General features: G+C 36.4%; 4 protein-coding genes across 4 annotated transcripts; all 4 read left to right on the forward strand.

The window, feature by feature from the left end:
• The first annotated feature begins 3817 nt into the window (after positions 1-3817).
• On the forward strand, positions 3818-4756 carry LOC112585453 (olfactory receptor 10X1-like). The gene has a single exon (XM_025287350.3). The coding sequence runs from the start codon at positions 3827-3829 to the stop codon at positions 4754-4756; it is 930 nt and encodes a 309-aa protein (XP_025143135.3). The 5' UTR covers positions 3818-3826.
• A 5136-nt stretch (positions 4757-9892) lies between these two features.
• On the forward strand, positions 9893-10831 carry LOC102390774 (olfactory receptor 10X1-like). The gene has a single exon (XM_044945466.2). It carries the CDS (start codon positions 9902-9904, stop codon positions 10829-10831), a length of 930 nt encoding a protein of 309 aa, XP_044801401.2. The 5' UTR covers positions 9893-9901.
• A 43466-nt stretch (positions 10832-54297) lies between these two features.
• On the forward strand, positions 54298-55257 carry LOC102391100 (olfactory receptor 10X1-like). The gene has a single exon (XM_006060353.4). The coding sequence runs from the start codon at positions 54325-54327 to the stop codon at positions 55255-55257; it is 933 nt and encodes a 310-aa protein (XP_006060415.4). The 5' UTR covers positions 54298-54324.
• A 7727-nt stretch (positions 55258-62984) lies between these two features.
• On the forward strand, positions 62985-63956 carry LOC102391442 (olfactory receptor 10X1). The gene has a single exon (XM_006060354.4). The coding sequence runs from the start codon at positions 62985-62987 to the stop codon at positions 63954-63956; it is 972 nt and encodes a 323-aa protein (XP_006060416.4).
• The last annotated feature ends 8133 nt before the right edge of the window (positions 63957-72089 follow it).

Genomic DNA, 72089 nt, shown 5'->3' on the forward strand with positions numbered 1-72089 from the left:
AATTCTGATTTAAGTACATTAATTTTGTATTCAGTGGACTTTCTAAAGGTGATAGGCCAGGATACAATTTTTCAGATAGCTCTATGGAACTTCCCAAAAGGTAAGGAAGAATCCAGGATATATAAGAGTTTTTTGTTTTTTTTTTTTTTTTTGCTATGATGTAGTTGAATATAAAACATGTAGTTGAATATAAAAATATTAAAAAATTACTGCAAATCACAAAAATACAAGACATCTAAAATCAATTATTTTAGTGTCTTTTTATCTATGGGAAGAACCAGCATCCTGCCTTTCACTATTTTGCATTCCCCTTAGGGTACAGTTCAGTGGCTAATGAAGGAATGAAGCTTGAAGGTATGATGGCTAGCAACATTCCTTCTTTATCAGAAAGGCAGACAATATTCTTTGTTTACTGAAATCGCAGGCAATAGTTTTTGTCCACAGAGGAAGGAGTTGATGAATAGAGGGAAGGAACCTTTTATGGAGAGTGGAAAAGTGAATGGAATGAGTACTAGAGATGCAGCTGACTTCCCTCTCTGAAAAAACTAATGAAGTAGTGGGAAGCCTTGGTTATGGGTAGAATATGAACTCTGAACATTTTAAATCCCCAGAGATTCCCAGAAGAGTTTTACTAGTCACATGTTACACAAAGTCCTGCAAATAATAAGAGCAAATTAAAAAGTTGAGTGAGAAAGTTCTTTTCCTCCTTCTGATGAAAGAAGAAAGAAATCCCTGAGAGTCTCTTAAGCAGAACCTAACAAACCTCTAGAGCTCAGGAACCTCCAGCCCTGGCAATTATCAAGTAATATCTCTAAATTGTTAAAGTAAAGGCTCTAAGCCACTACAATTTAGTAAGTGTTGGGAACTGATCATTGCAAATGTGGCCTAACCTCACATGTCATGTCAAAAACTCTGGAGCCATAGAAAACTGATGTACCCAAAGTCAGGACCACTTTTATCACTTCCCAGGTGGGGAAACTCAGAAGATGCAAGGGCTTTCCCAAGGTCACTTAACTAACAGTGACAAAGTTAAGAGTCCCGAGGCTTTGACCAGTCATTTGCATACTAAATTGATCTTTGCCTCTTTTGAGTGAAGAACAAAGCATACTTCTGACAACGTGAAGACGTTCTTGAAGAATATCACTACAATACTGACTTGGCATTGGAGCCATTGTAAAATACACAAGGTGGGAAATTACTCCAGATGGTCTGACTCTCTTTTCTTGATGACTAATCGTCACTACCATTTTCCTCAAATTACCATTTCTCTTTGACTTTGAAAAGGATATGTATTTCTTTTGTCAGTGTGGCTCTATATGGCAAACTAAATTTGAGACAGGTTGATTTAGCAATAACTTCACAGAGAACTGAGAATTGGATGGGATATGGTAATATCCCGCATTCACACATAGACACACACGTTCAGAATATGCCAAAAGTAGAAGGAGATTGACATTCATATTTTACTCCTGATGGTTAGCTAAGTAGATATTTACTACACAATTGGGTAAAACCTAGATAAGAAAGGACCTGGCCTGGAATTTGTATCAATTGTTCTTTGTATTTTCAAAATGCTTCTGAACTTTAAACTTTGAAAACAACCTTTCTGGGCTGTCTTGGAGGGAATATGGCCTATTGTATGAAATCACACTGTTTTGCAGGTAGTATGACAGAAAAACTTTTGGGCTTTGCACCAAGGAGATCACCTACTAAAACAACTTCTTATTTTGCTAGTATGCTTTTTCCCGTTGGGGAACTTAGTGAATCTTTTAATTCCACAATCCATATAATCGCCTTTCTTATAGAGTTATTGTGAAGAGTCATGTGAATTTAGAACCTTAGTGTGTAAATAGCTCTTTTAGTGGAAAGAATTTTTCATGATATGTTAGGAATCATCAGAAAGACCAAGTATTTTCTAACTGGGGGAGATTTTGTTCTTAAACAGCTAGAATCCTTCAGAAAGATGCTAATAGAGAGAAATGAAACAATGATCTGCAAGTGTGGAATTGGATTGGAAGGACACTCACATGGAGTTTGGGTACTGAAGAGGGTTACTTAAAGGTCTCATGAACAAACCGAAGGGACATTTAGACACTGTCCCTCATAATAAGTTCTTAGGCAAGAAGACAGAAAAATAGTCTACCTTTTTGGAGATAATCGCTCACAGATAAAGTGTAGATACAGTGAGAGAGAGAAACAAGAAAGATAAAGGGTTCATAGACAAGATTAGGTCAGGGGACTCATGTGTGACTATGAAAGAATGAAGATCTTGTCAGGTCCACGAGAACAAAAGCATCCAAGGGATCTTTAAGGTAGAGTCCATATATTGTGAACTATTTATGAAAACATTTGTAATTTAGGCCATTTTCCTACTGCCTCTTCTGACTCTCAGTGACCAAAAAGATTCCATCCTGAAAATGCTTAATCTTTGCCTGAACCAAATCTAAGGAACAATGGAAAGTCTCCATCTCTGCCGAAGATACAGTGCTGAATAACAAAGTAAAACATTGTTTTGAGATTCAACACTTTTAAAATAACCTGCTCATTGAAGATTTATTGGAAATCAACATCTTCTTAAAATGCTCCATATATATTATCACTCTGAGAACTACAGACTTATGTGACTCGTAGTCTTTCTTCAAGGTGAAAGCATTGATAAATGAAAATCCTATCCTGCTAAGGTTAAAACAGCTTGATTCTGGTTACAGTTGTGACACTTCATAGATACGGTAATCTTATTTTTAAAGTAGGTATTTTTAAAAAAATAATTTTTAAATTATAAAATTTAAATTTATAAATGTAAATGTTAATTTTAAAAATAATTACAGCTGCCCTACACATTGTATATTTCTCCTAGGCACGTCACCTATACAGTTTGAAAGGTAAACTGAATCAATATGCAAACAAATTTGGCAAAATACAGGCTCCATAAATGAGTTATTAAATATGTTAGCATGTGGTTAAGAAAAAACATAGTTCAAGGTCATATAAACATAAGGGATTATTCAACTATAAGGAGAAACATGGAATTTTAAAGAGGATGAGATTAAATCTGACATAGAATTATCAGGAAATATACAGAATCACCAGAATTTTTCTTTGTTGCTTATGCTGAGCTTTACATTGACGAAATGAAGAAAATGTCTCTTGCCACTTGAACTATAGTTGCATAAAATGTCTGCTTAGTAACATCATCCACAAACTATTTAAGCCAAATTTATCCTAAGTGTCCTTTAGAGGAGAGGAAAGGGAGCTTGCTATTTCTTTTCCTTTAGTATTTTAGGACCTAACTGTCTTCTTCAAGAAGAGGTAATGACTTTGATCTTCTGTTGTAACTGTAAGCCATTGTTCGAATACAGTCCCCAAATTCCAAACAACTATCAAACTTCACTTATTAGCTGCTTACAGACAATATTATAAGTAGAAGTTGCCAAGTCAGATCCTGATTCTGTCCATTAACTACTTGATAATTTTTTCATGGCTTAGAATCAGATCCAAATGTAACTCACCTTATGCACATGAATTTCCTTCATCTGGACAGCAATTAGAGTATTTTTTGTTCTTTTTTTACTATCAACCATTAAACTCCTTTAAAAAATAGGGCAGAAAAAGTCATAATAAGTAATTAATCATGGTGGCTTAATAAAGAAGAAACACATGAAGGGACAATTAGGAAAAGTATTGCCTACATACACATCTTGTTTTGCCAAATAAAATAAACAATCAATTGGTAACTGCAAATTTGATGGTCTGTTTTATTCACACCAAAACTGCAGAGAATAATGGAAAATTGAATTTTTTGTTTCCTTGGATTTCAGAACTTCACATGATGAAGATCAACCAGACAGTCCTGAAAGAGTTCATCCTTGTTGGCTTTTCTGTTTACCCACATGCACAGACATTCCTCTTTGTGGTTTTCTTCTGCCTCTACCTTCCCACCCTCACAGGTAATCTGGCCATCATGGGTCTAACTTGGGTGGACAGACGTCTCCACACACCCATGTACCTCTTCCTTAGTGCACTCTCTTTCTCTGAGACCTGCTACACTCTGACCATTATCCCCAAGATGCTGGCAGATCTTCTGGCCAAGGACAGAAGCATTTCATCCATAGGTTGTGGCTTGCAAATGTGTTTCTTCTTGGGACTTGGTGGCACTAATTGTGCCATTCTTACTTGGATGGGATATGATCGCTTCTTGGCCATCTGCAACCCTCTCAGATATCCTGTGCTTATGACCAACATGGTGTGTGGAAAGCTTGTGGCCTCTGCTTGGATTGCGGGCTTCTTTGTCTCTGTGATAGAGACTGCATTGATATTCAGGGGCCCTTTCTGCAACCCCAACCTTGTCAAACACTTCTTTTGTCATATGAGGGCAGTTGTGAGGCTGTCCTGTCTAGACAGTGACCTCACAGAATTCACTGTAACAGTGATGTCAGTGTCAGGTTTGATGGGCACCTTTCTCATCATCATCCTCACTTATGTGTTCATTCTTTCCACTGTCCTCAAAATCCCTTCGGCTGAGGGCAAGCGGAAGGCCTTTTCTACCTGTGCCTCCCACCTCACAGTGGTCATCATCCACTTTGGTTTTGCATCTATTGTGTATCTGAAGCCAGAAGCATCAGGGGGAGATGACACAGTGATCGCAGTTCCCTACACTGTCGTCACCCCTTTCCTCAGCCCTCTCATTTTCAGCCTCAGGAATAAGGACATGAAGAATGCTTTCAGAAAGATACTTGGAAAGAAATTTCTTGAATAATCTTGTACTATCACTGCATAACTGAGTGTTCACAGATGTCAGGAAGCATCTACCCTGAAATATCTCGAGAAGCCTTTTCCCAGAAGTTGACATACGGGGATCAAGTGTCTGAGACTTGGACCTGATCCCTGACAGGCATTTAGTTAGGATGTTAAGGAAGTTTTCCAACTACTTCCAGTATTTTTCTCTGTGTATTCTATGCGACTGCCAATCATCCACTAGATGTTTTTCATACCTTTGATGAAGTAAGAAAAGCAAGATGGAAGAAGAAGCAACAACACCTATGACTACTATACTAAAAGATGATTTTAAATTCCTAAAGATGTAAATGTTCAAAAAAATTTCTAGGTAATGTTATGAGGGACTATGTGGTGCTGGTGATGGTAGATAATTATTTCCTATAAGAGATACACTATAGAAATCACAGTCAAGTGTTTTTCAATATGTTTCTAGATATAGATAAATAGATAGGTTAGACATATAATTAAGACTCATGCCATACTATTTAAAAATTTTAATGCACTGTATTCAGTGGTGTCCTTCCAATGACTGCTAACTGCTAGCTTCTGATTATATGGGGTACTTTGAAATGCTGATTCAAATCAGTAAACAGGACGGTAGAGCCTACATGTTCTGTGACTGAGGGAATCCTTGGATGAGGACTGCAAATAGCCCCTTTTTCTTTAATATGAAAGCAATAAGAGCTAACGTTTAAATACAATTTTACAGTATTGAGTGCTTTAACAATAAAAGGTGTTGTGTAATAATTTTGGCAGACACATAGTGAGTAATGAAGGAAACATAGCATTGACTCTATATATTACCCTAAAAAATTAAGAAATAACTATAAAGGTTAAATATCACAAATAAGTAGCAACTAATCTTACTGATAATTCCAACATAAAACCTAGAGAATTTTCTGAATCTTTTTCTCAGTTCTGTTGACACTATGTCCTCTCATGAAGGACATAAATACTGTATTATGGGTTGGTATAGTCATTGGAAAAGTCTCTGATTCTGGGACGATTGGGGGCAGGAGGAGAAGGGGACGACAGAGGATGAGATGGCTGGATGCCACCACCGACTCGATGGACATGATTTTGAGCAAACTCCGGGAGTTGGTGATGGACAGGGAGGCCTTGTGTGCTGAAATTCATGGGGTTGCAAAGAGTTGGACTTGACTGAGCAACTGAACTGAACTGATGAACAGAAAACTAGCTACTATGGGCTCAGCAATGAAAGGCTTATCTTAAGGATGGCAGAACCAGTTCAACAGTTCTCAAGGGTTTGTATAACCTTGTGATGCTAAGTTACCATATCAACATTGCAAATTGTGGATTGCTTGTCACAAGACTGTTGTATGAGAGAAATAAATTCTGATTAAGTTTTTTAATTTTTTATTCAGTAGACTTTCTAAAGGTGATAGGCCAGGATACGATTTTTCAGATAGCTCTGTGGAACTTCCCAAAAGGTAAAGAAGAAGCCAGGATATGTAAAAGATTTTTTGCTATAGAAAGCATGTAGTTGAACATAAAAAAAATACTGTTAATCACAAATATACAGGACATCTAAAATCAATTATTTTAGTGTCTTTCTATCTATGGGAAGGACCAGCATCCTGTCTTTCACCATTTTGCATTTCCCTTAGGGTGCAGTTCAGTGGCTAATAGCTTGAATGTATGATGGCTAGCAACATTCCTTGTTTATCAGAAAAGCAGACAATATTCTTTGTTTACAGAAATGGAAGGTAATAGTTTTTGTCCACAGAGGAAGGGAGTTGATGAATAGAGGGAAGGAACCTTTTATGGAGAGTGGAAAAGTGAATGGAATGAGTACTAGGGATGCAGCTGACTTCCCTCTCTGATAAAACAAAACTAATGAAGTAGCGGGAAGCCTTGGTTATGGGTAGAATATGAACTCTGAACATTTTAAATCCCCAGAGATTCCCAGAAGAGTTTTACTAGTCACATGTTACACAAAGTCCTGTAACTAATAAGAACATATTAAAAAGTTGAGTGAGAAATTTCTTTTCCTCCTCCTGATGAAAGAAGAAAGAAATCCCTGAGAGTCTCTTAAGCAGAACCTAACAAATCTCTAGAGCTCAGGAACCTCCAGCTCTGGTAATATCTCTAAATTGTTAAAAGTAAAGGCTCTAAGCCACTACAATTTAGTAAGTGTTGGGAACTGATCATTGCAAATGTGGCCTAACCTCACATGTCATGTCAAAAACTCTGGAGCCATAGAAAACTGATGTACCCAAAGTCAGGACCACTTTTATCACTTCCCAGGTGGGGAAACTCAGAAGATGCAAGGGCTTTCCCAAGGTCACTTAACTAACAGTGACAAAGTTAAGAGTCCCGAGGCTTTGACCAGTCATTTGCATACTAAATTGATCTTTGCCTCTTTTGAGTGAAGAACAAAGCATACTTCTGACAACGTGAAGACGTTCTTGAAGAATATCACTACAATACTGACTTGGCATTGGAGCCATTGTAAAATACACAAGGTGGGAAATTACTCCAGATGGTCTGACTCTCTTTTCTTGATGACTAATCGTCACTACCATTTTCCTCAAATTACCATTTCTCTTTGACTTTGAAAAGGATATGTATTTCTTTTGTCAGTGTGGCTCTATATGGCAAACTAAATTTGAGACAGGTTGATTTAGCAATAACTTCACAGAGAACTGAGAATTGGATGGGATATGGTAATATCCCGCATTCACACATAGACACACACGTTCAGAATATGCCAAAAGTAGAAGGAGATTGACATTCATATTTTACTCCTGATGGTTAGCTAAGTAGATATTTACTACACAATTGGGTAAAACCTAGATAAGAAAGGACCTGGCCTGGAATTTGTATCAATTGTTCTTTGTATTTTCAAAATGCTTCTGAACTTTAAACTTTGAAAACAACCTTTCTGGGCTGTCTTGGAGGGAATATGGCCTATTGTATGAAATCACACTGTTTTGCAGGTAGTATGACAGAAAAACTTTTGGGCTTTGCACCAAGGAGATCACCTACTAAAACAACTTCTTATTTTGCTAGTATGCTTTTTCCCGTTGGGGAACTTAGTGAATCTTTTAATTCCACAATCCATATAATCGCCTTTCTTATAGAGTTATTGTGAAGAGTCATGTGAATTTAGAACCTTAGTGTGTAAATAGCTCTTTTAGTGGAAAGAATTTTTCATGATATGTTAGGAATCATCAGAAAGACCAAGTATTTTCTAACTGGGGGAGATTTTGTTCTTAAACAGCTAGAATCCTTCAGAAAGATGCTAATAGAGAGAAATGAAACAATGATCTGCAAGTGTGGAATTGGATTGGAAGGACACTCACATGGAGTTTGGGTACTGAAGAGGGTTACTTAAAGGTCTCATGAACAAACCGAAGGGACATTTAGACACTGTCCCTCATAATAAGTTCTTAGGCAAGAAGACAGAAAAATAGTCTACCTTTTTGGAGATAATCGCTCACAGATAAAGTGTAGATACAGTGAGAGAGAGAAACAAGAAAGATAAAGGGTTCATAGACAAGATTAGGTCAGGGGACTCATGTGTGACTATGAAAGAATGAAGATCTTGTCAGGTCCACGAGAACAAAAGCATCCAAGGGATCTTTAAGGTAGAGTCCATATATTGTGAACTATTTATGAAAACATTTGTAATTTAGGCCATTTTCCTACTGCCTCTTCTGACTCTCAGTGACCAAAAAGATTCCATCCTGAAAATGCTTAATCTTTGCCTGAACCAAATCTAAGGAACAATGGAAAGTCTCCATCTCTGCCGAAGATACAGTGCTGAATAACAAAGTAAAACATTGTTTTGAGATTCAACACTTTTAAAATAACCTGCTCATTGAAGATTTATTGGAAATCAACATCTTCTTAAAATGCTCCATATATATTATCACTCTGAGAACTACAGACTTATGTGACTCGTAGTCTTTCTTCAAGGTGAAAGCATTGATAAATGAAAATCCTATCCTGCTAAGGTTAAAACAGCTTGATTCTGGTTACAGTTGTGACACTTCATAGATACGGTAATCTTATTTTTAAAGTAGGTATTTTTAAAAAATAATTTTTAAATTATAAAATTTAAATTTATAAATTTAAAATGTAAATTTTTAAAATAATTACAGCTGCCCTACACATTGTATATTTCTCCTAGGCACGTCACCTATACAGTTTGAAAGGTAAACTGAATCAATATGCAAACAAATTTGGCAAAATACAGGCTCCATAAATGAGTTATTAAATATGTTAGCATGTGGTTAAGAAAAAACATAGTTCAAGGTCATATAAACATAAGGGATTATTCAACTATAAGGAGAAACATGGAATTTTAAAGAGGATGAGATTAAATCTGACATAGAATTATCAGGAAATATACAGAATCACCAGAATTTTTCTTTGTTGCTTATGCTGAGCTTTACATTGACGAAATGAAGAAAATGTCTCTTGCCACTTGAACTATAGTTGCATAAAATGTCTGCTTAGTAACATCATCCACAAACTATTTAAGCCAAATTTATCCTAAGTGTCCTTTAGAGGAGAGGAAAGGGAGCTTGCTATTTCTTTTCCTTTAGTATTTTAGGACCTAACTGTCTTCTTCAAGAAGAGGTAATGACTTTGATCTTCTGTTGTAACTGTAAGCCATTGTTCGAATACAGTCCCCAAATTCCAAACAACTATCAAACTTCACTTATTAGCTGCTTACAGACAATATTATAAGTAGAAGTTGCCAAGTCAGATCCTGATTCTGTCCATTAACTACTTGATAATTTTTTCATGGCTTAGAATCAGATCCAAATGTAACTCACCTTATGCACATGAATTTCCTTCATCTGGACAGCAATTAGAGTATTTTTTGTTCTTTTTTTACTATCAACCATTAAACTCCTTTAAAAAATAGGGCAGAAAAAGTCATAATAAGTAAATAGTCATGGTGGCTTAATAAAGAAGAAACACATGAAGGGACAATTAGGAAAAGTATTGCCTACATACACATCTTGTTTTGCCAAATAAAATAAACAATCAATTAGTAACTGCAAATTTGATGGTCTGTTTTATTCACACCAAAACTGCAGAGAATAATGGAAAATTGAATTTTTTGTTTCCTTGGATTTCAGAACTTCACATGATGAAGATCAACCAGACAGTCCTGAAAGAGTTCATCCTTGTTGGCTTTTCTGTTTACCCACATGCACAGACATTCCTCTTTGTGGTTTTCTTCTGCCTCTACCTTCCCACCCTCACAGGTAATCTGGCCATCATGGGTCTAACTTGGGTGGACAGACGTCTCCACACACCCATGTACCTCTTCCTTAGTGCACTCTCTTTCTCTGAGACCTGCTACACTCTGACCATTATCCCCAAGATGCTGGCAGATCTCCTGGCCAAGGACAGAAGCATTTCATCCATAGATTGTGGCTTGCAAATGTGTTTTTTCTTGGGACTTGGTGGCACTAATTGTATGATTCTTACTTGGATGGGATATGATCGCTTCTTGGCCATCTGCAACCCTCTCAGATACCCTTTGCTTATGACCAACATCATGTGTGGAAAGCTTGTGGCCTCTGCTTGGGTTGTTGGCTTCTTTATCTCTGTGATAGAGACTGCATTAATATTCAGGGGCCCTTTCTGCAACCCCAACCTTGTCAAACACTTCTTTTGTCATATGAGGGCAGTTGTGAGGCTGTCCTGTCTAGACAGTGACCTCACAGAATTCACTGTAACAGTGATGTCAGTGTCAGGTTTGATGGGCACCTTTCTCATCATCATCCTCACTTATGTGTTCATTCTTTCCACTGTCCTCAAAATCCCTTCGGCTGAGGGCAAGCGGAAGGCCTTTTCTACCTGTGCCTCCCACCTCACAGTGGTCATCATCCACTTTGGTTTTGCATCTATTGTGTATCTGAAGCCAGAAGCATCAGGGGGAGATGACACAGTGATCGCAGTTCCCTACACTGTCGTCACCCCTTTCCTCAGCCCTCTCATTTTCAGCCTCAGGAATAAGGACATGAAGAATGCTTTCAGAAAGATACTTGGAAAGAAATTTCTTGAATAATCTTGTACTATCACTGCATAACTGAGTGTTCACAGATGTCAGGAAGCATCTACCCTGAAATATCTCGAGAAGCCTTTTCCCAGAAGTTGACATACGGGGATCAAGTGTCTGAGACTTGGACCTGATCCCTGACAGGCATTTAGTTAGGATGTTAAGGAAGTTTTCCAACTACTTCCACTATTTATCTCTGCATATTCTATGCTACTGCCAATCGTCCACTAGATGTGTTTTGTGCCTTTGATGAAGTAAGAAAAGCAAGATGGAAGAAGAAGCAACAACACCTATGACTACTATACTAAAAGATGATTTTAAATTCCTAAAGATGTAAATGTTCAAAAAAATTTCTAGGTAATGTTGTGAGGGACTATGTGGTGCTGCTAAGGGGAGAGAATTATTTCCTATAAGAGATACACTATAGAAATCACAGTCAAGTGTTTTTCAATATGTTTCTAGATATAGATAAATAGATAGATTAGATATATAATTAAGACTCATGCCATACTATTTAAAAATTTTAATGCACTGTATTCAGTGGTGTCCTTCCAATGACTGCTAAATGCTAGCTTCTGATTAAATGGGGTATTTTGGAAAGCTGATTCAAATCAGTAAACAGGACGGTAGTGCCTACATGTTCTGTGACTGAGGGAATCCTGGATGAGGACTGCAAATAGCCCCCTTTTCTTTAATATGAAAGCAATAAGAGCTAACTTTAAATACAATTTTACAGTATTGAGTGCTTTAACAATAAAAGGTGTTTTGTAATAATTTTGGCAGACACATAGTGAGTAATGAAGGAAACATAGCATTGGCTCTATATATTACCCTAAAAAATTAAGAAATAACTATAAAGGTTAAATATCACAAATAAGTAGCAACTAATCTTACTGATAATTCCAACATAAAACCTAGAGACTTTTCTGAATCTTTTTCTCAGTTCTGTTGACACTATGTCCTCTCATGAAGGACATAAATACTGTATTATGGGTTGGTATACTCATTGGACTGCAGCAATGAAATTAAAAGGCACTTACTTCTTGGAAGGAAAGTTATGACCAACCTAGATAGCATACTCAAAAGCAGAGACATTACTTTGCCAGCAAAGGTCTGTCTAGTCAAGGCTATGGTTTTTCCAGTGGTCATGTATGGATGTGAGAGTTGGACTGTGAAGAAAGCTGAGCGCCAAAGAATTGATGCTTTTGAACTGTGGTGTTGGAGAAGAGTCTTGAGAGTCCCTTGGACTGCAAGGAGATCCAACCAGTCCATTCTGAAGGAGATCAGCCCTGGGATTTCTTTGGAAAGAATGATGTTAAAGCTGAAACTCCGATGCTTTGGCCACCTCATGCAAGGAGTTGACTCATTGGAAAAGACTGTGATGCTGGGAGGGATTGGGGGCAGGAGGAGAAGGGGACGACAGAGGATGAGATGGTTGGATGGCATCATGGACTTGATGGACGTGAGTTTGAGTGAACTCCGGGAGTTGGTGATGGATAGGGAGGCCTGGCGTGCTGCAATTCATGGGGTCGTAAAGAGTCAGACACGACTGAGTGAACTGAACTGAACTGAACTGATATATAAATAAAATGTATTAAAACTCTTCTGCTCATTTTCAAATCATGTTGCTTGCTTTTTTGATATTGAGTTGTATGGGCTGTTTACTTATTTGGATATTAACTCCTTATCATTCATGTTATTTGCAAATATTTTCTTCCATTCGGTAAGCCATTTTCTCCTTTTTTTAAATGATTTCCTTTGATATGCTTTTAAGTTTAATTAGTTCTCATTTGCTTATTTTAAGTTTTATCTTTTTTGCTTCAGGAGCCAAATCCCATCCCCTGCCCCCCACCCAAAAAAAAATAGATACAGTTTATGTCAAAGAGTGCTCTTTTTTTCTTCTTGCAGTTTTATGGCTTCTAGTTTTACATTTAGGTTCCTAATTCTTTTTGAGTTTATTTTTGTAGTAATTAGTATTAGTAATAGTGTTAGTAATGTCCTAATTTCATTCCTTTACATGTAGATATTCGGTTCTCCAAAGAGGAAAGGACACACAGTTAGTCCATAGGCAAATGAAAAGATGCTCTAGAATATCTCTAATCATCAGGGAAATATAAATCAAAACCATGCAGAGACATCACCACACACCTGCCAGAATGGCTATATTCAAAAAGAACACAAATAACAAATGTTGGCAAGGATATGGAGAAATGGGAATTCTTTTACACTGTTGTTGGGAATGTAAATTGGTGCAGGCAATGTGGAAAAGTGTATGGAAGTTTCTCAAAAAACTAAAAATAAAGCTGTCACATGGCCCAGTGATTCCACTTTTGAGTATACGTCTGAAAAAAAAAGACACACTAATTAAAAAGATACATGCACTCCAATGTTCACAGTCACATTATTTACAGTTGTCAAGATATGGAAGCAACTTATACATCCATCAACAGATGTTGGGATAAAGAGATATGTATAAATATACAACTGAGTACTACTAAGTCATAAAAAAGATTGAAATTTTGCCACTTGCAAAAGCATGGCTGGATTTACTGGGTGTTATGTACATTAATGGGTAGGCCTTTTCTACCTGTGCCTCCCACCTCACAGTGGTCATCATCCACTTTGGTTTTGCATCTATTGTGTATCTAAAGCCAGAAGCATCAGGGGGAGATGACACAGTGATCGCAGTTCCCTACACTGTCGTCACCCCTTTCCTCAGCCCTCTCATTTTCAGCCTCAGGAATAAGGACATGAAGAATGCTTTCAGAAAGGTACTTGGAAAGAAATTTCTTGAGTAATCTTGTATTATCGCTTCATAACTGAGTGTTCACAGATGTCAGTGAAGCATTTACCCTGAAATATTTGGAGAAGCTTTTTCACAGAGGTTGACATAGGGGGATTAAGTGTCTGAGACTTGGACCTGAGCCATGACAGGTATATACTTAGCATGTTAAGGGAAGTTTTCCAACTACTTCCACTATTTGTCTCCGTATATTCTATGCTACTGCCAAACATCCACTAGGTGTTTTGTACCTTTGATGAAGTGTGAAAAGCATGATGGAAGAAGAAACACCAAACCTATGACTACTATATCAAAGAAAGAAACAAAGTGAAGTCCGTCAGTCGTGTCCGACTCTTTGTGACCCATGGACTGTAGTCTACCAGGCTCCTTAGTCCATGGAATTTTCCCTGCAAGAGTACTGGAGTGGGTTGCCAATTTTCCTTCTCCAGGGGTTCTTCCAAACCCAGGGATCGAACCCGGGTCTCCTGAACTGCAGGCAGACGCTTTACCGTCTGAGCCACCAGGGAAGCCCAGGGAAGCCTTTCTTTACTATATTAAAGATGATTTTAAATTCCTAGTGATGTAAAGGTTGAAATTTTTTTCTAGGTTATATTGTGAGGGACTGTGTTGTGCTGCTAAGGGGAGATACTTATTTCTTGTAAGGTATACACTGTATAGAAATCATTGGCAGTCTAATATGTTTCAATATATTTCTAGATATAGATAAATAGATTGATATAGATAGATATATAGTTAAGTGTCATGCCACACTATTAAAAGTTTTTAATAATACTGTACATGATAGTGTCCTTCCAATGACTGCTAGATGCTAGCTTCTGATTTTATGGGATATTTTGGAACATTGATTCAAATAAGTAAACAGGACGGTAGTGTCTACTTGTTCTGTGGCTTAGGAAGGTTGGATGAGGACTGTAACTAACCCCCATTTTCTTTAATGTGAAAGCAATAAGAGCTAATGTTTAAATAAAATTTTATAGTATTGAGTGCTTTGACAACAAAAGCTGTTCTGTAATAATTTTGGCAGACATACAATGAGTAATGAAAGAAATACACCATTGGGTCTATACCATCTGAGCCACCAGGGAAGTCTCTATATATTCCCCTGCTGCTGCTGCTAAGTCTCTTCAGTCATGCGACCCCATAGACGGCAGCCCACCAGGTTCCCCTGTCCCTGGGATTCTCCAGGCAAGAACACTGAAGTGGGTTGCCATTTCCTTCTCCAATGCATGAAAGTGAAAGTGAAATCGCTCAGTTACGTCCGACTCTTCGGGACCCCATGAACTGCAGCCCACCAGTCTCCTCCGTCCATGGGATTTGCCAGGCGAGAGTACTGGAGTGGGGTGCCATCGCCTTCTCCAATATATTGCCCTAGACTCCCCTAAAGTAGTGTTAGTTGCTCAGGCATGTCCGACTCTTTGCAATCCCATGTACTGTGGCCCACCAGCCTCCTTATTCATGGGATTGTCCAGGCAAGAATACTGGAGTGGGTTGCCATTCCTTTCTCCAGAGGATCTTTCTGACCCGGGGATCAAACCTGGGTCTCCTGCAATGCAGGCAGATTCTTTACCACCTGAGCTACATGGAAGATCAATATTATCTTAAGAAAATAAGAAATTCTACAAAGTTTATGTATCACAGATAAGTAGCAACTAATCTTACTGAAAATTCCAGCATAAAACCTAGAGACTTTTCTGAATCTTTTTCTCAGTTCTGTTGCTACTATACCCTCTCAGGAAGGTTTATATAAATGGTATATTATGGGTTGGTATATATAAATAAAATGTAGTAAACATCTTCTGCTCATTTTTAAATCAGATTGTTTGCTTTCTTGATGTTGAGTTGTATGGGCTGTTTACTTATTTGGATATTAACTCCTTATCATTCTTAGCATTTGCAAATATTGTCTTCCATTCAGTAGGCTGTTTTCTCCTTTTTTCAATGATTTCCTTTGACATGCAAAGACTTTTAAGTTTAATTAGTTCTCATTTTCTTATTTTAAGTTTTATCTCTTTTGCTTCGGGAGACAAATCCAAAACAAAATATTGCTATGGTTTATGTCAAAGAGTGTTCTTTATTTTCTTCTTGGAGTTTTTTGGCTTCTAGTCTTACATTCTTCTAGTCTAACATTCAGGTCTTTAATCTTTTTTATTTTTGTATAAAAATTTAGGTCTTACTAGTATTCTATTTTCATTCTTTTACCTGTAAATAATCAGTTCCCCAAAGAGGACATGCAGATGGTCCACAGGCACATGATAAGATGCTCGGTATCCTTAATCATCAGGGAAATATAAATCAAAACCACAAAGAGACATCACCACACACCTGTTCAAATGGCTATCCTCAAAAAGAACAAAAATAACAAATGTTGGCAAGGATATGAACAAATGGGAACCCTTGTACACTGTTGATGGGGATGTAAATTAGTGCAGGCAGTGTGGAAAACAGTATGGAGATTTCTCAAAATTCATTTTGATATTTGGCAAAACTAATACAATTATGTAAAGTTTAAAAATAAAATTTAAAAAAAATGAAAAAAAAACAAATAAAATAAAATAAAATAAAGTTGTCACATGACCCAGCAATTCCACTCCTGGGTATAAAAAAAAAGAAACACTGACCTAAAAAGATACATGCACTCCAGCATTATTTACATTTGTCAAGATAGGGAAGCAACTGAAGTAGCCATCAACAAATGTAGGGATAAAGAAGATGTATATAAATATACAATGGAATACTACTCAGTCATAAAAAAAGAACAGAATTCTGCCATTTGCAAAATCATGGATGAACTTACAGGATGTTATGATTGCCAAGTAAAATAAGTTTGAGAAAGAGAAATACTGCCTTAATGTGTAATCTAATTAATAAAACACACTAATGAATATAATGAAAAAGAAATAAATCACAACTGTAGGAAACAAATTAGTGTTTACCAGTTGGGAGAAGAAGGGGAGTGGGGCAGTTTAACTCTAGGTAATTAAGACTTACAAACTATTATGCATAAAAAAAACAACAAGGAGTTTATATACAACATAGGGAATAGAGACAATATTTTATAATATCTATGAATAGAACATAATCTTTAAAAATTGTGAATCACTATATTGTACACCAACTTATATAATACTATACATAAGCCTTATTTCAATAAAGGAAAAAGCAAAAAATTGAGGATAGTAAATCTTGGCAAGTCTTCTTGGCTAATGGCTTTACATTGAAAAAAGAATTTAAACTATTTTATGTTTAGAGAAAATATATGTCATAAAATTGTATTGGTTAACAGTGCTTTTAAAAATGAAATATTATGTTCAATGTGTTTTGAGACAGAGTTCTCTCTTTTGATGACTACACTATTAATGCTTATTTCCCCTTTATGGTAAATATAGGCTAAATTAAATACAAAATTGGATTTACAGTTTCTAAAATATGATGTGGGATTTGAGACAATGCCATTATATTCTCAACTGTATTTTTATCTATGAGCTGGTATTTCTCATTTTAAAAGCTTGTAATGTAGGGACTTCCCTGGTGGCTCAGTGATTGAGTCTGCCTACCAGTGCAGGAGATACAGATTCCATCCCTGATCCAGGAGGATCCCACATGCCGCAGAGCATCTAAGCTCTTGCACCACAACTATTGAGTCTGTACTCTAGAGCCTGCACTGCAACTACAAGCCCACATGCTGTAACTACTGAAGCCTGCGAGCCCTAGAGCCTATACTCTGTGACAAGAGAAGCCACTTCAGTGAGAAGCCCGTGTACCACCACTAGAGAGTAGCCCCTGCTCACTGCAACCAGAGAAAAGCCCACACAGCAATCAAGACCCAGCAAATAAATAGATAAAATAAAACTTCAAAAGCTTATAATGTGGATTACAAAAAGAAAAACTTAAGCAAATAAAATAACTGAAACAGACAAATCCAAGCATATAGATACCTAAAACAGAGTAGTAGTTACCAGAGGAGAAGCAGTTGGGAAGGAAGGCAAAATGGGTGAAGAGGATCAGTTACATGGTGACAGATGGAAACTAAAATTTTGGTAGTTAGCACACTGTGCTATATACAAAATTAGACATATAATGTTATGCACATGAAATTATTATACATTATAAACCAAAGTTTCCTCATTATCTCATTAAAAAGTAAATTGAAAACATTCAAAATAAAAACTTGAAATAAGGTGATTATTAGTGTTAGATCATTTGCATTTGCTTTTTGTACAATTAAATGATGTTAAGCAGAAGATATTTACTCTGAAAATTTAGGTGTTTCTGCTAAGTGCTCAGGTTAATGGAATCCTGACAACCCATGCCACCCATCAACTAGCAAAGATGTTCATTTCTCTACACTACACACTTCCTTCTGTTTCTGATGAAAAAAATCTGTTGCTCTTCACATTGCTTTTCCCCTATAAATAAAATGTAATTTGTTTTTCCTCACTAATTTCAAGATTTTTCCTTTGTTTTTAGTCTTCAGAAGTTTTACTCTTTATATTTTGTGTGTATTTCTTTGGATTTTTCTGTTTGTTGTTCACTTAGCAAAGAGGGGAACTCTACCAGGCTTCAGGAATCCTGACTCATACTTATCTTTTCCTGACATCATCCCAGAGAAGACATAAGGACATCTTATCAAAAGGATGAAAGTTCAAGTGTCCCACTTGGTCTTTTTTGACAAGGGTGCAGGTGGTGTCGGAGAAGGCAATGGCAACCCACTCCAGTATTCTTGCCTGGAAAGTCCCATGGATGGAGGAGCCTGGTGGGCTGCAGTCCATGGGGTAGCGAAGAGTCAGACACAACTGAGCAACTTGCCTTTCACTTTTCACCTTCATACATTGGAGAAGGAAATGGCAGCCCACTCCAGTGTTCTTGCCTGGAGAATCCCAGGGACGGTGGAGCCTGGTGGACTGCCGTCTATGGGGTCGCACAGAGTCGGACACGACTGAAGCGACTTAGCAGCAGCAGCAGCAGTAGGTGGAGTCAGAGTATTTTCTGTGGTGTTTTGACTTACTGAAAAGTTTATTTTCTAAAAGTTTTCTTCATTTTTGATAGGCTGCCTGTTTCCTTGTGCTTTGAATAGAGAAAAGAGGGTTTTTGTTGATTTTTTTCTTTTTCTTTCTTTCTTTTTTTTTTTTTTTTGCGAGAGGATCTATGTTGATCCTAGACACCTCTTTGAAAAGTTTTGTGCATAATGCCCACTTTTTAGTCGTAATAAGTGGGAGGAAAGCGGGGAAGGTACTTTTAATTCATCTTCTGGCAGCATAGGTCCTATTTTTCTCAAATAAATTTTATAACAGAGAGTTTCCTAAACAGAATGAGTGAAATCTGTAATCTTCATATCTTTTCAAAGTCATGTAAATAGAGGGATAGATACATAGACAGCTGAAGCATGTTACAGGCTAATAGAATTTTAATTTAAAAAAATATGAACAAGGTGATTGAAATAAATACTATTTTTATTTTTTCTAAATTTCTTAATATGGAAAGTTAGTCAAAGGATTTATAAGCAATAAGTTCAGTTCAGTTCAGTTCAATTCAGTCGCACAGTCATTTCCGACTCTTTGTGACCCCATGAATCCCAGCAGGCCAGGTCTCCCTGTCCATCACCAACTCCCGGAATTTACTCAGACTCACGTTCATCAAGTTAGTGATGCCATCCAACCATCTCATCCTCTGTCGTCCCCTTCTCCTCCTGCCCCCAATCCCTGCCAGCATCACAGTCTTTTCCAATGAGTCAACACTTTGTATGAAGTGGCCAAAGTACTGGAGTTTCAGCTTTAGCATCATTCCTTCCAAAGAAATCCCAGGGCTGATCTCCTTCAGAATGGACTGGTTGGATCTCCTTGCAGTCCAAGGGACTCTCAAGAGTCTTTTCCAACACCACAGTTCAAAAGCATCAATTCTTCGGCGCCCAGCTTTCTTCACAGTCCAACTCTCACATCCATACATGACCACAGGAAAAACCATAGCCTTGACTAGATGGACCTTTGTTGGCAAACTAATGTCTCTGCTTTGCAATATGCTATCTAGGTTGGTCATGACTTTTCTTCCAAGGAGTAAGCATCTTTTAATTTCATGGCTGCAGTCACCATCTGCAGTGATTTTGGAGCCCTTCAAAAATAAAGTCTGACACTGTTTCCACTGTTTCCCTATCTATTTGCCATGAAGTGATGGGACTGGATGCCATGATCTTCATTTTCTGAATGTTAAGCTTTAAGCCAACTTTTTCACTCTCCACTTTCACTTTCACCAAGAGGCTTTTTAGTTCCTCTTCACTTTCTGCCTTAAGGGTGGTGTCATCTGCATATCTGAGGTTATTGATATTTCTCCTGGCAATCTTGATTCCAGCTTGTGCTTCTTCCAGCCCAGCGTTTCTCATGATGTACTCTGCATAGAAGTTAAATAAGCAGGGTGACAATATACAGCCTTGACATACTCCTTTTCCTATTTGGAACCAATCTGTTGTTCCATGTCCTGTTCTAACTGTTGCTTCCTGACCTGCATACAGGTTTCTCAAGAGGCAGGTCAGGTGTTCTGGTATTCCCATCTCTTTCAGAATTTTCTACAGTTTATCGTGATCCACACAGTCAAAGGCTTTGGCATAGTCAATAAAGCAGAAATAGATGTTTTTCTGGAACTCTCTTGCTTTTTTGATGATCCAGCGGATGTTGGCAATTTGATCTCTGGTTCCTCTGCCTTTTCTAAAACCAGCTTGGACATCTGGAAGTTCACGGTTCATGTACTGCTGAAGCCTGGCTTGGAGAATTTTGAGCATTACTTTACTAGTGTGTGAGATGAATGCAATTGTGCAGTAGTTTGAGCATTCTTTGGGATTGCCTTTCTTTGGGATTGGAATGAAAACTGACCTTTTCCAGGCCTGTGGCCACTGCTGAGTTTTCCAAATTTACTGGCATACTGAGTGAAGCTCTTTCACAGCATCATCTTTCAGGATTTGAAATAGCTCAACTGGAATGCCATCACCTCCACTAGCTTTGTTTGTAATGATGCTTTCTAAGGCCCACTTGACTTCACATTCCAAGATGTCTGGCTCTAGGTGAGTGATCATACCATCGTGATTATCTTGGTCTTGAAGATCTTTTTTGTACAGTTCTTCTGTGTATTCTTGCCACCTCTTTTTAATATCTTCTGCCTCTGTTAGGTCCATACCATTTCTATCCTTTATCGAGCCCATCTTTGCATGAAATGTTCTGTTGGTATCTCTAATTTTCTTGAAGAGATCTCTAGTCTTTACCATTCTGTTGTTTCCCTCTATTTCTTTGCGTTGATCACTGAGGAAGGCTTTCTTATCTCTTCTTGCTATTCTTTGGAACTCTGCATTCAGATGCTTATATCTATCCTTTTCTCCTTTGCTTTTCACTTCTCTTCTTTTCACCGCTATTTGTAAGGCCTCCCCAGACAGCCATTTTGCTTTTTTGCATTTGTTTTCCATGGGGATGGTCTTGATCCCTATCAGCTGTACAATGTCACGAATCTCAGTCCATAGTTCAGCAGGCACACTATGAGATCTAGTCCCTTAAATCTATTTCTCACTTCCATTGTATAATCATAAGGGATTTGATTTAGGTCATACTTGAATGGTCTAGTGGTTTTCCTTACTTTCTTCAATTTAAGCAATAAGTAACCAATTATAATTGACAATCATTTGATAATAACTGGAAAATTCTACTGTGATAAATTTTTCACAAACTGCAAAGTCGAAAGTTAATGATAGGCAAAGATTCTTTTTCTACATGTTCAGTAGATTTCACATCATTTCTTTTGAAAACAGTAGAAAAAGTAAATAATAAGATTGCTATACAATAAATTATTAAAAATAACTGTCAGTGAACGACCATTAGAAAGCTATAGAACAGAAGAAATTCTGAAAATTGATCAGCATTTATTTTTAAAAACTGGAATAAATGTAATCCTGATCAATGCTGTTTAGCAAAAAGAAATATTATTCATGGACATATTAGGTAAGATTTTTAAGCATCAGTTTTATCCAGTAATAATTTTATACCCAAATTTTAATTTTTACATTTAACCAAATTTTCTCTTTATAAAAAATATATTTAAAACACTTTTAAAATAAACCTATGAACATTTTTGCTGCACAGAAGTATGAAAAGATGATCATTAAAAACCTATAAGTATATATGCATATATCAGCAAAGTTCATAGAGAAAATAAAAGATATATTTTAACTGTAAGATGTAAGGTAACAAAATACTGTTGCATTTAAATTCAATTGAATATTTTTAAATGACTTGAGAAGTATATAAAAACATCAATATATGCAATGTAAAGAATATTTCACATGGAGAGATTATTTAAACCCCCTTACTAAGAATGAGAAACTCCCAGTATAAAGAATATTTCCAAAAGAGATCTTAAGTAATCTGAGACAGTGGGAAAAAGGAGTTGGTTTGGCATTTCTATAAGGACTAGGGAGTTAATACAGGGTGAGATTTTTCCATTGAGAAGCTTTCATGGTTGGAGCACTGGCCTTTTTTATCTGGTTACCCAGTTGTGTGGCAGAAGGAGAAGAGAAAGGGATGTAAAGGCTTATAAACTGTAGAAAAAAGAAAAATATGAAGTCAGATTCTTTGATGAATTCTGTCAATAGCACCCTGTCTTGATTAATGTAGCCATACAGTAGGTGTTAGTATTAGATAGAGTAATTGCTTTCATTTTATTCTTCTTTTTCAAGATTATTGTAGCTATTCAAGGGCTTGTGACTTTCCATATACAGTACAAAATAATCTTGTCTTTTTCTACAAAAAACAAGCACATGAAACCTTTCTGGGATTTTTAAAGGCATTGCATTTAATACAAAATGAAGTTCTGAATAAATTTTCATCCTCTTTTTCTAATTTCAACTTAGAATTTAGATTATTTGAGACTTTCCCTCTTCTCTAAAGTCCCTTTTAGAGCTGCTTAGCTGTACCCCAGAAGTTTAATGAGTTGTAATTTTACTTTCATTCAGCTATATACATTTTTACTTTGTTTGAGACCTCCTCTATGACCCATGGATTATTTAGAAATTGATTGTTTAATTTCCACTTGCTTATGTATTTTCCCGTTGTCTCTGCTATTGATTTCAAACTTGATTCCATCAGCTTGGAAAACCGTGAAAACCTTTGCACAACTTCCATCCTTTTAAAGTTCTTGAACTTTTTCTTGTGGTACAGGATACTGTTCATCTTGATGTGGATGGGTTATCCTCCAGGTGCTGCTAGCAATGCTATCGTAGGCAGTCAGACCTGGCTGTCATGCCCGAGGTGAGACTGGGTTTGAACCTCAGGTCTGCTGATTCTACAGCTGCAGGTAGATTTGGGTCCTCACTCAATGGCTCTGTGTTTCCCGATTAAGTTCCTGTTGATTTCCTATCTTTTTGTACAGAAACAAATGATTTTTAATTCTGTTTTTCCTTTACTTTTATTTCCTTTTTTTTTTCTTATTCTTAGGAACAACTTGGAGTGAAGTTTGCAGGACGTTCCACATCCCCATTCAGTATATGAGACATAAAATAAAGTATTTGGAACACACTGTGTAACATTCTGTGTAACATAATGTGTAACATTCTACAAGTCCTGAGATTCCTAAGCAATTCGTCTTATCCTTTTCACCTTTCACAGTCATGATTATGTGTTGAATTACTTCAAAGTTTTTTTTTTTTTTAATTTAGAGAGAAGAGCAGAGAGAATTGAATATGTAACTTTTTTTTTTTTTTGGTTTGGAAATTGCATAGGTTAAAATTTTTAAAAAGTTAGCAGACAGTTTGCCAAAATGCCAACATATTTTTATAATTTTTATATCTCCAGAGCAGTGTATTAGTGATAGTTCTTTTAAATTTTAACCAACCAATCTCTTTTCTTTAATTTTCAGACATTCTAATAGTTATGTAGTACAATAACATTGTGCTTTTAATTTGTATTTCCTAATGACTCATAATTCTTAGCATCTTTCTACATGTTTATTACAGATCCATATATTTTCTTCAAATGTTTAAAAATTTCAATGTCATTATATCTATCTACCTAGATATAATATTTTAAAAATATGTTTAACCAATTTTACACAGTCAATACATCACTGGAAGTATTGGGCTACAACAAAATAGTTTTTCTTAACTGTGAACTAGAATACACCAGCTCTTATTTTAGAAATCTTCACAACATTTCTCCATGACATCTGCTCTGACCATTCTGGTCCATTTTCTCTTATCTTACTTGAGTGCTGAGTCCTCAACACTCTACAATATGATCCATTTTACCGTGGCACTATCATTATTCTGTAATCATGTGTCCCTAAAACCAAGTTCTATTGCCAAGTTTATGATTAACCTTTCTATCCATAACTTTATTTCCTTTCTTATTGTGCATTTGTTCCCTCTTATGATTGGGGAATATCAGAAAAGCGGGTTGTAAGCAAGCAAGACTCTATATCCTAAAGGAAAGACCATCCCCTCAATGTCTTCTGCCTGCTTCTTTTTTCTTCTTCTTCTTCTTTTTTTTTTTTTTTTTTTTTGAGAAAAACATTAGTTGATCAGCCTCTTCTGGGTTACAAAAGGCTGACTCAAATGCTAATGACTGGAAGAAAGTGAACATACAGAAAGAAAAAAATTAGCACCTGGGCTGGGAGAACTGGTGACAATTTAAATAAATAAATGTAACAGTAACATATCAGAGTCACAGAATCTTTAGCTCCTCCATGAAGGAATTAGATAAGAGTTTTTGGCACATATTTCTGATTTGTTTTGAGATACTAAAACCCCCACCAAGTAGAAGAAGCTAATTGTATGATGATCATGAACAATCAGCCCACATTAGCTGGAGCCTGAGGACTGATGATGTTAATACGTGTGACATCACCCTGTTACATCCAGTCAGACAATGGTGAATGAATCCATCGCACAACTTGTAGTTCTTTCTCTCAACTTGCCTTTTAAAAGTCTTCCTTGAATCTATCAGGGATATCAGATTTTTCAGCATTAGCAACCCATGTCATTGCTCAGCTTTGCAGTAAATGCTGCGCTTTTCTTCATCACAACCTAGTGTCAGTAAATTAGCTTTACTGTGCACAGACCAGCAGACCAAAATTTGGTTTGGTCGCATATCTTCCACTGAAGTATAAATCCCTGCAAGAAGAAATCATTCATTATACTTTTCTGAGTTCTCCCGTAGTACAGGCTTTAAACAATGTAAGCCCTTCAATAATACCCAGGGAAAGATTACATGATTAAGGGAAAAGTGTTTATGATGAGTGGAAGAATGAATTGAATGAGCATTAGGGATGGAATTCACTCTATTTCCTACCAAAATAAAACTTAAGAAGTAGCAGGAAGCCTTGGTTATGAGCAGAATATGAACTTAGCAAGTTTTAAACTCCCAGAGAGTCCCAGAAGAGTTTTACAAGTCACATGCTACACAAAGCTCTGCAACTAATGAGAATTGCAAAGTTGAGAGAGAAAGTTATTTTTTTCCCTCTGATTAAAGAAGAGAAAATCCCTCAGGGTCTCCTAACCAGAATTAAACCTCTAGAGCTGAGGAGCCTCAAGCCCTCATAATTATTAATATCAGTCAATATATCTAAAGGGATAGAAGGAAAGGCTCTAAACTATTGCTGTCTAGTGAGTGTTGGTGCCTGTTTAATAGTACAAGTGGCCTAGCCTCACATCTCATGTCAAAAAACTCTGAGCATGTAAAATATCATGTATGAAACGAGTTGCCAGTCCAGGTTTGAAGCACGATACTGGATGCTTGGGGCTGGTGCACTGGGACGACCCAGAGGGATGGAATGGGGAGGGAGGAGGGAGGAGGGTTCAGGATGGGGAACACATGTATACCTGTGGCGGATTCATTTTGATATTTGGCAAAACTAATAGAGTTATGTAAAGTTTAAAAATAAAATAAAATTAAAAACAAAAAACAAAAAAAACACAAAAAACTCTGAGCCATAGAAATTTGAAATGTACAAAATCAGGATTGTTTTCCTCACTTCCCAGGTGGGGAAACTTGGATGCAAAAGGCACAGGTATTTTCGCAAGATTATTAAAGTAGCAATGAAAAAGTTAAGAATCTTGTGTCTTTGGCCAGTGCTTTTTCATGCTAAGTTGATCTTTGCCTCTTTGACCAAAGAATAAAGCATGCTTCCAACAATATGAAGGCTATCTTGGAAGAATATACCTGTAGCACTAAATTGGCTTTGGAGCCCTGGTAAAATACAGGAGGTAGGAAACTACTTTTGATGGTTCGACTCTTTCTTCATGATTAATAATCACTACATTTTCTCCAAATTACCATTTCTCTTTGACTTTCAAAAGGGTATGTATTACTTTTGTCAGTAAATCCATATTGCAGATTAAATATGAGATGTTAATTTAGAGACAACTTGAGAGATAACTGAGGGTAGGGAGAGTATAGAGTTCTCACCACCACCCCCAAATATATATATTCAAAATAAGCCCGAAGGGGGAGTGGTCTGACATTCAGACTGTACCACTGCAAACAAATCAAGTGTTTTGCACAGAATTATGGAAAGAAAATAAAGAGCTTGCCTTGGAATTTGAATTGTTGACTAATAACATTTTCAAAATGCTTCTGAATTTTACTATGGCTTGGAAAATAAGCTTTCTGGGCAATTTTGAAGGAAATATGGCCAAATGTATGAAATCCTGCTGTTTTTCACATTATGTACTAGAAAAAGTTTGGTTATTATTTTTTTTTCAGCTGGGATATCAGGTATTGCTTTGAATATATATATATATATATATATATATATATGTGTGTGTGTGTGTGTGTGTGTGTGTGTGTGCAAAATATGTGGGCTTCCCGGGTGGCACTACTGGTAAACAATCCTCCTGCCAATGCAGGAGACACAAGAGATGTGAGTTTGATCACTGGGTCAGGAAGATCCCCTGGAGGAGAACATGGCTACACAATCCAGTATTCTTGCTGGAAGAATCCTATAGACAGAGGAGCTATAGGGTTGCAAAGAGTCAGACACAATGATGTGACTTAGCACACATGCATGCATACAAAATATATTAACTATAAATAATTTATATATAAATATTAATAGGTAATTAGAATGTACATATATTAGCAATGCATATATATGTAATAAATATAAAAATACATATTTCACCTTTGGATACTTATTAATCCTTTAGTTTCACAATCCATATAATTTCTTAATTATATATTTACTATTAACCATCTTAAGAATTGCTCTCTAGATTTTTCACAGTGACTTAGGGATAAATAGGGGCATGTTGGGACTCAATGTGTTCTTACTGGGAGAGGATGTCTTCTGAAACAGTTCAGAGTCCTTCAGTAAGCTGTTTATAGGGGAAAGTGCTAAAATTAGCCACAAGTCTGGGATTGGATCACTAGGAGACACACATTGAGTTTGAGTACTAAGGAAGCTTGCCTAAAGCCTCATGAGAAAGCCTGAAGATCATGTGGACATTGTCCCTCATAATATATCATTAGGCAGAAAGGCAGAAAAATACCCTAATCTTCTATTTGGGAGAAAATTGCTCACAAATAAGAAAGTGTGGATACAGTGAGCAAGGGAAACAGGAAAGATGAAAAGGTTCATAGACAAGGTTAGGTCTTGTGATTCATGTATAACTCTGAAAGAATAAAGGTTTCATCAGGTCTAAGAGGACAAGAGAATCCATCAGATTTCAATGGACCTATAAGGCAGAGTCTGAAGTTGATTAATTCCAGGAAATATTTTTAATTTAGACCATTTACCTGTTGCCTCTCTCTCAGTGACCAGACCGATTCTACCAGAGAATGCTTAATTTTCAATTCATTTAAGTCGCTCAGTCATGTCCGACTCTTTGCAACCCCATGAATTGCAGCATGCCAGGCCTCCCTGTCCATCACCAACTGCTGAAGTTTATTCAAACATGCACAGACATTCCTCTTTGTGGTTTTCTTCTGCCTCTACCTTCTCACCTTCACAGGTAATCTGGCCATCATGGGTCTAACATGGGTGGACAGATGTCCCCACACCCCCCTGTACCTCTTCCTTATTGCACTCTCCTTCTTTGAGACCTTTGAGGAAAGTCCAGTTCCTTGAATAAACAACCTTGAATTATTGCTGCATAATTGTATGTCCCCGTATGTAACAGAAAGATTTGCCCTGTGACATGTAGAGACGCCTTTACCATCTGCCTTTTCCAGAGGTTGACATATGGGAATCATGTGACTGAGTCTGGGACATAAGCTTTGACAAGCACTTTCTTAGCTTGCTAAGGAAGTTGTCCAATGATTTCTGCTATCTGTCCCTGCAGATTTTAGGATTCTGCCAATCAGTCACTAGGTGTTTTGATGTTAGATAAAGTATGAAAAGCAAGATTGACAAAGCCAACACCTATGATCACTACACTAATAGATGGTATAAAATATCTAGAGATATAAAAGTTGAAGAATTTTTCTAGGTAATGTTATGAGGCACTGGTTTGAACCTCCCACAAGATAAACCATTTCTAATAGAAGATATACTATGGAGTAATCAAAAACTTATATTCATGCATATCTGAATTGGTAATCTATGTTTTTTATTCCCATGCCATATCAATTATGAAAGGTTTTTGATAACACTGTTCATGACATTTTTCTTCAATCATTCTCAGATGCTAGCTTCTGAATGTATATACAAGATATTTTGGAATACTGATTCAAATAAGTAGGACAGTAGAGCCTACATGTTCTTTTCCTGGGGAAATTCATATTCAGGTCTAGAAATAACCTCTTTTTTTCTGTAAGATGAAAGTATTAAATAACAAATGTTTAAGAAACAAATCATGTCATGCTATTGATGGATGCAGCAATAAAAGTTGTTTTGCATTAATTCTGGCAGATATACAGTGTGTAATGAAGGAAACTAGATAAAAACAATATCAAATTTTTGTATTATCCAGAAGAAAATCAGAAATACTATGGAAAGTATGGCATATGTAATATCATGGGCTAGAAGACTCAACAATGTACAGATATCAGTTCTCTCCATACAGGTGTATATTACAAAAATATCCCAATGGAGACTCCAATAGTTTCCTTTTTGGTATGTGAAAACTATGAGGTATTAATAATTTCAAATTTATATGGATTTTAAATAGCCAACACATTCATGAAAAACAAGTTAACATGAATTGTTTTACTAAATATCAAGACTAATTTTACAACTAATTACATAGGAAGTCAAGCAATAAACTGGCAAATTTGGCCTTGGAGTATAAAATGAAATAGGGTAAAGGCTAACAGTTTTGTCAAGAGAACACAATGGACATAGCACGCACCCTTTACAAACAACCCAAGAGAGGACTGTACACATGGACATTACCAGATGGTCAATACCGAAATCAGATTGATTATATTCTTTGTAACAAGATGGAGAAGCTCTATACTTCTGACTCCATCAAGTCAGCAAAAACAAGACCTGAAGCTGACTGTGGCTCAGATAATCAGCTCATTATTGAAAAATTCAGGCTGAAATTGAAGAAAGTTGGGTAAACCTACTTTATGATTTAGGTATGACCTAAATCAAATCTCTTATGATTATACAGTAGAGGTGACAAATGAATTCAAAGGATTAGATTTGGTAGACAGAGTGCCTGAAGAACTATGGGCAGAAGTTTGTAACATTGTACAGGAGGCTATGCCCAAAACCATCACCAAGAAAAAGAAATGCAAGAAGGCAAAGTGGTTGTCTGAGGAAGCCTAACATAGCTGAGAACAGAAAAGAAGCAAAAGGCAAAGGAGAAAGGGACAGATGTATCCAACTGAATGCATATTTCCTAAGAATAGCAAGGAGAGAGAAGAAAGCCTTCTTATGTGAACAATGCAAAGAAATAGAGGGTAACAGTAGAATGGACATACTAGAGATCTCTTCAAGAAAATTAGAGATACCAAGAGAACATTTCATGCAAATATGTGCACAATAAAGGACAGAAACTGCAAGAATCTAACAGAAGCAGAAGAGATTAAGAAGAGGTAGCAAGTAAACACAAGAACTATACAAAAAAGGTTTTAATGACTTGGATAACTATTATGGTGTGGTCATTCTCCTAGAGCTAGACATCCTGGAGTATGAAGTCAAGTGGCCCTTAGGAAGCATTGCTACAAGCAAAGCTAATGAGTATGATGGGATTCCAGCTGAATTATTTCAAATCCTGAAAGATGATGCTGTGAAAGTGCTGCACTCAATATGCCAGCAAATTTGGAAAACTCAACAGTGGCCACAGGACTTGAAAAGATCCATTTTCATTCCAATCCCAAAGAAGGACAATGCCAAAGAATGCTCAAACTACCATACAATTGTACTCATTTCACATGCTAGCAAGGTTATGGCTTAACTTCTTCAAGCTAGGCTTCAATAATATGTGAATCAAGAACTTTTGGATGTTCAAGTTGGGTTTCAAAGAGGCAGAGGAATCAAGATCAAATCACCAACATCCATTGGATCATAGAAAAGTCAAGGGAATACCAGAAAAAAAAATCTGCTTCTACTTCACTGACTATGCTAAAGACTTTAACTGTATGGATCACAACAAACTTTGGGAAATTCTTTACAGATGGGAGTAACAGACTACCATACCTGTTTCCTGAGAAACCTGTATGCAGGCCAAGAAGCAACAGAAACAGACATGGAACAACTGACTGTTTCAACATTTGAAGAAGAACTACAAAAAAGCTATGTATTATCACTGTTTACTTAACTTATATGCAGATTACATCATGTGAAATACCAGGCTGGGTGAATCACAAGATTCAAGATTGCCAGGAGAAATATCACTCACCTCACATATGCAGATTATACCTTCCTAAGTGCATAAAGTGAAAAAGAGCTAAAAAGCCTCTTGAGGTGAAAGAGGATAATGAAAAAGCTGGCTTGAAACTGAACATTAAAAAAGCTAAAATCATGGCATCTTGTCCCATTACTTCATGGCAAATAGATGGGGAAAAGGTGAAAGCAGTGACAGGTATTATTTTCCTGGGCTCCAAAATCACTGCAGATGGTGACTGCAGCAATGAAATTAAAAGACAATTGCTCCTTGGAGAGAAAATGATGACAAACTTAGATAGCTTATTAAAAAGTAGAGATATCATTGTGCTGGCAAAGATCCATTATAGTCAAAGCTATGGTTTTTTCAGTAATCATTAACAGAGGTGAGAGTTGAACCATAAAGAAGGATGAGCACCAAAGAACTGATGCTTTTGAATTGTGGTGCTGGAGAAGACTCTTGAGATTCCTGTGGACTGTAGGGAGATCAAACCAATCAATTCTAAGGGTAATCAACCCCAAATATTCATTGGAAGGACTGATGCTGAAGCTGAAGGTTCAATACTTTGGCCACCTGATGTGAAGAGCCAGCCGATTCATTGGAAAGGATCCTAATCCTGGGAAAAAGGAAGGCAAAGGAGAAGGAGTTGGCAGAGGATGAGATGGTTAGATAGCATCACTGACTCAATGGATTTAACTTTGAACAAACTCTGCATGATACTGGAGGTCAGAGGAGCCTGGCATGTTGCAGTCCACAAAGTTGCAAAGAGTCAGGCATGATTTAGTCAGCCTGAACAGCAAGAATTATGCAACTACTGACCCAGGTGACAAACAAACCAAAAGACAGGAAGAGAGAGCTGCTGAACTCACATGCACACCTAAAAACTTGCTTGAACAAATATAAGTTTGTATAGCAAGGAGTAAACAGCAGACTTTTCAAAAACTTATTCTAGGAGAATAGAATATATATATGCAAAAAAGAAAGCCTATGCATACACAGCAAAAAATCATTTCTGAATATCAAAGCCTAAATTTCAAGTGCAAACAATGAATTTCTTAAAGGATGATGTAAAAGTAAACCTTCACAATAACATTAGATTAAGAAAAAGTTGCTTAAACTCAAAAAGCACTCTTATTTGGAAATGAAAGAAATTACATTGAACTTGAGAAATTTTGTTAATCTAAAAAGTGCCATTCAGCAAAAAGATACATAAGACTTATAAAACTAAAAAAAAAATTAAGAAACTAATTAATATAAAATTGGGAATAGTGGTTACTTTTGGAGGATGGGGGACTGTGATACAGAGGGATACCTGGAGGGATTCCTGGCTAGAAAATTTCTTTTCTTGTTCTGAGTTGTATTTATAGAAATGTTTGCCTCACAAAAATTCACTAAGATATGGATTTGTTTGGTTGATGTTCTGTACCGATGTTTTATTTTATAATATGACATGTAAATAAAGAAATCCATAGAATGCGAGAAAATGGATGCCTCATCTATTATTGGGAAAAGGCTCTTACATAGTGTATACAAAAATCACTAGCTAAACAATCGACAATCCAGTCAATAGTAAAAATGGTCAAGACTTATAAATAGATCCTTCATAAAAGAAAATACTGCAATGTCCAATAAACGTGTGAAAATGTGTTTAATCTCATTAGTAAGGATGATAATAAACGTTAAAATCCCAATAAAATATCACAACACAGCCTCTTATTTGTTTTGAATTTAAAGAATGGATTCACAAGTGAATGAAGCTGTGGACTAACAAGAACTATTTTATGGTTCTGGTAACAAGGTATACTGATCCAGGTACTTTAGAATGCACTATGCTATTACACACTTATTTTGTAGATACTCTTACCTCATGGCCCAGTTTTCTACTCTTAGGTATACCTTCTAGGTAATTGTATGCACAAGTGTACCATGAGACATGTATTATAGTGTTCATAGAAGGAATATTTGCAATAATTCAAAGCTGAGAATTACTCAAATATTCACTAATAATGCAATAGATAGATAGATTGCAAAATCCTCAAACAGAGTATTAGCATATGGCAATTAAATGAATAAATGTAACTCAATACTTCAGAATACATGTGGCACTCGTCTTTTTCCCTTTAGATTATATGTTCCTTCAACAACCTAAGAGACAGGTTAGGATTAAAAGACTTTTTTTCTTTTTTTGGCACTGTTTCTAATTAGACATTTCAAATTTTTCTTACTAGGAAAGTCCCTTAATGGGAAACTGTTAGATATATACTCCTGTCAATAAAGTATTAAAATAAGGAATCAATAAAGGTATAAAACAGAAGATAAGTGGCTTCTGTTCTCCACCCAAATGCGAAAAGTGGCCATTTCTTTTTTCTCTAGATATTTAGAATTAAGTGTTCAAGAATGTGCTGTACCATGGTGAAAACACAAAATATATAGATTTTACTCTCAAGAAACTCACATTCTTCTTGTGTAGAGACAGACAATTATGATATAACACAGATTAAATTTTTCACAGATCTATGTGAGCACAGAGGAGACTCTGAACTGAAAAAAAACTGCTAGAAGTTTCAGTCATATTGTTGGTCAATGTCCCCAGATAAGTCTGCTCTACCTCAATGTCTCAGCCTCATCCAAGGAGCTATCTATATAAGGGAAATAGACAGGCAGGTGGAGTCCTCCCTGGGTCAGAATAAATCTCAAACACTGATCTCAGGATCTATTCCCCTAAAGGGGGCAGAATTTGTTTTATTCTTTTATGGAGCAAATTATATTATAGGGTAAAGTTGAGAAAATAAAACAGTCATCAAGTTAGTAGGTGTATATGGCTAGGAAAAAGACATTCAAAGTGAGTGTTATTAAAATCACTTTCATCTGAGGTGATCATGAGCTTTATCAAGCTGTGCCCCTGAAGAATAACATCAGAGACCTAACACATTAGGAGGGGGCTATAATTGGATAAAATAATCAAGTCAGTCACTAACCAGATATAAAAGTGAATAACAGAAAAAAGGTGAAGTGTTTGTGTGTGTTTGAAGAAGGAGGACAAAAAAACAGAGTTTCTAAGATGTATTACCTAAAATATTTAGTTTTCATCAACAACAACAACAAAATAGGAGACATGGAAAGAAATAGGAAGATATTGCCCATTATCAGAAAAACAAATAAGGAAAAAAATAAAAACTGTCCATGAGTATGACTATATTTTAAAGTAAAAAACTTCCAAGTATCTATTATCAGTCAGTTCAGTTCAGTTGCTCAGTCGTGTCTGACTTTTTGCGATCCCATGAATCGCAGCATGCCAGGCCTCCCTGTCCATCACCATCTCCCGGAGTTCGCTCAGACTCACGTCCATCGAGTCAGTGATGCCATCCAGCCATCTCATCCTCTGTCATCCCCTTCTCCTCCTGCCCCCAATCCCTCCCAGCATCACAGTCTTTTCCAATGAGTCAACTCTTCGCATGATGTGGCCAAAGTACTGGAGTTTCAGCTTTAGCATCATTCCTTCCAAAGAAGTTGCAGGGCTGATCTCCTTTGGGATGGACTGGTTGGATCTCCTTGCAGTCCAAGGGACTCTCAAGAGTCTTCTCCAACACCACAGTTCAAAAGCATCAATTCTTTGGCTCAGCCTTCTTCACAGTCCAACTCTCACATCTATACATGACCATAGGGAAAACCATAGCCTTGACTAGATGGACCTTTGTTGGCAAAGTAATGTCTCTGCTTTTCAATATGCTGTCTAGGTTGGTCACAACTTTCCTTCCAAGGAGTAAGCGTCTTTTAATTTCATGGCTGCAGTCACCATCTTCAGTGATTTTGGAGCCCCCCAAAATAAAGTCTGACACTGTTTCCACTGTTTCCCCATCTATTTCCCATGAAGTGATGGGCCCAGATGCCATGATCTTCATTTTCTGAATGTTGAGCTTTAAGCCAACTTTTTTCACTCTCCACTTTCACTTTCATCAAGAGGCTTTTTAATTCCTCTTCACTTTCTGCCATAAGGGTGGTGTCATCTGCATATCTGAGGTTATTGATATTTCTCCTGGCAATCTAGGTTATGAAAGTCTTGCCAGATCTCTTTTCCCACAACATACATCTTGAGCTTAAAAAAGGATGTCCTTGAGCAAGAGATATTGTTGCTTGCAAGGCCTATGTGACTAAGGCAAAAGAATGTGAAAAAGAAAGAATGTTCACCTCCTCATTAAAGAGGCCTTGGAATCCCTATCAACCTGCTTAAGTTAACTCTCTCAATAAGAAGATTAACATATACCCCGGAGATAATCTACTCCATTTGAGACAGCTCTAGCAGACTGAGAATGAAAGCGGTTGACTGTACATGAATCACAGTCAGGACACCCAAATTTATAAGAGGACAAAAATAGATAATTTTCAAAAATAGGTTCTGGTTTGTACCAGGAAACAAGAATCTTAAATTACTCCTCTCTCTATCCTCTACCAACTATCCTGAGTTCTTTCCTCCATGTTCTTTGAACCCAATTCTATTCACAAAAGGATATTAAAAGAGTCAAACAATAAAAGATGTTTTCCTCACTGGAGCCTGTAGACTTATGCATAGGAAATAAAGTAGCTCTTCCTCACATGTAAACAAAGACAGTAATATAAATGCAAAGGTTAACAGACTCTGACAAATAATATTTTCTCAACAACATTTAGTAGTCTAAAGAGTCTGCAGAATTAATTTATCCATAACTCTCTTGTTTATTAATTTTTTAATTTCCTTAAAGGATTTTAGACTTGAAATATCTTTATATCTATCTACCATTGGGCTTCCCAAGTGGCAAAATGGTAAAGAATTCACCTGCCAATGTGGGAGATGCAAGAGAGGCAGGTTCATCCTTGGATTGGGAAGATCATTTGGAGACAGAAATGACAACCATTCCAGTATTATTTCCTAGAAAATTCCATGGACAGAAGAGCTTGGTGGACTATAGTCCAAGGGGTCACAAAGAGTCAAACGTGACTGGCACACACACATATATAAACAAAAAACTATCTACTGTGCAGAAAATAGCCTCTTTGACACCTCTGAAAATAGTTTGCAGAAGACTCTGACAATGAACTCCAGGACATTAACCTGCATCCTTTCAGAGCTTTGTCCCTCCAGATAATGGTCTTTCAATGTATCATGTATGCCATGGAATGACTTGGACACAGTCTTGTTGGGTAGAGGTAAATCACCATGACAATGTGTCCTAAGGGGTAATATCCTAATGATGAGGTGACAGAGGCTGATTACTGCTGCTCCTGCTGCTTAAGGGCCCCATTTGCCAAACCCCTTTCCTGCTAGTTCAGTTCAGTTCAGTAGCTCAGTCATGTTTGACTCTTTGAGACCTCACGGACTGCAGCACACCAGGCTTCCCTGTCCATCACCAACTCCAAGAGGTTACTCAGACTCATGTCAGTGATGCCATCAACCGTCTCATCCTCTGTCGTCCCCTTCTCCTCCCGCTTTCAATCATTCCCAGCATCAGTGTCTTTTCAAATGAGTCAGTTCTTTGTATCAGGGGGCCAAAGTATTGGAGTTTCAGATTCAGCATCAGTCCTTCCAGTGAATATTCAGGACTGATTTCCTTTAGGATAGACTAGATGGATCTCCTTGCTGTCCAAGGGACTCTCAAGAGTCTTCTCCAACACCACAGTTCAAAAGCATCAATTCTTTGGTGCTCAGCTTTCTTCATAGTCCAACTCTCACATCCATACATGACTACTGGAAAAACCATAGCTTTGACTAGACAGACCTTTGTTGGCAAAGTAATGTCTCTGCTTTTTAATATGCTATGTTGGTCATAATTTTTTTCCAAGGAGCAAGCATCTTTTAATTTCATGGTGGCAGTCACCATCTGCAGTGATTTTGGAGACAAAATATATAAAGGGGACTAGAATGTAAAAGTAGGAAGTCAAGAAATACCTGGAGTAACAGGCAAATTTGGCCTTGGAGTACAGAATGAAGCAGGGCAAAGGCTAATATAGTTTTCTGTGAGGCCACATATTTATTACTCAGAGACCAACATGAAACATAAGATTTGCAGAAGAATGGCTGGTGGTGGCCACACTTGCCCAGAAGCAAAAGGTAACCAGCTTATTACTAAGCATCCAAAGACAAGGTATGTGAGTAAATGCAGAGGACTGGCAATCAAAAACTGGTGAAATTCTATGAAAACATTTTCATTACATAAGTTAGATACCTTCAGATCCTTCATCAATTCCCTTTGTTTACCTGATCTCTCATAATTTTGGGATTCAGAGAGCAGAGGTCGATGGTAGGAGAGTCAGGGGCCATACTTGATATGTTAGAGAGTACCACCCCTTTGCCTTCAGATCAAGTCCAAAACCTAACCTAGCACATTAAATCATTATCGGCAGAGGCCAAATTTAAATGAAATTTTAAAGAATTATTGATTGAACTTTACTGCCATTTACAGATGAGCTAAAAACAAAACAAAATGAACAAATCTCTATTTTTACATAAAGGATTATACCTGGCTTTTTTTTTTCAATGTTGTCTTATTTCCGTGGAGGAGGAGGTATTAGGAATATTAGAAGAATTACCAAGTTTGTTTTCATTTCTCTTTGGCCAGATTAGTTGAGTTTATACAAGCTCTACAATTTCATATATATGTAACCTTGGGGGGAAAAAATCATTCATCTCTCTTTGTCATTTATACAGAAAAAGATGCTTAACCTCATTGTGTTGTTTTGAGGATTAAGCCAGCATATGAAAAACACTCAGTTATGCTGGTATAAATCACCATTTGGTGTGATCCATGTCACCCTATGCAATTGTGAAGTATAGTCTTAGGCTCATATTTTGTCTGATGGCAAATAGTAACTAGACTTATTGTGGTGGTCATTTGAAATTGAAAATAATAAAATACTTAGGCATAAATCTACCTAAAGAAACAAAAGACATATATATATATATAAAACTATAAAACACTAATGAAAGAAATCAAAGATGACACAAATAGATGGAGAAATATACCATGTTCATGGATTGGAAGAATCAATATAGTGAAAATGAGTATACTACTCAAAGCAATCTACAGATTCAATGCAATCCCTATCAAGCTACCAATAGTATTTTTCAGAGAATTAGAATAAATAATTTCACAATTTGTATGGAAATACAAAAAAACCCTCGAATAGCCAATGCAATCTTGAGAAAGAAGAACAGAACTGGAGGAATCAACCTACCTGACTTCAGGCTATACTACAAAGCAACAGTCATCAAGACAGTATGGTCCTGGCACAAAGACAGAAACATAGATCAATGGAATGTAATAGAAAGCCCAGAGATAAATCCACACACCTATGGAGACTTTATCTTTGACAAAAGAGGCAAGAATATACAGGAGAGAAAAGACAATCTCTTTAACAAGTGGTTCTGGGAAAACTGGTCAACCACTTTTAAAAGAATGAAACTAGAATACTTTCTAACACCGTACACAAAAATAAACTCAAAATGAATTAAAGATCTAAATGGAAGACAAGAAACTACAAGACTCCTAGAGGAAAACATAGGCAAAACACTCTCTGACATAAATCATAGCAGGATTCTCTATGACCCATCTCCCAGAGTAATGGAAATAAATGCAAAAATAAACAAATGGGACCTAATTAAACTTAAAAGCTTTTGCACAATGAAGGAAACTATAGCAAGATAAAAAGACAGCCTTTAGAATGAGAGAAAATAATAGCAAATGAAGCAACTGACAAAGAATTAATCTCAAAAATATACAAGCAACTCCTGCAGCTCAATTCCAGAAAAATAAACGACTCAATCAAAAAATGGGCCAGAGAACTAAACAGACATTTCCCCAAAGAAGACATACAGATTGCTAACAAACACACGAAAAGATACTCAACATCACTCATTATCAGAGAAATGCAAATCAAAACCACAATGAGGTACCATCTCATGGCGGTCAGAATGGCTGCTGTCAAAAAGTCTAGAAACAGTAAATGCTGGAGAGGGTGAGGAGAAAAAGGATCCTTCTTACACTGTTGGTGGGAATGCAAAGTAGTACAGCCACTATGGAGAACAGTGTGGAGATTCCTTAAAAGACTGGAAATAGCACTGCCATATGACCCAGCAATCCCACTACTGGGCATACACACCAAGGAAACCAGAATTGAAAGAGACCTGTGTACCCCAATGTTTATTGCAGCACTGTTTGCAATAGCCAGGACATGGAAGCAACCTAGATGTCCATCAGCAGATGAATGGATAAGAAAGCTGTGGTGCATATACACAATGGAATATTACTTAACTATTAAAAAGAATGCATTTGAATCAGTTCTAATGAGGTGGATAAAACTGGAGCCTATTATACAGAGCGAAGTAAGTCAGAAAGAAAAACACCAATACAGTATATTAACACATATATATGGAATTTAAAAAGGTGGTAATGATGGTCCTATATGCGAGACAGCAAAAGAGACACAGATGTAAAGAACAGTCTTTTGGACTCTGTTGAAGAAGGTGAGGGTGGGATGATTTGAGAGAATAGCATTGAAACATGTATATAATCATATGTGGAACAGATTGCCAGTCCAGGCTCAATGCATAAGACAGGGTTTTCAGGGCTGGTGCACTGGGGAAAGAGGTGGGAGGGAGGGTCAGGATTGGGAACACATGTACACCCGTGGCTGATTCATGTCAATGTATGACAAAAATCACCACAATATTCTAAAGTAATTAGGCTGCAATTAAAATTTTAAAAAAATAATACATTAAAAAAAAGAAATATCAAAACACTATATTGTGCTTCAGGAACTAACATAGTGTTGTAGCTCAATTATTCTTGGATAGGCAAACAGTTTCAAAAAAAAATAGATAAGATTTGTTGCTTTTAGAAGTGGGAGTTGGGGATGGGTGAAGACTTTCAAAAGGCACAATCTTCCATTTATAAGATAAATAAATAGTAAGGATGTAATACACAACATGATAAATATGATTAATGTTGCTTTATGTTACATATGAAAATTGTTAAGAGAGTAAGTTATAAGGGTCCACATCACAAAGAAAATAATTTTCCTATTCCTTTAATTTTGTTTTTATATGAGGTGATGAATAATAACTAAATTTATTGTGGTAATAACTTTATGATATATGTAAATCAAATTATCACTATTCACCTTAAATTTAAATTGTACTATATGCATATTATATCTCAATAAAACTGGAAGGAGAAAAATCAATATTGTTTCAATAAGCTAACAATGAATTATCTGAAAAGTGATAAAGAAAACCATTCCAACTACAATAGCATCAAAACCAATATATTTACTTAGGAATAAATTTAAATAAGAGGTGAAAGATACACTGAAAACTATAAGACACTGATGAAAGAAACTGAAGAAGACCTTGGTAAATAGGTATTCTGATTCACAGATTGCAAGAAATAATACTGTTAAAATATCCAGCCATCTATAGATACAATGAAATATCTATGAAAATTTAAATATCATTTTCACAGAAATAGAAAAAACAATCCTAAAATTTACATGGACCCTGAAAAGACTTTGAAAATCCAAAGAAATACGAGTTGCCAGTCCAGGTTCGATGCACGATACTGGATGCTTGGGGCTGGTGCACTGGGACGACCCAGAGGGATGGAATGGGGAGGGAGGAGGGAGGAGGGTTCAGGATGGGGAACACATGTATAGCTGTGGCGGATTCATTTTGATATTTGGCAAAACTAATACAATTATGTAAAGTTTAAAAATAAAATAAAATTAAAAAAACAAACAAACAAAGAACTCTTAGGAAGAGTGAAGCTGAAGGCACCAAAGTTCTTGGTTTCAAATTATATTACAGAACTATGACAATCACAAGAGCATAAAAACAGACACATAGATCACTAAGACAGAATTCAGAGCCCACAAACAAATGTACACATATATGGACAACTTATATTTGACAGGAGAACCAAGAATATTCAGTGGAGAAAGGACAATCTTTTATATAAATGGTCCTGGGAAAATTGTTTATTAAAGTACAAGAAAATTATAATGGAGCATTATCTTTATTCTACTCACAAAAACTAACCCTAAGTGGATTAAAGACTTAAATAAAAGAGAGAAAACCATAAAACACCGAGAAGAAAATATGAGGGACAATTTCCTCCAGATTGACTTTGGCAATAATTTTTTGGATACAAAACAAAAGCAGAAGGAACAAAATGAAAAACAAACAAGTGAGGCTATCTAAAAATAAAGGCCTTCCACACAGAAAAGATCAAAATTTTTCTCCCATTAATGAAAAATGGGAGAAAATATTTGGAAGCCTTTTATCTGATAAGGGGTTAAGAGCAAAATATAAGGAACTCATAGAACTCAAGAGCATAAATATAAATAAATAAAACCCACACAAATTAATTTTAAAATGACAAGCAGAACAGATTTTTTTTCCTCAAATAAGACATTCAAATGACTAACATGTACATGGAAACAAAATATTTGCAACCTTTATTTCTGATAAAGAATTACTGTCCAAAATATATAAGGAGCTCATAGAAAAAGCAAACAAATAAAATAAAGGGAGACACAAATGATCAAAGGTATAAAAGTGTGTTCAATAGCGCTAATCCTCAGGGAAACACAACTCAACATGAAATGTTATCTGATACCTCTTAGGATGGCTGTTAATCAAAACACAAAAATAGTAAGTGTTGGTGAGGATATGAGAAATGTTAACTCTGAAATACTGTTGGCAGGAATGTAAATTTATACAAGCATTATAGAAAACAGTAATAAGCTTCTTTTTATTATTATTATTATTTTACTTTACAATATTGTATTGGTTTTGCCATACATCAACATGCATCTGCCAAGGGTGTACACGTGTTCCCTATCCTGAACCCCCCTCCCACCTCCCTCCTCATACCATCCCTCTGGGTCATCCCAGTGCACCAGTCCCAAGCTTTTTATTGATGCTTTTGAACTGTGGTGTTGGAAAAGACTCTTGAGAGTCCCTTGGACTGCAAGGAGATCAAACCAGTCAGTCCTAAAGAAAATCAGTCCTGACTATTCATTGGAAAGACTGATGCTGAAGCTGAAACTCCAATACTTTGGCCACCTGATGCAAAGAACTGACTCATTGGAAAAGACCCTGATGCTGGGAAAGATTGAGGGTGGGAGGAGAAGGGGATGACAGAGGATGAAATGGTTGGATGGCATCACCGACTAGATGAACATGAGTTTGAGCAAGCTCTGGGAGTTGGTGATGGATAGGAAAGCCTGGTGAGCTGCAGTCCATGGGGGTCACAAAGAGTCAGACATGACTGAGCAACTAAACTGAATAAACTTCCTCAATATACTAAAAATTAAAACTACCATATAAGCCAGCTATTATACCTCCGTATAAAACTTACATAAAGAAATTTAAATCCCATGGTGGAAAAGATACCTGCACTCCTATGTACATTGTGGCATTATTCACAATAACTAAGATATGAATGTATCTGAGTTATACATGATATGATATAAATGTCCATCAACAGAATAACCTACAAAGAAACTGTATACACATCCAATAGAATATTATTTATCCTTAGAAAAGAAGGAAATGCTACTATTTGTGACAACATAATGGACTTGGAGGACACTATGCTAAGTGAAATAAGCCAGGCACAGAAAGACAAATACTTTATGACCTCACTTATATTTGGAATCCAAAATAATCAAATGTATAGAAACAGACTATAGAATGGTGGTTATAATAAGGATATGTGGCAAAGGAGAAATGGAGAGATGTTATCAAGGTGTATAAGTTTCAGTTATACAAGATAAATTCTGGAGATCTAATGTATAGGACAGTGACTGTAGGTGAAAATACTGAACTTCATACTTGAAACTTACCAATGGGATATATCTTAAGTTTTCTCACTAATACACAAACACACACACACAGACACATGCACAAATGGTAATGGCAATTGTGTGAGGTTATGGATATTTAATTGACTTAGTTGTTGTAATTATTAATATTTTATAATGTATACATACAGCAAATCATTAAGTTGTATATCTAAATATACACAGTAAGAAAGAAAAGAAAATAGGTACTCAGTTTTTCTGCACAAACCTTCAGACTCCACCAGCAGTAGAAAGCCTTAAACACTAGAATGTGTTTGAAATTTTTAATAACAACAAATAAAAGTGTGTGTTTTATTTATGAAAAAGCTAGAAATCTACTCTCATGATCTGTACATTATGCTGTATATAAAGTACCTTGGGACTTCCCTGGTGGTACAGTGGATAAGAATCCACTTGCTAATGCAGGGGACATAGGTTTGATCCCTGGTCCAGGAAGATTCCAAATGCCCTGGAGCAACTAAGCCCCTGCACCACAACTACTGAGCCTGAGCTTTAAAGCCTGCGAGTCATCAATGACTGAGCTTGTGTGTCACAACTACTGAAGACCATGCACCTAAGCCGGTGCTCTGTGACAATAGAAGCCACCGCAATGAAGAATAGCTCCCTGCTCACCAGAACTAGAAAAAGCCTTCATACAGTCACGAAAAGAGCACAAACAAAAAAATTTAAAAATAAAAAAAAGTTTTTTAAACATAAAGGATACCTCAATGTTTAAAAACATATTGATTTCATAATAAAAATTACATATAGTAAAATGACAAATCTTCTTGGATAATGACTTTACATTGAAGAAAGCATTTGAAATATTTGTTTGGAAAAAAATATACATTATAAAATTATATTGGTTTATGATTTTTTTAAGTGAAATATGAAGTTCAATGGTTTGGTGAGTCATGGTTTTCTGTTTATGACTATTATTAACTGAATACTTATTTCCATTTTTTATGGCAAGTGTAGTTTAAATTAAGTATAAAAATTGATATGATAGTTTCTAAAATATGACGTATGTGCTATAAAACAATCCCATTATATTATAACCTCAGTTGTGTCTCAACTATCATTTTGCATATGTTCTCATTTTGAAACCTTTTGATATAAAATATGAGAACAAATAAATAAGTAAAATAAATGAACAAACCAGTCCAAACAAAAATAAACACAGAATAGTAGTTACCAGATGGGAAGCAGCAGCCAAGGGGAGGGAAAATGGGTAAATGGGATGAACTGCATGGTGATGAAGAGAAATTAAAATTTTGGTGGTTACCACACTATAGTGTATACAGACGCAGACATACAGTCATACACATAAAAGCTATGACAAACCTAGACAGTATGGTAAAAAGCAGAGATGTCACTTTGCCAACAAGGGTCATTATAGTCAAAACTATGGTTTTTCCAGTAGTCATGTATGGATGTAAGAAGTAGACCATAAAGAAGGGAGAGCACTGAAGAACTGATGCTTATAAAATGTTTATAACTGATAATTATAATTGAAAATTCTATCATTATAGTATTTCTCAGAAATTGAAAAGTTGAATATTCATGATAGACAATGAATTTTTTGCAAGCCCAGTAAATTTCATGTCATTGTTTCTAAAAATAATAGAAAAAGGAAGTAATGATACTGTTCGCCAATAAACTGTTAAACATCACATTTAATGATAAACCATTAGGCTACTAATGAAATATAGCTTAGAAGAAATTCAGAACATTGAGCTATCTTTATTTATAAAAATGGAATGAAAATGATCCAAATCAATTTTGTTTCAGCAAAAAGAAATATTAGTCATGGATATGTTAGGTAAATTTTCAAAGCATCACTTTTATTTAGGGATAATTTTTATATCAAATTTTTATTTACATTTATTAACATTTCTCTCTTACCCCAAATATATTAAAACATTTAAAAAAATTAACCTATAAACATTTTTCTTGCAGAGAACTTTGATATGATGATCAATTGAAAACTTATAAGTACATATGTAAAATATAAATATGTTTATAGTTTATACATATACATATACCAATAAAGTTCATAGAGTAAATAAAAGATAAGTTTTAAATGTAAAAATGCAAGGTAACAAATTCCATTAAATATGTTTAAATGAGCTACAGAAGTACATAAAATATCAATATATGTAATATAAAAAAAAATCACATAGAGAGATTATTTACCTCCTCTTACAAAGAATGGCGGCTCTCAATATAAAGGGCATTTCCCAAAGAGATATTTTAAATGACCTCAGACAGTGGGAAAAGGAGACTGGTTTGGCAGTTTTATGACAACTTGGGGGTGAATACAAGGTGATTATTATCCATGCAGAAGCTTTCATGGTTGGGGCACTGGACTTTTTTATCAGCTTGCCCAGAAGGAGAAGGGAAGAGGCAGAAGTGTGGCAGGAGAAGAGGAAGGGATGTAAAGGCTATGAACCACCAGAAAGCCAAAATATCCAAAATATGGAGTCAGACTCTTTAATTAATTCTGCCAATAGCATTGTGTCTTAAGTAGCTGTACAGTAGGTGTTAATATTGGATGGGGTGATTACTTTCATTTTATTCTTCTTTTTCAAGATTATTGTAGATGTTCAGGGACTTATGACGTTCCATATGAATTATATAATAATTTTGTCTTTCTCTCAAAAAAAAACTTTTCTGAGAATTTTGAAAAGCATTGCATTATATATATACATATATTATAATGTATATATATTATATATATAATGAAGTTGGGAATCAATTTTACTCTTAGTTTCTGTACATAGAACTAGTGGGTGATAAAATAGTAATAAAATATTTGGGAACTCATTGTGGTACCTTCAAGTCTTGAAGTCCCTAGCCAATTCATATTCTCCTTTTCACTTTTCAGAATCATTTATAGTTATCTGTTGAATTATTCCCAAGTTATTTGGCTGTATTTAGAGGGGAAAACAAATACATAACATTTAATCTAGACTGTGAGTAAACTGAACTTTTAAAAAATTTGTCAAGATGTTCACCAAAATTCCAGTATATTTTGTCATTTTTATATTGACAACAGAAGTCAAGTTATAGATTTTCCAAATCGTCACTAATACTAGTATGACAAATCTTTTTTTTCAAAGACATTTTAAAGACATTTTTTAAAGACATTCTAATAGTTCTGTAGTAGAATTGCAATGTGCTTTTAATTTGTGTTTTCTAAAATCTCATAAAGCTTAGCATATTTTCAAATGATTCTTGATCATCCATATATATTCTTTAAAGGTTTTAAAAATCTCTGTCTCACTATATCAATGTATCTACATATCCATACAACTATGTAGTCATAACATCAGTGGAAGTGTTGGACTACAAAGATATATTTTATTCCATCATGAATTAAAATACTAATATTTCTTATTTTAGAAGTGTTTCCAACATTTCTCCATGGCACCTTCTCCAATTACTCTGGTCCATACTCTGGTTTTATTTTGTCTGACCACTGAGTCCTCAGCATACTGCAGCATCAGTCAGTTCAGTTCAGTTCAGTTCAGTCGCTCAGTCGTGTCCAACTCTTTGCGACCCCATGAATCGCAGCATGCCAGGCCTCCCTGTCCATCACCATCTCCCGGAGTTCACTCAGACTCACGGCCATCGAGTCAGTGATGCCATCCAGCCATCTCATCCTCTGTCGTCCCCTTCTCCTCCTGCCCCCAATCCCTCCCAGCATCAGAGTCTTTTCCGATGAGTCAACTCTTCGCATGAGGTGGCCAAAGTACTGGAGTTTCAGCGTTAGCATCATTCCTTCCAAAGAACACCCAGGGCTGATCTCCTTCAGAATGGACTGGTTGGATCTCCTTGCAGTCCAAGGGACTCTCAAGAGTCTTCTCCAACACCACAGTTCAAAAGCATCAATTCTTCAGAGCTCAGCTTTCTTCACAGTCCAACTCTCACATCCATATATGACCACAGGAAAAACCATAGCCTTGACTAGATGGACCTTTGTTGGCAAAGTAATGTCTCTGCTTTTGAACACTTATATTGGCTCTACCTTCATTCTAAAAATGAATCCCCCTAAAACCAAGTTCCTCTGTCAATTTATATTAACACCTTTATCCATAATGTTATTCTCTTTCTTGCCCTGCACTTGTTTTCCATGAAGACTGGGGAATATCAAAGAAAATGGAAGATTGTAATCAAGCAGGACCATATAGGGTCTTCCCTCCCAGCATGTACTCTGACTGCTTATTTGCAGAAAAGCTTCCCTGAGTCACAAAAGAGTTGGCTCAATTGTTAATAATTGGAATAATGTGAACTTGTAGTTCCAAAAATAACAATTTTGTCAGGAGAACTCAAAACAATTTAAACAATATATCAGCCATATGGCAGAGTCAGAGAATATTTACTCGCTCCCTAAAGGGCATAAATAACAGCGTCTGACATATATTCCTGAGTTGTTTTACAAATATTGAAACTCCCACCATGTGGAAGAAGTTAATTGCATGATGACCATAAGCTTGTAACTCCCAAACTGAATGGAGACTGAGGGTTAATGATGTTAACCTTTGTGATACTACCCTGTCATCTCACCATCAAAAAATAAGAGAATTGTTCATGAGCTGATTACACACTCTGCAACCCTCTCCCTCAATTTGACTTTAAAAATTCTTATCTGAAATCCTTGGGGAGTTCAGGTTTTTAAGCACAGCTACCCATGCTCCTTGCTTGGCCTTGCAATAAATGCTGCACTTTCCTTCATCACACTAAAAGTCAGTACACTGGCTTTACTGGGAATGGGTAAGCAGATTCAATTTGGGTCCAAAACATTTCTTACACCAAGATATAAATCCCTCTAAGAAGATACTATTCCTTCTACTTTTCTAATTTCTTTTATAGTACAGTTGTAAGCTCTTAGTCAATACACCAGGAAGAAGTCAATGATTAGAAGGAAAACATTAAAAAAAACACCTACTTATGTTTTATTGACTATGCCAAAGCCTTTGACTGTGTGGATCACATCAAACTGGAAAATTCTTCAAGAGATGTGAATACAAGACCACCTTACCCCTCTCCTGAGAAATCTGTAAGCAGGTCAAGAAGCAACAGTTAGAACTAGACATGGAACAATGGACTGGTTCCAAATTGGGAAAGGAGTATGTCAAGGCTGTGTATTGTCACCCTGCTTATTTTATATGCATAGTACCTCATGTGAAATGCCACACTGATGAAGCACAGGTTGGGATTAAGATTGCTGGGAGAAATATCAATAACCTCAGATATGCAGATGACACCACCCTTATGGCAGAAAGTGAAGAAGAACTAAAGAGCCTCTTGATAAAAGTGTAAGAGGAGAGTGAAAGAGCTGGCTTAAAACTCAGCTTTGAAAAAACGAAGATCATGGAATCTGGTCCCATCACTTCATGGCAAACAGATGGGAAAACAAAGGAAACACTGACAGACTTTGTTTTCTTGGGCTCCAAAATCACCTCAGATTGTGACTGCAGCCATGAAATTAAAAGACACTTGCTCCTTGGAAGAAAAGCTATGACCGACATAGCATAAGAAAAAGCAGAGACATTATTTTGCCAAAAAAGTTCCATCTACATCATGGCAAAACCAATACAATATTGTAAAGTAATTAGCCTCCAGTTAAAATAAATAAATTTAAATTAAAAAAAAGTTCTGTCTAGTCAAAGCTATGGTTTTTCCAGTAGTCATGTGTGAGAGTTGGACTATAAAGAAAGCTGAGCACTGAAGAACTGATATTTTTGAGCTATGGTGTTGGAGAAGACTCTTGAGTCCCTTGGACATCAAGGAGATCAAATCAGTTAATCCTAAAGAAAAGCAACCCTGAATATTCATTGGAAGTACTGATGCTGAAGCTGAAGCTTCAATACTTTGGCCACTTGATGTGAAGAACTGACTCATTAGAAAAGACCCTGATGCTGGGAGGATTAAGGGCAATAGGAGAAGGGGACGACAGAGGATGAGATGGTTGAATGGTATTATGACTTGATGGACATGAGTTTGAGCAAGGACTGAGAGTTGATGAAGGACAGGGAAGCCTGGCATGATGAAGTCCCTGGGGTCACAAAGAGTCAGACACAACTGAGCAACTGGACTGAACTGATTTGGGATGGACATGTACACTCTGTTATATTTAAAATGGTTAGCCAAGAAGTACCTACTGTATAGCACATGGAACGCTGATCAATATTATGTGACAGACTGAATGGGAGTGGGGTTTGGGGGAGAATGTATGACTGAATCCCCTCACTGTCCACTCAAAACTATCACAACATTGTAAACTGGATATACCCAAATACAAAATGAAAAGTTTACATAACAAAAAAGAAGGAAAATATTATGGTGAGTGAAAAAGTGAATTGAATGAGCATTAAGGATGCAGTTTACTTCCATCCTGCCAAAACAAAACTTATAAAGTTGCAGGAACCTTTGGTTATGGACAAAATATGAACTCTGCAAACTTTAAATCCCCAAAGATTCCTAGAAGAGCTTAAGTCACATGTTATACAAATCCTGTAACTAATGAGAGCAAATTACAAAATTGAGAGAGAAACTTTTCTCTCTCTCTGATGAAAGAAGAGAAAATCCCTCATGGTCTCCTAACCAGAATTAAACCTCTAGAGCTGGGGAACCTCAAGCCCTCATAATTATCAGACAATATTTCCAAAGGGGTAGAAAGAAAGGCTCTAAATTATTGCAATTTAGTGAGTGTTGGAAACTGATCATAGCATCATGGCCTAGCCTCAAAACTCTTGTCAAAAAACTCCAGAATCATAGAGAGCTGAAGTGCACAAAACCAGGACCTCCTTTTTTACCTCCTAGGTGGGGAGACTCAGACTCAGAAGGTACAGGGACTTTCCTGAGGTCACTAAAGTATAAGTGATAAAGTCAAGAATCCAGTCTTTGACCAGTGATTTTCACAATAAGTTGATCTTTGCTTCTTTTTGAGTGAAGAACACAGCATGTTTATATCAATGTGGAGACTATCTTAGAAGAATGTAACTGTATCTCTGAATTGGCTTTGGAAGTTTCATAAAATAAACAAGGTAGGAAACTATTCTAGATGGTTTGACTCTCTTTTCATCATAATTAATTGTCACTACATTTCCTCTAAATTATTTCTCTTAACTTTGGAAAGAGCACATATTTCTCTTGTCAGTGGATCCATATCCCAAATTAAATTAGAAAATAATTGATGTAATGACAACTTCAGAGATAGCTGAGGGTAGGATGAGGTGTATGCAATATCATAAGTACATACTGGAAAAGACTCTGATGATGGGAAAGATTAAAGGTAAAAGCAGAAGAGGGCAGCAGAGGATTAGATGGTTAGGTAGCATCACCGTCTTAATGGACATGAGTTTGAGCAAACTCTGGGAGATAGTGAAGGACAGGGAAGCTTGATATGCTACAGTCCATGGAGTTGCAAAGAATAGGACATGACTGAGTGACTGAACAACAAAATTATTTTTATGATTACATGTAATAAATATAAATATATACACAAATTATATATATATATATTACATGTGTGTGTGCATGTATTTTCCCACTTGGTGGTACTTAGTTAATCCTTTAGTGATTAACTAAATAATCTGAATAATTGCATTATTACATATTTACTGTGAATAGTCATGAGAATTTAAGAACCTTTGTATGTAGATTGCTGTACTGATGGAAGTTTTCACAACGGCTTAGGGAGAAACAGAGGAAAGCGGCATTTTCTGACAGAGAGATAAGTTCTTTTGAAACAGTCCAGAATGCTTCAGAAAGCTATTTATAGGAAAAATTATTTGCAAGTGAAGATTTGTACACCAAGGAGACTCATGCTGTGTTTGAATACTAGGAGGCTTACCTAAAAGGCTGTATTGATGTAGCCCAAGGATGAATTCAATGTTCTTCAACTTAATATATGCTTAGGAAAGAAGTCAGAGAAATACTCCAGTCTTCTCTTCAGAAGAGAGTTACTCACAGATAAGAAGGTATGGATACAATGAGAGAAGAAAACAGGAATGGAAAAAGACTTCACAGAAAAGATTAGGTTATGTGACTCCTGTGTGACTATGAAATAATAAAATTCTTGTCAGATCTAAAAGCACAAAAGAGTCCAAGGGACCTATGAGGTAGAGTCCGTAGGTTGTGAATTATTCATGGAAACATTTGTAATTTAGACCATTGTGCTACTGCCTTTTCTCACGCTTAGTGACCAGAGAGATTCTCCCATGAAAATGTTTAAAACAAAAGCAAAAAACATAATTTTTATTTTATATGGAGTATAGTTGATTTACAATGTTGTGTTAGTTTCAGGTGTATAGCTAAGTGATTTGTTATATATAATCCATTCCTTTTCAGATTCTTTTCCTATATGGTTATTATAAAATACCGAGTAGAATTTCCTGTGCAATTTAGTAGGCTCTTGTTGATGATCTATTTTATATAGTCAGTATATGTTAATCTAAAATTTCTGATTTATCCCTCCCCCTTCATGCTTCCTGTTTGCTAACCATAAGTTTGTTTTCAAAGTCTGTGAGTCTGTTTAATTTTGTAAATAAGTTCATTTGAATCATTTCTTTAAGATTCCACATATAAGTGATATCATATGATATTTGTATTTTTTTGGTATGACCTCACTCATTCTGATAATCTCTAGGTCCATCCATTTGTTACAAATGACATTATTTCAATCTTTTTTGAGATTTAATAATATTCAATAATACTGAGTAATATTCCACATATATATACATAAACATATGTACGTGTGTGCTCTATATCTTCTTTACCCATTTCTCTGTTGAAAGACATTTAATTTGCTTCAATGTCTTGGCTATTGTGAATATTGCTTTAATGAACATTGTGGTGCATGTATCTTTTCAGATTAGGGTTTTCTCTGGATATATGCCAAAGACTGAGACTGCTAGATCATATGGAAGTTCTATTTTTAGCTTTTTTTTGTTGCTGTTGTTTTAAAGAACATATATACCGTTTTCCACAGTGATTGTAAAAATTTACATTCCCACCAGCAGTGTAGAAGGGTTCCCTTTTCTCCACAAGCTCTCCAGCATTTACTATTTGTAGACTTTTTGATGATGTGAGGTGATCTTTTTGGATCAGTGTGAGATGCTATCTTTTTGGATCTACTTTCTAGATGAATGAAAATAAAACAAAATAAGCAAATGGGACCTAGTTAAACTCAAACAAAGGCAGCTCTGGAACCCATAGACAAAATGAAAATACAACCCACAAAATGGGAGAAACTATTTGCAAACAGAGCAACTGCCAAAGGATTAACCTCCAAAATACACAGATAGCTCATACAGCTCTATATCAAAAATCAAGAAATCCAATCAAAAAATGGGTGGAAGGCTTAAATAGACAGTTCTCCAAATGAGACACAGATGGCCAAAAATCACATGAAAAGATGTTCTACATCACTAATTAATAGAGAAAAGCAAATCAAAACTATAATGAGAAGTCTCCTGTGAGAATGCTTAATCTTAGCCTGAACCAAATCTAATGAATAATGAAAAGTCTATTCATCTTAATGACCAAGATCACACACTGTATATTGCTGAATAACAAAGTGAAATAGAAATTTCTTATATTCAAAACTTTAAAAAACTTACTTATTCAACAATTACTGTAAATTATTTTCTTCTTAAAATGCTATTATCCTAGAAATACAGATATATATCACTCATAGTCTGTTTCCTCAAGGAGAAAATATTGAGAAATAGAAAGAATGTACCATTTAAGTCAAAACAGTTTGATTCCTGTTACAAATACGATGCTTCAGAGATGCAATTATCTTATTTCTAAAAATGAATAAAATAATCACACCTGGTCTATACATTTCATAGTTGTCCTATTTTATTTATTTTGTACTGTGAAGAATAAATTTAATGAACATATGAAAGAATTCACAAAATGTGTGCTATACAATTGAGTTACTGATTATGTTGATGTGTAGTTAAGGGAAAATCACAGGTCAATACAAACAAAGATGAGGAGATGTATTAAATATAAAGAAAAATATGTTGTGGAAGTTCAAGAAGGATGATATTAAATAAGATGTAGAATTATCAAGGAGAAGGCAATGGCACCCCACTCCAGTACTCTTGCCTGGAAAAATCCCATGGATGGAGGAGCCTGGTAGGCTGCAGTCCATGGGGTCGCTAGAGTCAGACACGACTGAGCGACTTCACTTTCACTTTTCACTTTCAGTATTGGAGAAGGAAATGGCAACCCACTCCAGTGTTCTTGCCAGGAGAATCCCAGAGACGGGGAAGCCTGGTGGGCTGCCGTCTATGGGGTTGCACAGAGTCGGACACGACTGAAGCGACTTAGCAGCAGCAGCAGCAGCAGAATTATCAAAGAACACATAAACTCATTAACATTTACCTTGTTCATATACTGAGCTTGGCTTTGAAGACATGGGTAAAATGTCAATTGTTACCTGACAATTATACATATATTCTAATTAATCAAAAGTATTGTAAGGGTTTTTGTATTCTATCTTCCCTCCCTCTCTTCAGAGTAGAAGGAAGGGAGCATGTTCTTTACTTTTAACATTTAAAGGCCTCTCTTCTCCAAGAATTGCTAATAGCTTTGAACTTCTCTTACAATCATAAGCCATCAACCAAATGTAGTCCACAAATTCCTAAGAAGTCAAATATCAACCTTCACTCATTAGATATTTATATACAATATTATATGTGTAATTTATTGTGTTAGACTCTGATTCTATTAACTACTGAGCAGTGATTTCAGGGTTCAGAATCTGATCCAACTCTGAGTCACCTTATGCACGTGAATCATAGAAGTTTCTGTCCTTTTTAAGTTATCAGATAAGAAAATCCATTTAAAAATAAGCCAGAAAAAGCCATAATAAGTAATTGAAATTGGTTGCTCAACAAAGAAGAAAAAAGTTAATGAAAATTATGAAAATACACTATGTCCATACACACAGTTATTTTGCTAAACTAAATAAACCAATAAATAACCAATAAATTAGTGCAGCCACTACAGAGAACAGTATAGAGGTTCTTTAAAGAAACTAATATTAGAGTTACTATATGATCGTGCAAGCCCTCTCCTGGGCATATATCCAGAGAAAAAGTTAATTTGAAAAGATTCATGCACTAATTACATTAACCAAGACATAGAAGCAGTTTAAATTTCCATCAGCAGAGTAAAGGATAAAAGAGTCAGATATGAGTGAGGTGGCTTAGCAGAACACAGCATATACATATATGCAATGGAATTACTAAGCCATAAAAAAAGTGAAATAATGCCATTTGCATCATCATGGATGGACAGAGATGATCATATTAAGTGAAGTAAGTCAGACAGAAATGACAAACATAACATGACTTATATGTGGACTCTAGAAAGTGATACAAATTAACTTATTTACAAAAAAATAAACTCACAAACTTAGAAAACAAGCTTATGATTACCAAAAGGGATAGCAGGGGTGGGGAAGAGAGATAAATTGAGTCTGGGATTAACATACACCCATGGGCTTCCTTTCTGGCTCAGCTGGTAAAGAATTTGCCTGCAATGCGGGAGACCTGGGTTCAATCCCTGGCTTGGGAAGATCCCCTGGAGAAGGGAAAGGCTACCCATTGGCCTGGAGAATTCCATGGACTATATAGTCCATGGGGTTGCAAAGAGTCGGACACAACTGAGTAACTTTCACTTTCATGATTATATGTAAAATTGTAAAGAACAGCAACCTACTCTATAGCACAGGGAATTATACTCAACGTCTTATAATAACCTATGATGGAAAAGAATCTGAATAAGATGTGTTTATATAAATATACAAATATATAAAACTGAATCATTTTGCTGTACACTTAAAACTAACATTGTAAATTAATTATATGTCCATTTAAAAAAAAGAATCAGTTTGTAATTTTAACATCAAACATTTGTCTTATTCACAGAAAAAAATGTCAACTAATACTGGAAAATATAACATTTGTTTGTTGTTTCTTTTAGATTTCAGATGTCCAAACAATGAAGATCAACCAAACAGTCCTGGAAGAGTTCATTCTTGTTGGCTTTTCTGGTTACCCACATGCACAGACATTCCTTTTTGTGGTTTTCTTTTGCCTCTACCTTCCCACCCTCACAGGTAATCTGGCCATCATGGGTCTAACTTGGGTGGACAGACGTCTCCACACACCCATGTACCTCTTCCTTAGTGCACTCTCTTTCTCTGAGACCTGCTACACTCTGACCATTATCCCCAAGATGTTGGCAGATCTCCTCGTCAAGTACAGAAGCATTTCAGTCATAGGTTGTGGCTTGCAAATGAGTTCCTTCTTGGGACTTGGTGGCACTAATTGTTTCATTCTCACTTTGATGGGATATGATCGCTTCTTGGCCATCTGCAACCCTCTCAGATATCCTTTTCTTATGACCAATATGGCATGTGGAAAACTTGTGGTCTCTGCTTGGGTTGCAGGCTTCTTTATCTCTGTGACAGAGACTGGAATGATATTCAGGGGCTCTTTCTGCAGTCCCAACCTTGTCAAACACTTCTTCTGTCATATGAGGGCTGTTGTGAGGCTGTCCTGTCTAGACAGCAAACTCACAGAATTCATTGTAACAGCAATCTCAGTTTCAGGCTTGATAGGCACCTTCCTGCTTATCATACTCACTTATGTGTTCATTCTCTCTACTGTTCTTAGGATCCCTTCAGCTGAGGGCAAGCAGAAAGCATTTTCTACCTGTGCCTCCCACCTCACAGTGGTCATCATCCACTTTGGTTTTGCATCTATTGTTTATCTGAAGCCAGAAGCATCAGGGGGAGATGACACACTCATAGCAATCCCCTACACTGTCATTACTCCTTTCCTCAGCCCTCTCATTTTCAGCCTCAGGAATAAGGACATGAAGAATGCTTTCAGAAAGGTACTCGGAAAAACAAATTCCTTGAATAAATAATCTTGGTTTATTGCTGCATGATTGAATATTCCTAGATGTCAGTAAGGGATTTACCCTATGATATCTAAGAAGCCTGTACCATTTGCCTTTTTCCAGGGGTTGGCATATTGAGATCAAGTGACTGAGTCTAGGACCCAAGAATTGATTTATCTTATTAAGGAAGTTGTCTATCTCTTTTCATTCTGCATCTTCTACATCTACTATACTCAACTCTACTTTTACTAGTACTATCAGTTCTCTAATTCTACCTAGATATCAGTCTCTGAAGATACTAGGCTTCTACCAATCAACCTCTGGGTTTATTGCACCTTTGATGAAGTGGAATAAAAACGATTGTGGAAGGAAAAAATACCACGAGTGACCACTATATTCAGAAATGTTTAAAGATATCTAGAAATGTGAATTTTGAATAATGTATATAGGCAATGCTGTGAGGCACTGAATTGTGTCTCCCAGGAGATAAACCACTTTAATAGGAGGTTCACTATGTAGTAATCATAATCTCTTTATCTGTGCATATCTGAATTTACATCTATATTTGTTAAGTACCATATCATACTGATTATTAAAAATTTTTAATAACACTGTTTATGATGGTGTTCCTTAATGATTTTCAGATGCTAGCTTCTGAATTTACAGAATGTGTTGGAATGTTGATTCAAATAAGTCAACAGGGCAGAAGTGCCTACTGCCCTGAAGTGGGGGAATCTATGTTGACAGCTGGAAATAACCTCCATTTTCTTTAAGATGAAGGCACTAAACAGCAAATGTTTGAAAAACTCTCATGGTATTGATGAGTGTGACATTAAAAAGTGTTTTGAAATAATTTTTACAGACATCTTATATGTAATAAAGGAAACTAGATAACACAGCATCAAATCTTTATATTACCTAAAAGAAAGTAAGAAATACTGTGGAAGTTACATATCACAGAAAATTAGCAAGGGATCTTATGGAAAATTCCAGCATACAAGCCTGGGGCTGAATCCTTTTTCAGTTCTGCTACTAACCAAATTCATGTCCTCTCATGAAGGTTATAACCACTGTACTTGTGGTTTGTATATATAAAATGTATATAAAGTCTGGAGTAATTTCCAACCTAGATTATTTATAGGGATCATGTAAAGATAGGTAAGATAATGGATAAAAATGATTATGTACTTGCACTGATTAGGTTAATTCTTACCATGATTCTCCTTTCTTCCCTGAGACCATTTTTGTAACACATGTGCAGGCAGAATATTTACCCCTCCTTCATCTGTGATCACTGCTTCAGTGATGAAAGTGTTCCACCCTTGAGAACTGCTTAGTCAATCTAGAGAAGTTATACATCTTGGACATAAATATAATAATCTGCTCACTCAGAGTGAGTATAGAAGATAAAATGTTAAGTGTAGACTCAAGTTCCTGACTTGAATTTGGGCCAGTTAACCTGCATACATCTAACTTGGTGATCATGGCAGGGATTGCTAGGTGCTACTTAGCGTAGATTGTTAAGCTAGAAAAAGCCAATTTGAGTAAATAGAATCTAGAAATACCTATACGGTTAGAAGTCAAGAAACACACTTCTAAATAAACAGTGAATCAAAATAAGAAATCCCGTGGCTATTAGAAAAGAAGATTTGAATTGTAAGAATTAAAAATACTACAGAACAAAGCTTTTGGATATATCTTTTCAGTGTTTGGATGAAATATGTAGTGCTCAAAATGCATATTAGAAAAGTATATAGAAAGCAAATTTATAAGATAAACATTTGTCTCAATAATTTAGTAAAGGAATAGCTAAACACAGAAAGACTGTGAAGAAAAAATAAATATAAGGGCAGAGATTAAATATATATTAGTATGTGATTGTTGCTTTCTAATCATTAACCCATGTCCGACTTTTGTAACCCCATGAACTGTAGCCCACTAGATGCCTTTCTCCATGGGATTTCCCAGGCAAGACTACTGAAGTGCGTTGCCATTTCCTTTTCTAGGGTATCTTCCTGACCCGGGGATCAAACCCATGTCTCCTGAACTGTAGGCAGATTCTTTACTGCTGAGCCATCAGGGAAGCCACCAGTGGTTCAAAAAAGTCAGAGGTTGGAGTATTGAAAATATTGGTAAATTATGTTATTCTTTGATGAGATTGACTAGGGAATAAAGACAGATGACACAAATAAACAACTATGGGAATGGAATTGAGTTATTTCTCAGGTCACAGAGACATTAAAGATGAGTGAATACTGTGAATGATTTCATGAATATAAATATGAGGATTTACATAAAGTTGGAAAATTCTATAAGATACAACATAAGATACATGCTAAAACAAACACAAAAGTGAAACATTTAATTGTCAAGAAATTGAATTTTAATTATATTTCACATTGAAAAGTTTGAGTCCTTTAGTTTCAATTTTTTTAAAATTATTTTACTAATAAAATTTTTAATGGGAAGAAGCTATTTATTCCTGTCAATGAGAAATATAGTATGGAACTGATGAAGGAATAAAGTAGGAGGTCAGTGGCTTCTGTTTTCTTCCAAAATGGGAAAGATGTTCATTTTTCCCCTCTATGTGTAATGAAAACTTCAAGGAACAAATGCAATTTGTTCTTTCAAGAAATGCACATTCTTCTTGTGGAGAGAGAAACAATTAGTGAGAGTTGGACTCTGAAGAAAGCTGAGCACTGAAGAATTGATGCTTTTGAATTGTTGTGTTGGAGAAGACTCTTGAGAGTCCCTTGGACTGCAAAGAGATCCAACCAGTCCATCCTAAAGGAGATCAGTCCTGGGTGTTCATTGGAATGACTGATGCTAAAGCTGAAACTCCAATACTTTGGCCACCTCATGCAAAGAGTTGACTCATTGGAAAAAACATGCAAAAAAACATGGTTCAGTCGTTCAGCCATGTCCAACACTTTGACACCCCATGGACAGCAGCAGGCCAGGCTTCCCTGTCCATCACCAGAAACATGGAGATATTACCAACTACCTGAAAAAAATATTAGGCAACAGAAGCTACCTTGTGAGTGTGACTAGATTCTGTGTTTAAAAGACAAAAACTTTATTTAAAAAACTAAAAACAGAGTTACCATATAATCCAGCAATCCCACTCCTGGGCATATATCAAGAGAAAAACTCTAATTTGAAAAGATATATACACACACCCCAATGTTCTTTGCAGCAGTATTTACAAAACCAGGGCGTGGAAACAACCTAAATACTCACTGCCAGTTAAATGCATAAAGAAGTGGAGGAGAATCCTCAGCCACAAAAAAGAAAGAAACAATGTCATTTGCAGCAATATGGATGGACCTAGAGATTATGATATTAAGTGAAGTAAATCAGACTGAATAAGACAAGTATCATATGATATCACTTAAATGTGGAATCTAAAATATAATTCAAATGATCTTATTTACAAAACAAAAACAGGTTCACAGAGACAAAGAAAACAAACTAACAAGAGTATGGTTACCAAGGGGAATGGGGGAGGGATAAATTAGGAGTTTGGGATTAGTAGATATAAACTACTATATATAAAATGATAAAAAACAAGTTCCTACTGTATAGCACTGGGAACAATATTCAATATCTTACAATAACCCACGGTTGAAACTATATGAAAAAGAAAAAAATATATATATATATATATTGGAATAACTTTATACCAGGATCTAGCACAACATTGTAAATCAACTATATTTTAATAAAAAAGACAAAAATTCAAAGTAGCCATTAAAAATATTTTCAGATACCTAAAATTAATGATTAAAGAAATAAAGGAAGCTATCATGAAATGATAAATACAGAATATGAATAAAGAAAATAAATTTTTAAAAAAAACTAAGTGAAATGCTAGACTTGAAAATTACAATAACTGAAATTTTTTAAAAATCAGCTTTGGACTCATCAATGATAACCTTAACTTGAAGATGGCAGAACCAATTCTCCCACCTGTGACTTGTATAACCTTGTGAAGTTTAACTGTCTTTCTAGCCCCGCTAATCATGAACTGCTTGTCATTGCACTTTTATGAGAGAACAGTATACTGTTTCATTTCAGCCACTTTAATTTTGGGGTCTTGGTAGTAAGATTATAGCCATATTGTATTGTTAAGATAATTAAATGATATATTTATAAAACTTTTCATAATGTGTCCAGTATATTAAAATGCTCAGTAAAAGATAATTAGACACATTTTTCTCCATCCCCAGGGAGAAGTACAGAAGTATCTCTTTCTGTTGAATTTCTCATCTCCCTCCCCTTTCTGAAACCATCTAGTCGTTCTCCCTCAAGAACACTGTACTCTTGTGATTCTTTTCTTGGCCAGCATTTGGTCTTTTCTTTCTTTGGTTCACCAATGGCTATTTCTCAAGCTTTTCCTGTTCATAGTCCACTATTTTGGTAGATTATGTTTCTCAGGTGAAATCTATCAAATCTGCACTCATTATATTTATAAATTTTTATGACTACAAGGTTCATCATCTGAAGACAGACCTAAGACCCAGGCCAACACTTCTAAATTTCTGTTGCAATATCTGCCTCTTCTTTGAGCTTAATATGTCGACTGATCTTGTTATTGATTTTCTCATGATAAACAACCTTCTATGTTTTCTAAGATTTAGCATCTCCTCACAACTTTAGGCTAAAAATGAAAACAGAACTGCAGTTTTCCTACTCCCTATAGCATCATCTAATTTTTTAAGGTACAGTTGCTTGTAATCCTATTTTTTTTTTTTTTGTAGAGAGAATACGTCTTCTCCATGGCATCTTCTCTGACCTTTGATCCAGTTCCTCTATCTTGTCTATCAATGTTTGGGTCTTCAGCTCACTACAGTGCAATCCCCTTTTCATCTGTACTATCTTCTCTCCTCCATCAAAATATTAATCCTTGTAAGAAGAAACTATTACTCATACTTTTCTGATTTTGCCCACTTTAAATACAGTGAGCTTTTCTTAAATGCTCAGGGTTGACTGAAAAAATACACAACCCAAAAGCTGAGAATATGCTTTATTTGGTGAACTTTCTGAGGAAAATAGGTTTACAGCTTTTCAGATAGTTTTCAGATATTGTTCTGAAGAGGTAAGGGAGGAGCCAGTATATGTAGGAGTTTTGAGAAAAAAAAAATGTAGGTGAAAAATCAAAAGATTACTGCTAATCACAAAGAAATCCCAGACATCTGAAATCAATTTTAATGTTTTTCTGTAAATGGGAAGATGTAAGAGTCTGAGATCAATGAAATTATTCCTTTGGTATTCATCTTAACTATCAAGGGCCAGTATCCTAAATTTCTTCATTTTGAATTCCCCTCCGGGTGCACCATTTGTGGGGTGAGATTCAGTGGTTCATGACTTGATGATTTGAAGGCAAGAAACATTCCTTATTTACTAAAAAAGGCAGACGATATTTTTTGTTCACACCATGAGTGGACTCTGGGACTAGAGGGACAAAGTGTGTTTATGGTGAGGGGAAGAACAAATTGAATGAGTATTAGGGATACAGTTTATTCCACTCTTCAGCAAAACAAAACTAAGGGAGTAGCAGGAAGCCTTGGTTATGAGCAGAATATAGACTCTGCAAGTTTTAAATCCCCAGAGACTCCCAGAAGACAAGTCACATATTATACAAACCCCTGTAACTAATGAGAGCAAATTACAAAGTTGAGTGAGAAAGTTCTTTTCCTCTCTCTGATGAAGAAGAGAGAAATCCCTGAGGATCTCTTAACCAGAAACAAACCTCTAGAGCTGAGGAACTTCAAACAGGTGATTAGCAAGTAACATCTTTAAAGTGTTAGAAGGAAAGGCTCTAAGCCATTGTAATTCAGTGAGTGTTGGGAACCGATCACAGCACATGTGGCCTAACTTCACACCTCGTGTCAGAAACTCTGGAACCACAGAAAACTAAGGGGCATAGTCAGGACCTCTTTCCTTACTTGCCAGGTGGGGAAATTTGAAACTGGAATGTACAGGAACTTTCCCAGTGTCACTAAACTAGCAATGATAAAGTCAAAAATCTGGAGTCTTTGACCAATGATGTTCATAGTAAGTTGATCTTTACCTTTTTTGAGTTATGAACAAAACATTTTTCCAACAATGTCAAGACTATCATATAAGAATATAACTGATACTGAATTGGCTTTGGAGCCCTGATAAAATACACAAGGTAGGAAATTATTCTTGATATGGTTTGACTGTTTTCTTCATGATCAATTCACTACATTTTCTTCAAATTTACTATTTCTCTTTGACTTTAAATAGTAGTGTATTATTTTGTCAGTGGATCCATATTCCAAACTAATTTTGAAACAGTTTGATTTAGCAATAACTTCAGAGAGAACTGAGGGTGAGGTAGAGTACCCTCATCCCCTTCACAAACACAAACACCCAGAATATGCCAAAAGTAGGAGATTCTAATATTCCTATTCTACTGAGGATGATTCTCCAAGTAGTAATTTACCACACAGTTGAGTAAGGACTGGATAAGGAAGGGGCTACTTTGAATTTGAATCACTGATCCTTTGCATTATCAAAATTCTTCTGAATTTAACTGTGTCTGTGAAAACAAATTTGATGGGGGGGCTGTCTTGGAAGGAATATGGCCTACTGTGTGAAGCCAGGCTGTTCTGCAAGTAGTGAGTTAGAAATAGCTTGGGTTTACACCATGGAGCTATTAAAACAACTTCTTATTCTGCCAATATATTTTCCTTTTGGGGAACCTATGTAATCTTAGTTTACAAACCATAAGACTGCCTTTGTTATAGAGTTATTGTAAAGAGTCATGAGAATTTAAGAATCTCAGCTTATAAATGGCTCTACAGGTAGAAGGAATTCTTAACAATGATTTAGAGATAAATAGAAGGACATGGTCTTCACTTTTCTTTAATATTTAGGTCTTAACCAATTTCTCCAAGAAGGGATAATGACAATGGGATTCTCTTATAGTTGTAAGTCATTGTCCAAATATAGTCCCAAAATAGCTAGGAAGTTAACAATCAACCTTCACCCCTTAGATAGTTAGACAACATTATACATAGGAAGTTTCTGAGTCAGACAGTGACTCTGTCTATTAACTACTTGATAGTTTTTTTCAGGGTTTAGAGTCAAATCCAAAGCTGAGTCACCAAATTCATCTGAATTTCCTTCATCTGGACATGAATTAGAATATTTTCTGTCCTGTTAGTATTATGGGCCATTAAAATCATTAATAAGGGCAAGAAAGAGCCATAAAAAGTAATGGGTATTTGTTTGCAGAAACAAATAGTATATTGGAAAAAACATCACCTACATACACATGGTGAATTGCCAAACTAAATGATCTATCAGAAATTGTAAACTTGGACTTCTCTGGTGGTCCAGTGGTTGGGAGTCCACCTGCCAATGCAGGAGACATGGTTTGATCCTTTGTCCAGGAAGATTCCACATGCCACAGGGCAAATAAACCCATGTGCCACAACTACTGAACATATGCTCTAGATCCTGCATGCCTCAACAAGACAAGGCACCACAATGAGAAACCGTGCGTGCAACCAGAGCAGTTGCTGCTCGCTGCAACCAAAAAACTCCCACGTGCAACAACGATGAACCACGAACAAACATGAATAAACAAATAAAATGATTTTTTAAAAAATTGAAAATTTCACTATTTATCTATTTAAACCAACATTTCAAAAAATAATGGAACGTTTAAAAAAAGGAAAGTTTAATATTTATTTGTCTTTCATATTTCAGAAAATTCAACAATGAAGATCAATCAGACCGTCCTGAAAGAGTTCATTCTTGTTGGCTTTTCTGTTTACCCACATGCACAGACATTCCTCTTTGTGGTTTTCTTTTGCCTCTACCTTCCCACCCTCACAGGTAACCTGACCATCATGGGTCTAACTTGGGTGGACAGACGTCTCCACACACCCATGTACCTCTTCCTTAGTGCACTCTCTTTCTCTGAGACCTGCTACACTCTGACCATTATCCCCAGGATGCTGGCAGATCTCCTGGCCAAGAAAAGAAGCATTTCAGTCATAGGTTGTGGCTTGCAGATGTATTTCTTCTTGGGACTTGGCGGCACTCACTGTATCCTTCTCACTTTGATGGGATATGATCGCTTCCTGGCCATCTGCAACCCTCTCAGATATCCTTTGCTTATGACCAATATGGCATGTGGAAAACTTGTGGTCTCTGCTTGGGCTGCTGGCTTCTTTATTTCTGTGACAGAGATTGCATTGATATTCAGGGGCTCTTTCTGCAGTCCCAACCTTGTCAAACACTTCTTCTGTCATATGAGGGCTATTGTGAGGCTGTCCTGTCTAGACAGTGACCTCACAGAATTCATTGTAACAGCAATCTCAGTGTCAGGCTTGATGGGCACCTTTCTGCTCATTATCCTCACTTACATTTTCATTCTTTCCACTGTCCTCAAGATCCCGTCAGCTGAGGGCAAGCAGAAGGCCTTTTCTACCTGTGCCTCCCACCTCACAGTGGTCATCATCCACTTTGGTTTTGCGTCTATTGTTTATCTGAAGCCAGAAGCATCAGGGGGAGATGACACAGTGATCGCAGTTCCCTACACTGTCGTCACTCCTTTCCTCAGCCCTCTCATTTTCAGCCTCAGGAATAAGGACATGAAGAATGCTTTCAGAAAGGCCCTTGGAAAGACGCATTTCTTGAATAAGCAATCTTGGATTATGGAAGATTATGAGAACATACATAACTGAATGTTCTCATAAGTCAGGAGGCTTCTACCCTGTGACATGTGAAATCTGTACCATTTACCTTTTTCCAGAGGTTGACATATGGGGATCAAGTGACTGAGTCTGAGACCTACGCCTTGACAAGCACTTACTTAGCCTGAAAGAAAGGTGTCCAACGACTTCTATTCTCTGTCCCTGCAGATTTCAGGCTTCTATCAATGAATCTCTGGGTGCACTTCACTTTTGATGCAATGAGGAAAGCAAGATTATGGAAAGAAAAAAGCAAAACCTTTGACCATTTCACTAAGAGATGCTTTTAGAGAGCTAGAGATGTAAAAGTTGAAGAATTTTCTTAGGTAATATTGTAAGGAACTGATTTGTTCCTTCAGGATATAAACCATTTCTGATATGAGATATAGTATGTATAAATCTTCAACTATGTGTAAATATATATATATATATATATATATATATATATATTTGTTAAGTTCTATGCCAAACTGACTATTAATGATTTTTAATAACTTTGTTCATGATTGTGTCCATCGGAATTAGATACTAGATTCTAACTACACAGGATGTTTTGGAACAATGATTCAAATAAGTAAATTGGACAGTAAAGTCTATATGTTCTAAGTCTATGGGAACCTGTCAAAGACTGAATATAAACTCTACTTTCTTTATGAAGAGGGTGTTAAACAGCTAACCTTAAAAAAAATGCCTCAATATTGAGTGGTTTAACGACAAAAAAGTGTTTTTGAATAATTTTGGCAAACTATAGGTAATGAAGGTAAAAAGGTATACACAGAACCAAACACTTATTTTACCTAGAGGAAAATAAATATTGTATAGGTTATATATCACAGAGAGGTTTTTAGTAATGTTAGTGAAATTCCGAACATACAAGCTTAAGAATTTTCTGAATCCTTTCTCAGTTCTGCTGCTAACATGTCCTCTCATGAAGGATACAATTACTATACTAAGGATTGGTGTATATAAAATATATAAAAGCTTTGGAATAGTTTCTTACCTACATTATTTATGGGGATGTTCTAAAGATAAGTAAGATAATGGGTGAAAATTCTTATGCACTTACCCCCATTCAGGTTATCTATTGCTATAACTGTTTTATTCCCTGGGACTATTTTTGTAATACACATGCAGGCAGAATATTTGCCCTTTAAATTTGTGGTTATTGCTTTAGTAGTATTTCTCCCATTTTTGTTCCATTCCTAAAAATTAAAACCTAGAAAATATCTAAATGTTTAAAAGTCAAGAAACACATTTCTAAATAAAAAGTAAATCAATCAAGAAATCCTGTGAATATTAGAAAAAATATTTGAACTGGAAGAAATAAAAATACTTCAAGTCAAAGCTTTTCAGTGCTTGGATGAAATATATAGCATTCAAAATATATAGCATTTAAAATGTTCATAGGCTGAATATTTATAAGATAAGCATTCATCTTTAAAATTTACTAATAGCTAAGCACAAAAAGACTGTGAAAAATAATATTCCTTGATGAAATTTATGAATAAATACAAACAGAAGACACAAACAATCTTAAGAATGGAAATCTGGATGTTTCTCAGACAGACATTAAAGATAAGAGAACTCTGTAAATTATGTTATGTTCATAACATAATTTGAGAATTTTAAAAAAATGGGAAAAATCCTATAAAATACATACTAAAACTGACATAAGAAGAAAAAGTTATTTAATTCTCAAGAAAATGAATTTTAATTAACATTTTTTGTTGAGTTCTGCCCTAAGGCCACAGGTGCAAGGCCTTCCATCAAGGTCACAGAAGTAGAGCCCAGAACCAAGGAACATGTCTGGAACTGACTGACAGCCTCTGTAAATGTTGCCGAAAGACCCCCTCATCACCAACAGCAAGCTTCCTGACTCCAAATTAGCAAAAGTGCCCACCCCAGTAGTCACCCAATAGTCCCCTAACCAGTCATCTAATGCCAGTCTCCCACCAGGAACTTTCTTTGCCTTGAGGCTATACAAATTGGCATTGCAGTTGGATTCTTTACCAGGTGAGCCCCCAGGGAAGCCCAAGAATACTGGAGTGGGTAGCCTATCCGTTCTCAAGTGAATCTTCCCAATCCAGGAATCAAACCAAGGTCTCCTACATTGCAGGTGGATTCTTTACCAACTGAGCTATCAGGGAAGCCCCCTAGTTGGATACTAACCCACAAAAAGTGTCAGCTTTCCTTGGTCTATCAGGAGGTGTTGACCCACTGGACTCACAGTGCCCACATTATCTCTATTCTTTGTTCTTAATAAACTGATTCCTTACTGAAGTACTCTGTGTCTGGAAATTATTTTCCAACCCATTTTCAAACTGCCCCAATACTTATCACATTAAGTATCTGGGTCCTTTAATGTCACTGATAGATTCTGCCAAACTCTTAAAGTGGAAATTGCTCCAAACTGCACAAAGAGATTACATGGAATAGATAAGAATAAACACCCTCAACTCATTCTTTTTTTTTTTTGCTCAGTTCAGTTCAGTCACTCAGTCATGTCCTATTCTTTGCAACCCCATGAATTGCAGCACGCCAGGCCTCCTTGTCTATCACTAACTCCCAGAGTCTACCCAAACCCATGTCCATTGAGTCGGTGATGCCATCCAGCCATCTCATCCTCTGTAGTCCCCTTCTCCTCCTGTCCCCAATCCCTCCTAGCATTAGGGTCTTTTCCAATGAGTCAACTCTTCCCATGAGGTGGCCAAAGTATTGGAGTTTCAGCTTCAGCATCAGTACTTCCAATGAACACCCAGGATTGATCTCCTTTAGAATGGACTGGTTGGATCTCCTTGCAGTCCAAGGGACTCTCAAGACTCTTCTCCAACACCACAGTTCAAAAGCATCAATTCTTTGGTGCTCAGCTTTCTCCACAGTCCAACTCTCACATCCATACATGACCACTGGAAAAACCATAGCCTTGACTAGATGGACCTTTGTTGGCAAAGTAATGTCTCTGCTTTTGAATATGCTATCTAGGTTGGTCATAACTTTCCTTCAAAGGAGTAAGTGTCTTTTAATTTCATGGCTGCAATCACCATCTGCAGTGATTTTGGAGCCCCCCAAAATAAAGTCTGACACTGTTTCCACTGTTTTCCCATCTATCTGCCATGAAGTGATGGGACCAGATGCCATGATCTTAGTTTTCTGAATGTTGAGCTTTAAGCCAAATTTTCCACTCTCCTCCTTCACTTTCATCAAGAGGTTCTTCAATTTCTGCCATAAGGGTGGTGTCATCTGCATATCTGAGGTTATTGATATTTCTCCCCGCAATCTTGGTTCCAGCTTGTGCTTCTCCCAGCCCAGCATTTTTCATGATATACTTTGTATATAAAGTTAAATAAGCAGGGTGACAATATACAGTCTTGATGTACTCCTTTTCCTATTTGAAACCAGTCTGTTGTTCAATGTCTAGTTCTAGCCTTTGCTTCCTGACCTGCATATAGGTTTCTTAAGAGACAGGTCAGATGGTCTGGTATTCCCATCTCTTTCAGAATTTTCCACAGTTTATTGTGATCCACACAGTCAAAGGCTTTGGCATAGTCAATAAAGCAGAAATAGATATTTTTCTGGAACTCTCTTGCTTTTTCTGTGATCCAGCAGATGTTCGCAATTTGATCTCTGGTTCCTCTGACTTTTCTAGAACCAGCTTGAGCCATTTTTTTTTTTTTTTTTTTTTTTGGCTAGTATAAACCATATACTGGGGCTTCCCTGGTGGCTCAGTCAGTAAGAAATCCACATGCAATGCAAGAGACCCAGATTTGATCCCCTGGAAAAGGAAAAGGCAACCCACTCCAGTATTCTCACTTGAGAAATCCCATGGACAAAGGAGCCTGGTGGTTTACAGTCCATGCAGTTGCAAGAGTTGTACATAACTTTGCAACTAAACCACCACCAAACCATACACTATATCTTGAAATCTCTCCCAGGAACATAGATGTAAAAATCTCAAGTAAAATAAAATCAACCAAATGCATATACTCAAGTTCAATTTAGTTCAGAAATGTAAAGTTTTCACATTTGACAATCATTCAGTGTAATTATCAGAATAAAAAATACTAATCATGAGATTATTCATTGGTACAAAAAATCTTTTGATAATATTTAATATCCATTCAGGTGATAGAGAAAAAAGCTTGTAGTGGAATAGAAATTAAGAGGAAATTCCTTAAACTAATGAAGATTATCAATATATTATTTTTACTTTATGGTAAAATACTTAACTCTGTCCAGGTTAAATTAGGAACAAGACAAGAAAAACTTCTCTCATCAATTCTATTCCATGTTATTCTAGACTGTCAGTACAGTAAAAAAAGAAAAGAAATAAAATACATTAGCTTTATAAAGAAGACAAAGGGTCATTTCTTTATGATATGGTATGTTATAAAATCCAAAATAAACTGCATGCAAATTATTAGAATTAATAATCAATATACTGCTGGACACATTAACATAAATCAATTGTAGTTTCTTAAATTAACAACTATAATGTAATATAAAAGTGGATACTACATGTAAAAGCTTTAAAACTATCAAACCCCTTGGAACAAAATTAATAAAAGACAAGCAAAGCCTCTACAGAGAAATTTGTAAAGAATTACTGAAATACTTTTTTAAATATGTAAATTATGAGATATATAATTTCATGGGTTAGAAGACTCAATGTTGTATAAATGTCCATTCTTTCCATAAAAATCTATGTTTCAAGAAAATACCAATGGGAATTCTAATAATTTCCTTGTTTGTGTCTGAAAATGAAGTATATTAAAATTTATATGGATTTACAAGTAGCCAAGATATTATTGGTGGAGAAGGTGATGGCAACCCATGCCAGTACTCTTGCCTGGAAAATCCCATGGATGGAGGAGCCTGGTAGGCTGCAGTCCATGGGGTCGCGAAGAGTCGGACATGACTGAGCGACTTCACTTTCACTTTTCAGTTTCATGCATTGGAGAAGGAAATAGCAACCCACTCCAGTGTTCTTGCCTGGAGAATCCCAGGGACGGGGGAGCCTGGTGGGCTGCCGACTATGGGGTCGCACAGAGTCGGACACGACTGAAGTGACTTAGCAGTAGCAGCAGCAGCAAGATATTATTGAAGAACAATTTAGCATTATTTGTTTTACCAGATAACAGTTCTCATTATGCAACTGCAGCATGTTATTGGCACAAGTGACATATACAACAAAAGAACTGAAGAATGAGTCCCCAAATTTACATGCACATGGGTATAGCTGGTGGGTAATTATAATTGTTACTATATTTCTTAGCCTCCTTTGCATCCAGGATTAGCTAAGCAACTAAGTTTTTCCAATCACATGTAAGATGAAATAATGGGTGCAATGTCTACATGTCTCCCTTAAGAGCAGCATTTCTCTTTCTGCTTTCCTGATGGCTAGGAATGGGAAACCAGTACTTTGAACTCTGAAATAGAAGCCTTATTTTGAGAATGGCAGAACCACTCTGTGACTTGTACAACTTTGTGATGCTAAGCTGCAGTGCCAGCCTTGCCTACTGTGAACTGATTGTCACTGGAGTTATATAAGAGAAATAAATTCTGTCTCATTTCAACCACTTTAAGGGACTTGATAATTGAGACTGTAGCTACATTGTGTGAAGATAACTAAATGAGATTTTTCTTAAAACTTAAACAAAGTGTCCAATGAATGACAATTGTACATATTTTTCCAGCATCCATTGGAAAAAGTATAAAAGCACTCCTTTCTGCTTCACTTGATTACTAAGGTACTTTCTCGTTTTTCTCATCTTCCTCTCCTTTCTGAAGCTATATACCCCTTCCCCTCAAAAAAACTGCTCTCATGATTATTTTCTTAGTCAACTTTTGATCTTTTCACTTCTTTGATCTACCAATGGCCATTTTCAAGCTCTTATTCATCTTTCTCTCTTTTTATAATATCTGGTTTTCTCATTAAATCTGTCAAATTTACTCCTGTTATATTTACTATTTTTTAGCATTTAAAAATTTATAACGATTGGCAAAACCCAGGCCAATATTTCTAACTTACTGCTGTATATACCTGCCTCTTTTTTTTGCACTTAGTGTGTTAAGACTGAACGCATCACTGATTTTCTTATGTTGTTCCTCCTTTTGTGTTTTCTAAGAGTTAGCATCTCCTCACTCCTTCAGGCTAAAACTCAGAAATACACCTTATAGCATCATCTAATCCGTTGTAAAGACTATGTTTAAAGCCCTATTGTTTTGCTTCCCTCATAGCTCAATCAGTAAAAAATCTGCCTGCAATGCAGGAGACCCAGGTGCAATCCCTGGGTTGGGAAGATCCCCTGGAGAAGAAAATGGTAACCCACTCCAGTATCCTGGCCAGGAAAATCCCATGGACAGAAGAGCTTGGCAGGCTACAGCCCATGGGGTCGCAAGAGTCATACATGACTTAGTGACTAAACCACCATTTTGCAATAACAACAAACTTCATTACAGAGAGGAGTAAAAATTACTTATATTAGGTGGGTTCACTCCCCAATATTGCATTCTAAACAGGATGCTTTTGGTCTCTCTTTAAACATTTCCAGTGATAAAGAGATTAACACATACCTTTGGCCACCTGATCCGAAGAGCTGACTCATTTGGAAAGACCCTGACACTGGGAAAGATTGAGGGCAGGAGAAGAAGGGGATGGCAGAAAACGAGATGGTTGGATGGCATCATCGACTCAATAGACATGAGTTTGGGTGGGCTCCAGGAGTTGGTGATGGACAGGGAGGCCTGGCATGCTGCAATTCATGGGGTCCCAAAGAGTCATACATGACTGAGCGACTGAACTGAACTGAAATCATAGGAAATAATCTACCCCATTTGGGACAGTTCTAGTAGACTGGGAAGCAAAGGGACTGACAGGACATGAATGGCAGTCAGGACACCCAGATTTATGACAGAATAAAAAAATATGTATTTTCAACAGATTCAGGTTTGTACCAGGAATCATGAATCTGAAATTACTCCTCTGCATACCTTCATCCAATTATCCTGAGGTCTTCCTATGTGCTCTCCAAGCCCAGTTCTATTCAAACAAGGGTATGAAAGGGGGCAAACAAGAAAGAATGCTTTCCTCTTTGGAGCCTGTAGACTTATGCATGGGAAATAAAGAATCTCTCCTTCACACAAACAGACAAGTTATATAAATGCAAAAGTGGACAGAGTTTAACAAATAATATTTTCTTGACATTTAATAGCTTAGAGAGGTTGCCAGAATTAGTCCTTAACTCGTTTACTGTATTCTGTAATTTCCTCAACAGAATTTAAATTTGAGTTAGTTTTATTTTTGTCTAGTATGCAGACAAATAACCTCTTCAGCACCTCTAAAAATAGAATTTGTAGAAGCACGGCACAGATGACACTCTGGCAATGAACTCAAGGACTTTATCCTGCATTCCTCCAGAGCTGTGTCCCTCCAGATTGTGTTCTTTCATTGTATCATGGATTTCCTTGAACAAATGGTCCCTGAGGTGACTTGGACATAGTCTTCGTAGGGAGAGGTAAATCACCATGGCAGTATGTCTTAAGGGACCATATCCTAAAGATGTGATTATAAGGGCTATCTACTGCTGCTCCTGCTTACTTAAGAAGTATGCCCTCTTAAGCCATCTGCCAAACCTCTTTCCTGTCATGCCACACATTACTCAGAGACCAGCATGAAACATCAACTTTACTGAAGAGTGGCTGGGACTGCCCACCCCTGCTTGACAGAGAAAGGTAACTAACTTACTGATAAACATCCTAAGATGGGTATTTTAGTGAATGCAGAGGACTAGCAATCAAAGGAAAAAAAGATGAAACTCCATGAAGATGTTATCTTTACTCAGGCTGCTGCTGCTGCTAAGTCACTTCAGTCGTGTCCAACTCTTAGTGACCCCATGGACTGCAGCCTACCAGGCTCCTCTGTCCATGTGATTTTCCAGGCAAGAGTACTGGAGTGGGGTGCCATCGCCTTCTCCTTACTCAGGCTAGATACCCTCAGATCCTTCCTCAGTTCCCTTTGGTTTTCTGATTCCTTGTAATAATGAGAAAACTCTTGGTTTCTTCAGATGCTCAATTGGCTTAAAAATCTCAAAAAGCTTAGTTGTCCAAGCAGCTCATGCCTAGTACCCT

The sequence above is a fragment of the Bubalus bubalis genome, chromosome 6 (assembly GCF_019923935.1).
Source record: "Bubalus bubalis isolate 160015118507 breed Murrah chromosome 6, NDDB_SH_1, whole genome shotgun sequence".
NCBI lineage: Eukaryota > Metazoa > Chordata > Mammalia > Artiodactyla > Bovidae > Bubalus > Bubalus bubalis.

What these genes read in the sequence shown, in the direction of transcription:
- LOC112585453 (XM_025287350.3), top strand. Translation starts at nt 3,827, where the DNA reads ATGATGAAGATCAACCAGACAGTCCTGAAAGAGTTCATCCTTGTTGGC.
- LOC102390774 (XM_044945466.2), top strand. Translation starts at nt 9,902, where the DNA reads ATGATGAAGATCAACCAGACAGTCCTGAAAGAGTTCATCCTTGTTGGC.
- LOC102391100 (XM_006060353.4), top strand. Translation starts at nt 54,325, where the DNA reads ATGAAGATCAACCAAACAGTCCTGGAAGAGTTCATTCTTGTTGGCTTT.
- LOC102391442 (XM_006060354.4), top strand. Translation starts at nt 62,985, where the DNA reads ATGAAGATCAATCAGACCGTCCTGAAAGAGTTCATTCTTGTTGGCTTT.